The following is a 72,089-nucleotide window of genomic DNA, read 5'->3' on the forward strand; positions in this document are numbered from 1 at the left end:
CAATATAATACACACACACACACACAGACACACACACACACTCAAACAACACTTGAAAAGATAATAGCTATTTTTTTATGTATGGTAAGAGTTTCAGCAGTTTTAATTTTTTTATTTTTTGCTTAATTTGCATTTTCTCATATTTCTACAATAGGCATAAATTAGCTTTTTTTGTTGTTTGATTGTTTTCAAGTACTGTACTTGTAAAAGTCTTTATACTTAAGGAAATGAACCTAAAGAGCATCAACTTCTATCCAAGAGACCATTTCTTTCTACTTATAACATGAGCTTTGAGTGCCTCTGAAGGAGATTTGGTTGTGAGCTTCACCAGCCAAAAGTCTTAACAAATGAAGAACCTCTAAGGACTAATAAGATAAATGAAGCCTTACAAAATTTCAAAACTTGTTATATAATGTTTAGTCCAGAGGAATGATGGCCTAGGCTTCCATGTTAGGCTTTATTGTTTCATGGTAAAATTTGCAATAGAGAAACTTGCCTGTCAGGAATCCACTTATGAAAACAGAGAGAAAACTCAGTGATGTGCTTGAACGTCAGCCAGTCTTTGATTTCTTCCTGCTTTTGTTAGATAAGAACTGAATGAGTTCAGCTGAGAGAAAGCATGCATGTAAAGTGCTAGCAAAGGAACTGTAGAAAAAGAAAGGAGGGGAACATAGACTGGCCGTATGTCCGGGTTAATACTTGAAGGCAAGGCTTTTCCTGTAAAATGAGGGTCCTCAGTTCTCCTATTGCTCAATAGCAATGTAGCCTGAAATTGTATTTATTGTGCCTATAGGAGACCCTTCTCATATATATGAAATATGTGGGCAGGATATGAGAAAAATGATGTGCAAATGTGTTTGTGAAACAAGCAGAAATTCAGCTGGGTTCTTAAGAAAAGCCTTTACTGAAATGTGTTTGTAGGGGATACATGCCTGTGAAAGAACTTGCTTGGAGTCTGGGCTACTGAAGTGCGTTGCTAGGGGTCCTTGGGGGATAGAAAAGAACCTCCAAGAGAAAGAGAGAGGTTAGAAATCTCTAAAAGAAGAACCAGTGCTGCATTAGTCAAACTTCGATGGACTAATTTTCTTCACAGCTTCATTTATATAGCATTTTCTTACCTTAGAGTTAGCACACTCAAAGTGTACAGCTCCATGGTGTTTAGTATATTTAGGGAGTTTTACAGCTGTTATCATAGCCTTTTTTTTAATAAGAGGTTTCTACAACCAAATGCATTTAATTACACTTTAGTTAAGTTTTAAGTAGTTTAGTTGAAGTATTCTCCTTTAAGATCTGGTATAAAAATGAGCCTACGGCTCCATCCTTAGTCCTGTGAGTGAAGTTAGGCAAGGCAATTCGGATGATAGTTGGTTTTATTAGGAAGTTTCCATGATGACAAATGATAGCAAACCAATAAGTACAGCTCTTCAAGAAATATGACAGTGGATTTTAATGGGAAGTATATGTAATAACCACAAACAAGCATATCAGTGAGAGACCTGCAAGAAACCTGATGATCTACAACGCAGACCCATGAGGCAAGGAAACATTTATTATCCTCTGGAATCTGTTCATTTAATCAGGCCATCTAGAGTCACAGCACTTGACCTTAAAAGTGCTCAAGTAGCAAGCTCCATATTTCCTTTGTTCCTTTATTTTTCTGTACAAACTCACCCCATATGTGTCTGCAATCTCTGTGCTCCCAGGAGGGATGTTAAATCATTACAGGTCAATGGTGGCACTTCTACTTCAAACAAGCCCGCAGATGGCAGAGTCCTAGTCTAATTCCCCAGCACTGCCAATGCTGCCAGTGAAGACCAAATATGGTTTTCCACTTACATTCTTTCTGATTTCGTATTTGAGTCTCTGGGCACGGTGCTAACAACTTCCCATGGTCTCTTTAAGGAAACCAGCAAGGTAGATTATACTTGTTTTGCATGCAACTATGCATACAGCTGGCAGCCACGAGATGGCAAAGCCTAGTGAATATTCCTTCTTTATTTAATTCCTTCTGCAGGTGTCATTTCTGTGTTTTAGCCATCTGGTGTTCTGCAGAATAGAATCACACTGGCAAAGACTTAGATACAAAAGCTCGATAAAAATCTCATTAAAAATGTATTAAAAATGGTCAACCTAACAAATAAAATGTTGTGCTTATTTTGCATGTTGAGATCTGGAGCAAAAGTAGTATTACTTGTGAGCAGGCATGGCTATAAAGGGCACATATGAAATAATGTTTACAAAAAATTGCCTTCTTTATTATGCAAACTCTATGAAAAATTGTCCTTTCAAAAAATTGAGAATCAAAGATACTGCTATCCCTTTTGCCTTCCTCTGAAAAGGAATTGGTGGGTGGGAGTAGAGATTTTTAAAAAGTCATTTTCAGCCTTTTGATAGGTAAGGCATTAAGGTATAAGTTGAAGTAAGTGACTAGCTTTTTCTCCCTTTTTTGAACTAAAAAATTAAGCATGAATTAGGTTTATATGGAATCATGGTAAATAAAGCAAGAAAATTTTTTTCCAATTTTATTTTATATATAAAATGTAATTTACTTCACAGAGTTGGAGCACCTGGGCTAGCATACAGGATTCAGCACATTGTCCTTTCTTCTACTTCACTGAGCTAGAGATTAGGTTAGAAAAAGATAATTTACAGAGGAAGAATGAAAACTTTGTTATCAGTAGGGGTTCAGTGTGTTAGAAGATAGGCAATTATAGGTACCTTAAACTTTCTTGCCTCAATTTCCTCATCTATAAAATGGCTTACTTCCTAATATAGAATTGAAAGAAATTGTACATATGGTATCTTTATCTCAGTCCCTGGCAAGCAGTAAATGTCCAATAAATGCTCATTATATTTATTACTCAATGTCAGAATTGTGCATGGAATTTTGAGAGAAAGCTAGTCTTGTAAAGATTTTTTTTTCGCATCTAGTGAAAAATGACAATTTGGCTTTGTGACCCCAGTTATATGCTTTGCTTGTTAAAATTCCTATCCATATCTCTTATCAAACCTGGGATGTGTTAGTCATGTGTTTCCCATAAATGTAAAGGTAAATTGTGGCTCAGCCCAGTTTTATAATTCTTCTGTTTGGGAAATTGAGATTCAAAGAAGTGCCTTGTATAGTTGCTTCACCAAGTCATAAAACTATCTGTAATGCCAGAAGGTATAGTCTTCTTACCAAAAGAACCCAAACTGTAATAATCAACCAAGGAATCTCCTGCCAATACCATTTCTTCTCTAGCATTCTTTCCTATTAAAAAAAAGACTAAGATATAATCATGTGTGATGGATACCATTACAAGTTATATTTTCTTGTGGAAGATGAGTGGATTTGTGGGGCCATAAGGCATACATAAGAGAAATAGCTATAGAATCTAAATCCTCTCCATTCAATTATACAGTATGTGAGATTATTCAAAAGTGAAAATTCAATACGCTCTTTATTTTTAAAAATATATTTTATTGAAGTGTAGCTGATCTACATGCTGTCAATTTAAGCTGTACAGCAAAGTGAGTCAGTTATACATACATATATATGTATATATATTCTTTTTCACATTTATTTCTAATAAGCTCTTTCTTTGGGAGACTATACTGTGAATTGAGTGGAGAAAAGTAGCTTTAAGGGGTACAGGAGTCTTGATCAAATCCCTAACTTACCTACTCTCATTGATTATTTGCCAAAAAGAAAAAAAAATCCATAAAGCTCCTGGAATAATTCCCTTCCTTGTATAATACCACTGGGTAATCTCTTTTTACCTTGATTATAGATTTGGCACTATGACTTGCTTTAGCCAATGGGAAATTGCCAAATAAAAGACCAGCAGAAGCACTTACACAGGGATTTTTCTTTTGCTGCTCCTGGGACTGTGTGAATAATAAGCCCAGGCTACTTTGCTGAATAGAGAGAGACTGCTGGCAAAGTCATCCTGTTAGCTCCAGACATATAAGTAAGGTTATAGACTACACTGTGCAACCCCAACCAAGCTAGTCCTAAAAGAACTACTCAGATGATTACAATGTATGAATAATAATTGCTGGGAGAAATATCAATAACCTCAGATATGCAGATTACACCATCCTTGTGGCAGAAAGTGAGGAAGAACTAAAGAGCCTCTTGATGAAAGTGAAAGAGAAGAGTGAAAAAGTTGGCTTAAAGCTCAACATACAGAAAATGAAGATCATGGCATCTGGTCCCATCACTTCCTGGCAAATAGATGGGGAAACATTGGAAACAGTGGCAGGCTTTATTTTTTGGACTCCAAAATCACTACAGATGGTGACTGCAGCCATGAAATTAAAAGATGCTTACTCCTTGGAAGGAAAGTTATGACCAACCTAGATAGCACATTTAAAAGCAGAGACGTTTTGTCAACAAAGGTCCATCTAGTCAAGACTATGGTTTTTCCAGTGGTTATGTATGTATGTGAGAGTTGGACTATAAAGAAAGCTGAGCACCGAAGAAAGACTCTTGAGAGTCCCTTGGACTGCAAAGAGATCCAACCAGTCCATCCTACAGGAAATCAGTCCTGTGTGTTCATTGGAGGGACTGATGTTGAAGCTGAAACTCCAATACTTTGGCCACCTGATGTGAAGAGCTGACTCATTTGAAAAGACCCTGATGCTGGGAAAGATCGAAGGCAGGAGGAGAAGGGGACGACGGAGGATGAGATGGTTGGATGGCATTGCCGACTCAATGGACATGGGTTTGGGTAGACTCCGGCAGTTGGTGATGGATAGGGCAGCCTGGCGTGTTGCAGTCCATGGAGTCACAAAGAGTCAGACACGACTGAGCGACTGAACTGAACTGATGAATAATTATCTGTGTTTTATTTTTAAGTCACTGAGTTTTGAGGGAGTTTGTTATGCAGCAATTACTGATACTAGAGAAGTTACCTGAGCCTCAACTTTCTCTGCTGTAATGATCTTGTATACCTTATTGTGAATTGAGCCCCACCCTACCACCCTACCACCTAAATTCTTACCTACCCAGATCCTCAGAATGCAATCTTATTTAAAAATAGTCTTTGCAGAATTGAGGTGAAGAATTGAGATGAACTTATACTAGATTAGGGTATTTAGATTAGATCTAAATCCAATGAGTTTCTCCTATTAGACAAAAAAAAAAAAAAAAAAAAGGGACATAAAGAGACAGAGGGTTAAGGGGTTAAGACCGAGGCATAGATACGACTGATGTACCTACAAGCCCAGGAATGCCAAGGATTGCAGGTCAACCACCAGAAACAAGGAAAGAGACATGGAGCTGATTGTTTCTCAGAGCCTCCCCAGGCAATCAAACCTGTCAGTACCTGGATTTCAGACTTTCTTGTCCCTGGAAACTGTGAGATAACACACTGCTCTTATAAGCCATGACCTTTGTGGCCATTTGTTATGGCAGCCCTAGGAAAGTAATATATACCCTACTGAAGTTCAGCTCAGTCGCTCAGTTGTGTTCGACTTTTTGTGACCCCATGGACTGCAGCACACCAGGCCTCCCTGTCCATCACCAACTCCCAGAATTTACCCAAATTCATGTCCATTGAGTCGGTGATGCCATCCAACCATCTCATCCTCTGTCATCCCCTTCTCCTCCTGCCCTCAATCTTTCTCAGCATCAGGGTCTTTTCAAATGAGTCAGCTCTTCGCATGAGGTAGCCAAAATATTGGAGTTTTAGCTTCAAATCAGTCCTTCCAATGAACATTCAGGACTGATTTCCTGTAGGATGGACTGGTTGGATCTCCTTGCTGTCCAAGGGACTCTCAAGAGTCTTCCACAACACCATAGTTCAAAAGCATCAATTCTTCGGTGCTCAGCTTTCTTTATAGTCCAACTCTCACATCCATACATGACCACTGGAAAAACCATAGCCTTGACTAGATGGACCTTTGTTGGCAAAGTACTGTCTCTGCTTTTAAATGTGCTATCTAGGTTGGTCATAACTTTCCTTCCAAGGAGTAAGTATCTTTTTATTTCATGGCTGCAGTCACTATCTGCAGTAATTTTGGAGCCCCCTCAAATAAAGCCTGCCACTATTTCCACTGTTTCTGCATCTATTTGCCACGAAGCTTAATTTATATGAGTATAAAAGAGCATATCATTAGCGTATAGAGTTCCTGGCATGGAAAACTCCTCAACAAACATCATTATGATGACTGTGGCTAGCATTCTACTGTGAACACTTAAAAATGTCTAACCCTCATCATCACTCCAGTACCCAGCATGGTGCCTGAAACAAAGATTTTTAATACATGTGTTAAAAATAAATAAATGGCTCAGGAAATTCCAACAGGGTATTGGTATCAACCTAGAGGGAGGGATGGGGAGGGAGAGGGGAGGGAGATTTAAGAGAGAGGGGGCATATATGTGTACCTATGTCTGATTCATGTTGAGGTTTGACAGAAAACAGAAAAATTATGTAAAGCAATTATCCTTCAATAAAAAATGAATTAAATAATAAATAAATAAATGACTTAGAAACACTGACTTCTGGGGTGCAGGTGAAAGACTACAGATGCAGCCTTAAGAGGATCCTGAAATTGAAAGGCAGGATAGTCTCCTAAAAATGCCATGGTGCCATGGGAACTCTACCTGGAAGCAGCTCGTTTTCCTGGGAGCCTCCCAGAAGTGGTTTCTGTTGAGGTGTGGGTCTCTGGCACCTCTTTATCTCCACATCCCTCTCAATACCATGGAAAGTCAGGGAGTGGGCAGCAAGGAATAGAAAAGGAGAGAAATGGAGGATGGGGAAGAATGTGTCAAGAACAACATGTAGGAAAGTCACCTTTCAAAGCAGTGCATTGGGCTTTGGCCTTGAGGACCGAATCATTCAGGGCTCTGTGCATAGATATTTCCCAGATAGACTCATCCCTGTCTTCCCAGGAGTGCTCCAATGTCTACTTCTCTAAGCATCCATTCTTTTTTATTTTTTAGATTTATTTTATTTTTTTGCTGTGGTGGGTCTTTGTTGCTGCACACAGTCTTTCTCTCTAGTGTCTATGAGCTGGGGCTACTCTTCATTGCGGTGTGTGGCCTTCTCACTACAGTGCTGCTCTTGTTGTAGAGCAGTCTCTAGGCACACAGGCTTCAGCAGAGGCGACTCAAGGGCTCTCGAGTGCAAGCTCAGTAGTTGTAGCACATAGGATTATGTGCTACAGACCAGGGATAGAACCTGTGTCTCCTGAGGCAGCAGTCAGATGCTTAACCATGGAGCCCCCAGGGAAGCCCTCTAAGCAATCCATTCTTAAAGCACAACTTATCTTGGCATCTCAGCTCAGTGAACAGCTTAGGCAAATTATTGAAAATGCTGGATAATGAGTCTGCTTCCTATGTTCACCAGAAACCAGAGTGTCACAGACAGGGTGTAGTTTTCCATGGGTTTGGGGCTGATGACTCCACAATTCAATCATGATAGCTCATAGAAATTCATAAGAATTTTTAGCCACTGGTCAGAATTGTCAGTAAATAGATGCTGTATTAGAGGCTGTTGTGTGTGCATTTTATCCCATTTTTTCTTTTGCTTTGCAACCAATTGTGGAGTGGTACTTTGTGCTTGTCACCCCTTCCCTCTCTAAGTTATTAACAGCACAGTGATAAAATGGGAAATATATTTGGATTAGCATTTATATAAGATTTTCTATTTACTAAGCACTTTAGTAAAGTTTATATTAGTTTTCTTTCCCTTAGCTTGGTGTATTAGCTTGTATTACAGTATTTGCATTTCACAGCTGGGAACATTAACACATAGAAAGGTTAAATAAGTGGCCTAAGGTGACACTGAAAATTAATGACAGAGTTCAGATTAGCACTAATTGTATTTTAGGATTGGTTTACTGGGCACAATATCTTCAAATCAACTAGCCCAAACTTGTCATTACTGGGAGGAAGGTGAGCTTATCAAATTTCTGGAAAATTTAGAAGCTAATTTTAAACAAATAGCCAGAGAGCCTAAGATGAAAAAAAGTATAACCACATTTCAGAAACACCGGGTCAGCATAGTCTGGGCAAGGATTTGGTGTTACATCTTTCTTCTGGGCTTCAGATTCATATTCCCACCAGCCTGCTAGATATCACCAGTTGTATATAAAAACAGGTCTCCTGAAATCAACATGTCAAAGTTATAACTTGGCCTTTAAACCTGACCTTTCTCCTGTGTTCTGCATACAAATTAACTACTGCTGAAATTGTTGTTGTTGTTCAGTTGCTAAGTCATGTCCAACTCGTTGTGACCCCGTGGACTGCAGCATGCCAGGCTCCCCTGTCCTTCACAATCTCCTGGAGTTTGCTCAACTTATGTCCATTGACTTAGTCATGCTATCTAACCATCTCATCCTCTGCCAACCCCTTCTCTTTCCCAGCATCAGGGTCTTTTCCAATGAGTCAGTTCTTCGTATCAGGTGGCCAAAGTATTGGAGATTCAGCTTCAGCATCAGTCCTTCCAATGAATATTCAGGACTGATTTCCTTTAGGATGGACTATTGTCCCTTGATTTGTTGTCCAAGGAATTCTCAAGAGCCTTCTCCTATACTACAGTTCAGAAGTATCAGTTCTTTCATGCTCAGCCTTCTTTATAGTCCAACTCTAACATCTGTACACGAATCCTGGAAAAACCGTAGCTTTAACTATATGGACCTTTGTCAGCAAAGTGATGTCTCTGCTTTTTGATAGGCTGTCTAGGTTTGTCATAGCTTTCCTTCCAAGGAACAGGCATCTTTTAATTTCATGGCTGCAGTCACCATCGGCAGTGATTTTGGAGCCCAAGAATATAAAATCTGTCACTGTTTCCAATTTTTCCCTTTATGTTTGCCATGAAGTGGTGGGACGAGATGACATGATCTTCATTTTTTAAATGTTGAGCTTTAAGCCAACTTTTTCACTCTTCTCTTTCACTTTCATCAAGAGGCTCTTTATTTCCTCTTTGCTTTCTGCCATAAGGGTGGTGTCATCTGCATATCTGAGATTATTGATATTTTTCCTGGCTATCTTGATTTCAGCTTGTGCTTCATCCAGCCTGGCATTTTACAGGATGTACTCTGCTTATAAGTTAAATAAGCAGGGTGACAATATACAGTCTTGTTGTAGTCCTTTCCCACTTTTGAACCGATCCATTTTTTCCATGTCTTGTTCTAACTGTTGCTTCCTGACCCACATGCAGGTTTCTCAGGAGACAGGTCTGGTATTCCCATGTCTTTAAGAATTTTCCACAGTTTCTTTTGATCCACATAGTCAAAGGCTTTAGTGTAGTCAACGAAGCAGCTACTGCTGCTGCTAAGTCATGTCAGTCGTGTCCGACTCTGTGAGACCCCATAGACGGCAGCCCACCAGGCTCCCCTTCCCTGGGATTCTCCAGGCAAGAACACTGGAGTGGGTTGCCATTTCCTTCTCCAATGCGTGAAAGTGAAGTCGCTCAGTCGCATCCGACTTGTAGCGACCCCATGGACTGCAGCCTACCAGGCTTCTCCATCCATGGGATTTTCCAGGCAAGAGTACTGGAGTGGCTTGCCATTGCCTTCTCCAATGAAGCAGAAGTAGATGTTTTTCTGGAATTCCCTTGCTTTCTCTATGATCCAAAGAAGGCTGGCAATTTGATCTCTAGTTCCTGCTGAAATAGTCCAGCCTAAACTAGAAGCTGGAGTCATCCTCAGTCTGCCTCTCTGTCAATCCAAAAATACGCTTGGTGGTCGGGAACTGGCAATGCTACCTCATTAACTTCTTGTATCTGACCTCTCCTCTCTAGCTCTACTGATCCTGCCTTATTTCTGACCCTTCATTTGTTCCTGGATTGTTGAAATACCCATCTAACTGGTTCTGTGCCTTCAGGAATCCACGTACCCTTCTCTACATTGTCACAGAATGATCCTTCTAAACGTAAGTCACACTGTATTGCTCCTTTCTCTGAAACACTTCAAAGACCACCGCAGAAGCCTAATTATTGACCATAGTATAAACAAGCTTTCATGACCTGGTCCCTATTCACCTTTTAAAACCATCCTTAATACCAAATGTGCCAAGTGATTGCAATTCCCTAAGGCCCCATGTTCTAAAATTCTCTAATGCCTGTGCACTTGCCTCTCTTTTCATTTTATCTACTAAGTCATTACCGGAGACTCAACACAACACTTCCTCTCTGGAGTCTCACTGCACAGTGATAATTAATGTTTCTCTCTTTTGTGATCACACTGTTTGTCTCTGAGTAATTCTGTGTTAGTGCTGAAACTTTTACGCACAAATCCACAAGCATACATGTGCCCCATCCTCTCTTTGTACTAGACTCCAAGCTTTGCAAGGGCAGTTCAGTTCAGTTGCTCAGTCATGAACGACTCTTTGTGACCCCATGGACCACAGCATGCCAGGCCTCCCTATCCATCACCAACTTCTGGAGTTTACTCAAACTCATGTCCATTGAGTCGGTGATGCCATCTAACCATCTCATCCTCAGTTGTCACATTCTCCTCCGGCCCTCAATCTTCCCCAGCATCAGGGTCTTTTCACATGAGTCAGTTCTTTGCATTAGGTGGCCAAAGTATTGGAGTTTCAGCTTCAACATCAGTCCTTCCAGTGAACACCCAGGACTGATCTCCTTTAGAATGGACTGGTTGGATCTCCCTGCTGTCCAAGTGACTCTCAAAAGTCTTCTCCAACACCACAGTTCAAAAGCATCAGTTCTTTGGCACTCAGCTTTCTTCACAGTCCAACTCTCACATCCATACATGACTACTGGAAAAACCATAGCCTTGACTAGACGGACCTTTGTTGGCAAAGTAATGTCTCTGCTTTTGAATATGCTATCTAGGTTGGTCATAACTTTCCTTCCAAGGAGTAAGCATCTTTTAATTTCATGGCTGCAATCACTATCTGCAGTGATTTTGGAGCCCAGAAAAATAAAGTCAGCCACTGTTTCCACTGTTTCCCCATCTATTTGCCATGAAGTGATGGGACTGGATGCCATGATCTTAGTTTTTTGAATGTTGAGCTTTAAGCCAACTTTTTCACTCTCCTCTTTCACTTTCATCAAGAGGCTCTTTAGTTTCTCTTCACTTTCTGCCGTTAGGGTGGTGTCATCTGCATATCTGAGGTTATTGATATTTTCTCCCAGCAATCTTGATTCTGAGGATTAGTTACTGCAAGAGCAGTAAATATGCATTATTTTTTCTTTTCTTTCTAGAGCCCAGTAGAGAAATTTATTTCAAGTTCATTCAATAAAGTGTTATCTGAAAAAATAAAGGAATAAATATTCAACAAAGGAAAATGTCACAAATCCACAATGGAAATTCATCTAGAAAATAATCTTGAGGTGAATCTAAAGCTGTAACTAAGTCTATAAATAAAAATATGTGTGGAACATGGGAACTTGACTCTAGTACTTCATAGCTAAATAACCCAAGACTAATGTAAACTGTGTGAGCTTTAGTTTGTTCATGTATCAATTAGGAATAGTAAATGAGTACCTTGTAGGATTGTTGAAAAGTAGGATTTCAATAACGCATATAAAATAGTAGCACAAAATAGGTACTCAGATATTATTTTCAGTTTTCTTTTGAAAAGTAGGGCATAACTTAAGAAACATACCAGCTCTTCCTGACATCACCATTCTCAAAGAGCTGGAAGATGCTCATCACTGCCTCCACTACTGGGATAAACGCTATTACCCTAGAAAGTGTAATAATGTAATAAGGTCTACTGTGTTCACAGCAAAAGGCATGGAGATACATGGATCCATCACGTATTCAGGAGTGACAGAGGGTTTATGCTGTTAAATGTTTATTCAGACTATTTTACTAATTAGATCACATGTGGTTTGCAGGGTTAATTTATTTTGCAAATATATATCCAACACACTGGGTAGTCCTTGTCTAATGGTATCACAAATCCAAAATTAGCACTATCCCAGTGAAACTACTTTACCTTCGATTTAAAGAAAAATATTTTAAAAGATGAAATTCCTTATAAAAACTCCTGGCAATGCTCACAAATAGCTGCTGGATATTAATCGCTATCCATAAAATAAGAAACATTAAAAAATTAAAAAAAAAACTTGACTTTAATATAGAGTATACTATTTTATGCAATAATATTTATACAATAATATATAGGATTTCAGTGTAACAAATAAGTTGTAACATTTTAACTGTTAAAATTCCCTAAGGCTGTTCTCATTATAAAAGAGAGTTTCATAACACAATCAAAATTGTTGGCTTAATTTCTCTATACAAATAATATTGGAATTCCAGGGCCAGAGACAGGATTGTTTTTCACTTTTAGTCTCATATTGTGACTTGACTAGAATAAAAAATAGTTGGCAGAATAAAATTACAAATAGTCTAATATACAGAATTTGAATATCAGTTCTAGTTCAGAGAATTAGCAAAGCATATTATCTAAATGATATATAACTTAAAAATGTATTTTTATAAATGATTATTGATATTGTAATGTCACTTATACTGCAGCAAATTTTTCAGAAAATAAGACCAAGCTATAAAGAAAACCCAAGCTATTGATTGCTTATTCCCCATAATTTGCTTTCTAGTTATACCTTACACATCTAACAAGTCATTTCTATAGTTAACTTAGCTTCTGTTGTGTTTTGTAACTTATGTATATGTTAAATAAAGTAACTAATAATAAAAAACTAAGTTTCATAAGTTGATGTAACTGAGGCATAGATGGACATTATTAATAATACCAAATATTAAAGAAATTTCAGCTTCAATTATACTCCATCTAAATAAAAACCAAAGCAAACAAATATTTAAAAGTGTGAAATTCTGGATATTTACAGTAAAATGGTGGCAAAGTGGTGAATGATAATTTTATAATTATTTTATATAGAAACTATAACATTTCTGGGTGTAGAAACTTTCATACTGTTAGAAAACCTATTGATAGGAAATTATATATTAGATTATTGCATGTTTTGAATTACACAGAATGGATTGTCAGAGAAGGCGATGGCACCCCACTCCAGTACTCTTGCCTGGAAAATCCCATGGATGGAGGAGCCTGGTAGGCTGTAGTCCATGAGGTCACTAAGAGTCCAACACGACTGAGCGACTTCCCTTTCACTTTTCACTTTCATGCATTGGAGAAGGAAATGACAACCCACTCCAGTGTTCTTGCTTGGAGAATCCCAGAGATGTGGGAGCCTGGTGGGCTGCCGTCTATGGGGTCACACAGAGTCAGACATGACTGAAGCGACTTAGCAGCAGCAGCAGCAGAATGGATTGTTAGGAGAGACCCCTTATTTACATAAGAGGTTTGGTAGTTGTTTAATCATTGCTGCTGCTTCTGGGGGAGACCCTTAAATAAACTGACATAAGTAAACATAAAGACAATACAGAATATTAAATAGCTACATAAATAGTACATATTATTTCTGTTATATAAAAACTAAGAGTCAAATCCACATTTTGGGGAGTCCTGGCTTTTGTGATCTAAGTTATATCATCTGCTGTGAGTTTATTGATTCACTTAGTCTGAGAAAGAAAAATGAAACAAGTGGCCAGCTTTCCACATGTGTAGACAAGATATGTATGAGTATATAAAATATGTACATTTTATACTGGGAAGGTGTTTTTGGGTTCATTCAGTAAGGTAAGTAAAAGATAAAACAGCATTAAATATTAGCATCTTTAAACTCAACTCTCAGTCCATAGATCATGCCTAGATGAATACATAATTTTTTGGTAGGACTGTTTTAGAGCCTTAGGGCATACATTTACATACTATTGTATGATAGCAGACACATTTCTGCCTTCTCTTGAAAGACCAGCAGGTCAGTATTTGGCATGAATTCCTTCAGGGTAAGAGCTGAGTGAAATGAGAACAAGCCCTTAAGGTGGGGCGTGTCCTCTATATTATCACCTGGGTCTTCCCACTCATCTTTTTGCCTCTGAATTGGGGTGGAATTTTTTTTTTTTTTTTTTGCTTCAGTTCAGTCCTTTAGTCATGTCCAACTCTTTGCGACTCCATAGACTGCAGCATGTCAGGCCTCCCTGTCCATCACCAACTCCCGGAGTTTACTGAAACTCATGTCCATTGAGTCGGTGATGCCATCCAGGCAACCATCTCATCCTCTGTCATCCCCTTCTCCTCCCGCCTTCAATCTTTCCCAGCATCAGGGTCTTTTCCAAGGAATCAATTCTTCACATCAGGTGGCCAAAGTATTGGGGTTTCAGCTTCAACATCAGTCCTTCCAATGAATATTCAGGACTGATTTCCCTTAGGATGGACTGGTTGGGTCTCCTTGCAGTCCAAGGGACTCTCAAGAGTCTTCTTCAACACCACAGTTCAAAAGCATCCTTATAGTAGAGTAAATGTTTTCTTCTGATAGAGCACACTTTTCTTCAGACTTACATCTCAGTCAAAGTTATAGAACTAAACTGGGAAGACAAAGTGTCCCATGAAAAATAAGGAGTAACATATTTACTTACTTACATATGCCTCGGTTTGATTACTTACATTACCTACCAGACCACTGTTCAATTTGGTTGCTACCTAGGATTGATTCCGAAGCTGCCTTTAGTCCTTTCATCTTTAATCCTCAAGACCAATTGGTTTCCATATTCTGCCAGGACTCACGTAAAGTTAACTGCATTTGCCTCTCTTTTCTAATCTCATCGTTAACTCTCTTTTTAAAATACCTAAACTGGTTGACTCCTCTCTCTCTCGTTTTCTCTCATAATTTATCCTACGTAGTTTAGTCAGATTAACCTTAAACATTGCCACTCTGATCCAGTAACTTTCTTGTACCATACTTGAAACCCTTCCTATTATAGGTCTTCTCTGCCTTTCCAGCCTGATCTCACTTACCCACTAGAAGATTGGAATCACTTTATTTCCCCATGGAATTCTTTGTTATTTATTTATTTATTTTAATTATAGGCTAATTACAATACAGCAAAAGAGACACAGATGTATAGAACAGTCCTTTGTTTTTTTTAAAGTTTCTCACCTCAGTGCTCACCATATGCCCTTCACCTTGTTTGAAGCCTCCTTCTTCTCTGTTCTTATTCAACTGTGAACTATTTTGTTAGACACAAAAAACATTGCTTCTGTAAAACTTTCATCCCTAAGTAGTTCAGTTACTTATGATATTTTCAATCTTTGGATGTCTTTTCTCTAACAGTGATTTGCTGTGGATCATTTAATTCATGGTTTTGTTGGTTAACTTCTGCGTTCTGTCTCACCAAAGATACCATAAACATACTCAGGCCAGAGATCAGGTCTTTAATTTCTGATTTTCTTCAGTGCTACCGTAAATGAATTGATGATACTGATGACTTGTGTAGATGTTCCTTACTGTGTGAGATAAATGACTGAGATACAGATCTTATGGGAAAATTCAGAAAATTTTCTCTGAAAATGGAAAGTTAACTCCATTAACTTCCAAAATGGAAACTCCTATAGTTTCTCAAGGTAATAGTTTTTAATTGTTTGATCAATTAAGAGAGCCAGAAGTCACTCTGCTCCTTGTATGATGACTGTCTATTTGCACTGAAGGAACATTAATTACTTATGTGAATTCCGTGCTCTTTTATGAAGATTCTGCTGGCTTTTGAAATGTATCCCTTGTCTGTTATGGAGCCATCTGTACTTCAAAACTCTGATAGAATCAACTGGGGTGAGGAACCCAGTTAGAGTCTAAGATTTTGGTGACAATTTAATTTGTTGTCTAAACTGGGACCCTTTCAGAACGTAAGGAGGCAGTGAAGAGATGAAATACTGCTATAGCACGTGTAAACCAGGCATTTCCTGGGTAAACATAACTACATGGTAAAGCTTGACAAAACAAAGAGAACCTCATGTCCAGCCATAAGCTGACTCCTGATTCCAGGAAGCATCAAGAAATTCAAAGGACTGCCTCTTCCTCTCTATAGCTATAGTTGGCTGCTTCTAAAGTGACTCTCAGTGGTTTCCCCCTCCTACTCTTTGTGCCCCTGTAGAACCTCCTTCCTCTTGAGTAGGGATGGACCTAGGAGTTGCTTCTAAGAAATAAATTATGACAAAAGTGATCACCAGTGACTTCCGAGATTAGGTTATAAAAGACTGTGGCACGATTAGATACAAATGATACTGAGTGTTGTTTCTAAAGATTATTTTATTATGTTAATGAATAGTAGTTTTAGAAATGACAAATAAGTGTTGATTTTCATTTTCAGAAAAAAAAGCCTGGGTATTTGTCATGTCTTTACTTGCACTCTGACTTTCTAACACTCTTGTTCTGCTTAATCCCAATGTAGTGAGAAGCTGAGGGCGACTGCTAGCCAGCAGTCAGCTGGGACCTAGGTTTTGAATCCCTTATGAGTTCTAATAATTTATCTGTAAATTATATTGCTCTCTGTCTAGGCTTAATACTATTAATCATATCTACATGGCACTTTTTTGTTCTAAATTGGATAAGACACCTATAATGGTGAATGAAACAATTATCCTTAACACTCTTACTTGAACCATGACTTATAAGAAGATGCTGCCAATATTTTAAGGGTGAATTCCTGCAAGTTATTTTAGATTTACATTTTTAATAGGTCGAGGAAGTAGATTTTTGTTTCCTGTGGTCTATGAATTATGATCATACTGAAGTTTGATCACATGCCTCTCCTGAATCTAAGATGACTGTTTCCATTAACAATGGATTTTCTTTTATCTGTTTTTTTTTTAAATTTAAATTTATTTATTTTAATTGGAGGCTAATTACTTTACAATATTGTATTGGTTTTGCCATACATCAATATGAATCTGCCATGGGTATACACATGTTCCCCATCCTGAACACCCCCTCCCAACTCCCTCCCTGTACCATCCCTCTGGGTCATCCCAGTGCACCAGCCCCAAGCATCCTGTATCCTGCATCAAATCTGGACTGGCGATTCATTTCTTATATGATATTATACATGTTTCAGTGCCATTCTCCTACATCATCCCACCCATTTCCTCTGCCACAGAGTCCAAAAGACTGTTCTATACATCTGTGTCTCTTTTGCTGTCTCACATACAGGGTTATCATTACCATCTTTCTAAATTCCATATATATGCATTAGTATACTGTATTGGTGTTTTTCTTTCTGGCTTACTTCACTCTGTATAATAGGCTTCAGTTTCATCCACCTCATTAGAACTGATTCAAATGTATTCTTTTTAATGGCTGAGTAATACTCCATTGTGTATATGTACCACTGCTTTCTTTATCCATTCATCTGCTGATGGACATCTAGGTTGCTTCCATGTCCTGGCTATTATAAACAGTGCTGCAATGAACATTGGGGTACACGTGTCTCTTTCAATTCTGGTTTCCTCGGTGTGTATGCCCAGCAGTGGGATCGCTGGGTCGTATGGCCATTCTATTTCCAGTTTTTTAAGGAATCTCCACACTGTTCTCCATAGTGGCTGTACTAGTTTGCATCCCCACGAACAGTGTAAGAGGGTTCCCTTTTCTCCACACCCTCTCCAGCATTTATTGCTTATAGACTTTTGGATCGCAGCCATTCTGACTGGCGTGAAATGGTACCTCATTGTGGTCTTGATTTGCATTTCTCTGATAATGAGTGATGTTGAGCATCTTTTCATGTGTTTGTTAGCCATCTGTATGTCTTCTTTGGAGAAATGTCTATTTAGTTCTTTGGTCCTTTTTTTGATTGGGTTGTTTATTCTTCTGGAATTGAGCTGTAGGAGTTGCTTGTATATTTTTGAGATTAGTTGTTTGTAAGTTGCTTCATTTGCAATTATTTTCTCCCATTCTGATGGCTGTCTTTTCACCTTGCTTATAGTTTCCTTTGTTGTGCAGAAGCTTTTAATTTTAATTAGGTCCCATTTGTTTATTTTTGCTTTTATTTCCAATATTCTGGGAGGTGGGTCATAGAGGATCCTGCTGTGATGTATGTCGGAGAGTGTTTTGCCTATGTTCTCCTCTAGGAGTTTTATAGTTTCTGGTCTTACATTTAGATCTTTAATCCATTTTGAGTTTATTTTTGTGTATGGTGTTAAAAGTGTTCTAGTTTCATTCTTTTGCAACTGGTTGACCAGTTTTCCCAGCACCACGTGTTAAAGAGATTGTCTTTTCTCCATTGCATATTCTTGCCTCCTTTGTCAAAGATAAGATGTCCATAGTTCCATGGATTTATCTCTGGGCTTTCTATTTTGTTCCATTGATCTATATTTCTGTCTTTGTGGCAGTACTATACTGTCTTGATGACTTTGGCTTTGTAATAAAGCCTGAAGTCAGGCAGGTTGATTCCTCAAGTTCCATTCTTCTTTCTCAAGATTGCTTTGGCCATTCGAGGTTTTTTGTATTTCCATACAAATTGTGAAATTATTTGTTCTAGCTCTGTGAAAAATACCATTGGTAGCTTGATAGGGTTGCATTGAATCTATAGATTGCTTTGGGTAGTATACTCATTTTCACTGTATTGATTCTTCCAATCCATGAACATGGTATATTTCTCCATCTATTAGTGTCCTCTTTGATTTCTTTCACCAGTGTTTTATAGTTTTCTATATGTAGGTCTTTAGTTTCTTTAGATAGATATATTCCTAAGTATTTTATTCTTTTCGTTGCAATGGTGAATGGAATCGTTTCCTTAATTTCTCTATTTTCTCATTATTAGTGTATAGGAATGCAAGGGATTGCTGTGTGTTGATTTTATAACCTGCATCTTTACCATATTTATTGATTAGCTCTAGTAATTTTCTGGTGGAGTCTTTAGGGTTTTCTATGTAGAGGATCATGTCATCTGCAAACAGAGTTTTACTTCTTCTTTTCCAATTTGGATTCCTTTTATTTCTTTTTCTGCTCTGATTGCTGTGGCCAAAACTTCCAAAACTATGTTGAATAGTAGTGGTGAAAGTGGGCACCCTTGTCTTGTTCCTGACTTTAGGGGAAATGCTTTCAATTTTTCACCATTGAGGATAATGTTTGCTGTGGGTTTGTCATATATAGCTTTTATTATGTTGAGGTATGTTCCTTCTATTCCTGCTTTCACGAGAGTTTTTATCATAAATGGATGTTGAATTTTGTCAAAGGCTTTCTCTGCATTTATTGAGATAATCATATGGCTTTTATTTTTCCATTTGTTAATGTGATGTATTATGTTGATTGATTTGTGGATATTGAAGAATCCTTGCATCCCTGGTTTAAAGCCCACTTGGAGATGGTGTATGATCTTTTTAATGTGTTGTTGGATTCTGATTGCTAGTATTTTGTTAAGGATTTTTGCATCTATGTTCATCAGTGATATTGGCCTATAGTTTTCTTTTTTTGTGGCATCTTTGTCAGGTTTTGGTATTAGGGTGATGGTGGCCTCATAGAATGAGTTTGGAAGTTTACCTTCCTCTGCAATTTTCTGGAAGGGTTTGAGTAGGATACGTGTTAGCTCTTCTCTAAATTTTTGTTAGAATTCAGCTGTGAAGCCGTCTGGACCTGGGCTTTTGTTTGCTGGAAGATTTCTGATTACAGTTTCAATTTCTGTGCTTGTGATGGGTCTATTAAGATTTTCTATTTCTTCCTGGTTCAGTTTTGGAAGGTTGTACTTTTCTAAGAATTTGTCCATTTCTTCCACATTGTCCAATTTATTGGCATATAATTGTTGATAGTAGTCTCTTAATATCCTTTGTATTTCTGTGTTGTCTGTTGAGATCTCTCCATTTTCATTTCTAATTTTATTGATTTGATTTTTCTCCCTTTGTTTCTTGATGAGTCTGGCTAATGGTTTGTCAATTTTATTTATCCTTTCAAAAAACCAGCTTTTGGTTTTGTTGATTTTTGCTATGGTCTCTTTTGTTTCTTTTACATTTATTTCTGCCCTAATTTTTAAGATTCCTTTCCTTCTACTAACCCTGGGGTTCTTCATTTCTTCCTTTTCTAGTTGCTTTAGGTGTAGAGTTAGGTTATTTATTTGACTTTTTTCTTGTTTCTTGAAGTATGCCTGAATTGCTATGAACTTTTCCCTTAGCACTGCTTTTACAGTGTCCCACAGGTTTTGGGTTGTTCTGTTTTCATTTTCATTCGTTTCTGTGCATATTTTGATTTATTTTTTGATTTCTTCTGTGATTTGGTTATTCAGCAGTGTGTTGTTCAGCCTCGATATGTTGGAATTTTTTAATGTTTTTTTCTCTTGTAATTGAAGTCTAATCTTACTGTATTGTGGTCAGAAAAGATGCTCGGAATGATTTGTTGTTGTTTTTTTTTTTTTTTTTTTAATTTACCAAGGCTAGATTTATGGCCCAGGATGTGATCTAGCCTGGAGAAGGTTCCGTGTGCACTTGAGAAAAAGGTGAAATTCATTGTTTGGGGGTGAAATGTCCTATAGATATCAATTAGGTCTACCTGGTCTATTGTATCATTTAAAGTTTGTGTTTCCTTGTTAATTTTCTGTTTAGTTGATCTATCCATAGGTGTGAGTGGGGTATTAAAGTCTCCCACTATTATTGTGTTATTGTTAGTTTCCCCTTTCTTACTTGTTAGCATTTGTGTTACATATTGTGGTGCTCCTATGTTGGGTGCATATATATTTATAATTGTTATATCTTCTTCTTGGATTGATCCTTTGATCATTATGTAGTGACCTTCTTTGTCTCTTTTCACAGCCTTTGTTTTAAAGTCTATTTTATCTGATATGAGTATTGCTACTCCTGCTTTCTTTTGGTCTCTATTTGCATGGAATATCTTTTTCCAGCCCTTCACTTTCAGTCTGTATGTGTCCCCTGTTTTGAGGTGGGTCTCTTGTAGACAACATATATAGGGGTCTTGTTTTTGTATCCATTCAGCCAGTCTTTGTCTCTTGGTTGAGCCATTCAACCCATTTATGTTTAAGGTAATTATTGATAAATATGACCCCGTTGCCATTTACTTTATTGTTTTGGGTTCAAGTTTATACACCCTTTTTGTGTTTCCTGTCTAGAGAATCTGCTTTAGCATTTGTTGGAGGCTAGTTTGGTGTTGCTGAATTCTCTCAGCTTTTGCTTGTCTGTAAAGCTTTTGATTTCTCCTTCATATTTGAATGAGATCCTTGCTGGGTACAGTAGTCTGGGCTGTAGGTTATTTTCTTTCATCACTTTAAGTATGTCTTGCCATTCTCTCCTGGCCTGAAGAGTTTCTATTGAAAGATCAGCTTTTATCCTTATGGGAATCCCCTTGTGTGTTATTTGTTGTTTTTCCCTTGCTGGTTTTAATATTTGTTCTTTGTGTTTGATCTTTGTTAATTTGATTAACATGTGTCTTGGGGTGTTTCACCTTGGGTTTATCCTGTTGTAGACTCTCTGGGTTTCTTGCACTTGGGTGATTATTTCCTTCCCCATTTTAGGGAAGTTTTCAACTATTATCTTCTCAAGTATTTTCTCAGGGTCTTTCTTTTTGGCTTCTTCTAGGACTCCTATGATTTGAATGTTGGGGTGTTTAATATTGTCCTGGAGGTCTCTGAGATTGTCCTCATTTCTTTTAATTAGTTTTTGTTTTTTCCTCTCTGATTCATTTATTTCTACCATTCTATCTTCTACTTCACCAATCCTATCTTCTGCCTCCATTATTTGTTGCCTCCAGAGTGTTTTTGATCTCATTTATTGCATTATTCATTATATATTGACTCTTTTTTTAATTTCTTTTAGGTCCTTGTTAAACCTTTCTTGCATCTTCTCAATCCTTGTCTCCAGGCTATTTATCTGTGATTCCATTTTTATTTCAAGATTTTGGATCATTTTCACTATCATTATTCAGAATTCTTTATTAGGTAGATTCCCTATCTCTTCCTCTTTTGTTTGGTTTGGTGGGCATTTATCCTGTTCCTTTACCTGCTGGATATTCCTCTGTCTCTTCATCTTGTTTATATTGCTGAGTTTGGGGTGGCCTTTCTGTATTCTGGCAGTTTGTGGAGTTCTCTTTATTGTGGAGTTTCCTTGCTGTGGGTGGGGTTGTATCAGTGGCTTGTCAAGGTTTCTTGGTTGGTGTTCTGGTGGGTGGAGCTGGATTTCTTCTCTCTGGAGTGCAATGAAGTGTCCAGTAATGAGTTATGAGATGTCAGTGGGTTTGGAGTAACTTTGGGCAGCCTGTATATTGAAACTCAGGGCTGTGTTCCTGTGTTGCTGGAGAATTTGTGTGGTATGTCTTGCTCTGGAACTTGTTGGCCCTTGGGTGGTGCTTGGTTTCAGTGTAGCCATGTTGGTGTTTGATGAGCTCCTGTCAATTAATGTTCCCTGGAGTCAGGAGTTCTCTGGTGTTCTCAGGATTTGGACTTAAGCCTCCTGCTTCTGATTTTCAGTCTTATTTTTACAGTAGTCTCAAGACTTCTCCTTCTATACAGCACCATTGATAAAACATCTAGGTTAAAGATGAAAAGTTTCTCCACAGTTAGGTACACCCAGAGAGGTTCACAGAGTTACATGGAGAAGAGAAGAGGGAGGAGGGAGTTAGAGGTGACCCGAATGAGATGAGGTGGAATCAAAAGAGGAGAGAGCAAGCTAGCCAGTAATCACTTCCTTATGTGCACTCCACAGTCTAGACTGCTCAAGAGTTCATGGAGTTATACAAAGAAGAGAAGAGGGAGGAAGCAGACAGAGGTGGCCAGGAGGATAAAAGTGGGGAATCAAAAGGAGAGAGACAGATCCAGCCAGTAATCAGTTCCCTAAGTGTTCTCTACCATTTGGATCACACAGAGATTCACAGAGTTGCGTAGTGAAGAGAAGGGGGAGGGAGGAAACAGAGGCGACCTGGTGGAGAAAAAGGAGAGTCCAAACGGGGAGAGAGCAGTCAAGCCAGTAATCTCACTCCCAAGTAAAAATGAGTACTGAAGATTGGGTTCTTAAAGGTACAAAATTGATAACAAATACCAAAAAGCAAAGATTAAAATTCTAGAGTATAGGTTGGATCTTCAAACATACAATATTAAAGAAAAGAAGGAAAAAAATCATAAAAATTATAAAAATATATATATATATGTGAAGTTTGCTTTAAAAAATAGGGTCTTTTTTTTTTTTTTTTACAAAGTAATGGTAGGTTATAAAAATGAAAAAGGAGTAATAGAGGACTTAAAAATTTTAAAAAAAAAAAAAAAAGAATGATCATAAAAATAGTAAAAATATATCTAGGACTTTCTCTGGTGGTGTTGTGGGTATTGTGGGGTCAGTTCATTTTTGGATAGTTCCTTGGTCCGACTTATATTTCTCAAGATCTATAAGCCCCTTTCTATGTAGTTGTTACTAACTAAAGGGTTTTAATCTATTGCACCTGTCACTTCCAAGGCAGTTCCCTCTGTTTTAGCTTCTTCTGTTTGCTGGTCTCTTCAGTGTCTGATTTCCACCCTGACACAAGGGGACGGTGGTGGACACTTTTTTAGGTTCACTTGTTCAGTCATTCTGTGGGGAGGGAGGGACACTGCAAACAAATAACACTGGTGTGTGCTCGCAGTGTCTCAGCCACACTGGGCCTGCCCCAGCTCACGGCACGTGTGCCTTGCCTGCCCGCACTGCTCAGGCTCTAGGTTGCTCCGCCGGGAACCGCCTGAGGCTGGCCCTGGGCTGCATGCACCTCCCAGGTCTAAACCGCTCAGGTTCAGGAACTTGGGTAGGCCTCAGAGGTGCAGACTCAGTTGGGTGCCGGGGTCCAGCCCTGGCTGATCCAGGGAGTTCGAGGCGGGGACGGCATCGGCGAGGATCAGGATACAATAGCTTCAATTAGATATTAATTAGAGATGTAAAGAGTAATAGGATGAGGATAGCTCAGTAGGAAAATTCAGTGGAGAAAAGAGGCTGAGTAGCTTGGTTTACGCGGGAGACCAATAAAACTTCAAGACAAGAAGTTTGCACCACTTACGTAGGCTGCCGGCGTCCTTCCGTTCTCCCAAATGAGAGGAGACCCTGAGGCCTCCCCGGTCGGATCTTAGAAGCCCAGGCATAATTAGTAAGCATGGTGGGTTCCGCGCTCCAGATGGAGACTCAGCCAGAGTGAGAGAGTGACATGGGGAGACCAGTATTTCGAGAAACTGATCCCAATTCTTTATTTTCCATGGTCTACTTTTATACACTGAGATGTTATGCAAAAGTCACGTGGGGTCAGCAGTCCTGACTTTTATCAAAGTCAGATGCTTCATACAAATGTATACAGAGGTCTTAGGGGTGTTACATCATCTTCTGGCCAGGGGGCCTGCTGACAATTTATGACCCTCTCCTTGTGACATCGGTCAGTCAACCAGGACACTTATTTCTCCAGGGGTGATTATTCTTAAAACAGACACCACCCAAATAAAGTTACATTCCTATAGGGTGCGGGTATAGTGGGTTTTAGTTAAGGAAAGAATTTACTTAGCTTAAGGTCTAACGTGATTTATTTCAAAGGTTAATACTTATTTCTTCTATATATTCATTAATGTGTGTAAGGGCAGGGGATGTGGATACTTAGCAACAAACATTGGCTCAACAAATGAAAAACCCTTCACTAATACAATTTCTAATCAGCCCATTATACTTATACTAATAGTTTTCTAACTTTTCTAAGGAACCTGTTTTTAGGTTTAAAGCATCTCATGCCTCTCACGGTTGGGAGGCTGTGAACAATCACATGTGGCCAGACGAGCCTGTCAGGCAGGCTAGAGAACCTTCAGAGGAGTTTGTAGGTTAAAACACTCTTGTCACGCCCAGGAGTTTTTATTAACTGGAGCTCTAGGTTAACTCCTTCTCCGAAAGAGGTGGTGGGGGACAGCCCCCCGTAAAGTCAGAGGTGTAGATGGGAGCACAAAGTAGTAAAGCAGGCAGGCTCTGGTTATGGGGATAGATGCTCGAGGATTTCCAGGGGGCTCCTGAGGCTCGATCCCGCCTTTGCGTATGTGGAGCCTCCTTCCTCATGACCTTTGCCATGGGTGGAGTGCCTCACTCTGGCCCCCAACAGTTGGGCTTGCATTTTGTGCCCTTCCCAGGTCCAAGCAGCTCAGGTGATGAGGTGTTTGGTGAGTGCGGTCTCTGTGACTTATCGCCTCCCCTGTCCCTGCCACTCGGTTTTCTGGGTGTACAACCGGTGCACCTTCTCAGGTGGATGTTGACTGTCCAGAACCCCAGGAAGTCTTAGTTAGCAAAGAAGCCTGCTTGCAGTTTGGTAGATTAAGTCTCCTCTGGGGCTGTGATTGCCCCCTTCCAGCTCTGGCTGCCTGTCACTGGAGGGGGATGATCTGCAGCCGGCTAGTTCTGTTCAGTCCTTTGTTCTGTGTGCGGGCCTGACGGTGTCTTAGGTTAGGGCTGGCTTTTTGCATGGTAGCTATTCCTCAGTCTGGTTTGCTAGCCCAAATTAGTTGGCTCAGATTGCCCTCGGGGCATTCAGGCCTGGCCCTTACTCTAAGTAATGCAGCCCGCGCCTCCCTTCCCAGCCACCGCTTGCTAGTGGCGGGTGCAGGCATCTGTGTTGCTTCTCCACTGGGGGAGTTACCGTTGGGCTCGTAGTCTGTGGGTTTTAATTACTTATTTATTTTTCCTCCCTGTTATGTTGCCTTCTGTGCTTCCAAGGCTCTCCACAGACTCAGCAGTGAGAGTGTTTCCTGGTGTTTGGAAACTTCTTTCTTTTTAAGACTCCCTTCTTGGGACGGAGCTCTGTCCCTACCTCTTTTGTTTCTTTTTTTGTCTTTTATATTTTTCCTACCTCCTTTCGAAGACAATGGGCTGCTTTTCTGGGTGCCTGATGTCCTCCGCCAGCATTCAGAAGTTGTTTTGTGGAATTTACTCAGCATTTCAATGTTCTTTTGATGATTTGTGGGGGAGAAAGTGGTCTCCCTGTCCTATTCCTCCACCATCTTCTATCTGTTGTTTTAAAGTGTAAAATATTTGTATATTCTTAAGCTAAAATGTAATAATTCAGGATATATTAAACTTTATGCACAGATTTATCAATGGTTATCCTCAGAGATAAATATATAACTTTTTTATTCCTGTGCATCAGTGGATTATATAGAAGCTCATCCCTCAAGCTGATGCTTGAGTCATTAGCGATTTGCTTCATTACCAATATATTAGGCTTTTAAAAAGTTTCAAAACCAAGATAGTAAGCCTTATACTCACTAGGGATTACATAAGAAAGTATTCACTTCCCATTCCTGTGAAGTGATGAGATGAGTAAACATCTTTTAATATTTTTTGAAAGTTCTCCTGCAGATTAAAGTTGACCTCAGCCTGAATCTTGTTTTCATTTGTTAAAACAGACTTGGTAAAGCTGCTAAAAGCATTAATGTAGTTAATTTGCTTATTAAAAGACAGTTCTTCAAGTTTATAAAGTAGCTTAGTTTCAACTTCTTAATTTCATTAGCAGAAAGCAAAGTTGTTTCCTCCTATGATCAGCATTTATTATTCACCCAGTGTTGCTCTAAGTAGATGCTTAGGACTTTCCTGGGAGACAGCACTCTGTCACTCACAATGCTGGGCTAGGTAATGTGTACTTGCTCCTTAGACCTGGTATCTTCTTAACCATTTGCATAATCTTGATTTTCTCCTGATAAGAGACTGGTTATACGTAGGTGGATATGCAATAACTATAAAGGCTCATAATCTCTGCTCATTATTAAACCTCCAAAATTGCCCACAGAATTTAGCAAAGAAATCTATATTAGATAGAAAAGAAATTACATAGTAAATTCATTTGTACACTTTCTTAGTTTTACATGCTCTTTACAGTACTAAGAAGATTGCAGTGCATTTATGGATATTTGACAACTGATTTTAATAATAACATCAATTAAATAAAGCTCTAGGAAGGCTAAAAATGTTTGTTCTTATTATGATCCAAAATTTCAGAAGGAAGTGAAAAGTGAGTATGACTGTTTGAGAAATGAGTCACCCTTCTTCCTTCTGAGAATACAGTTAACTATCAATATCTTTCATTTTCAGAGAGATTCATAGGGGCACTAAAATGCATGCACATGTACTGTATTTGAATAACATTTTCTTTAATTTTGTGGCTAGCCATGTGGTAGTAATTTTGATACCACCCAAAGAATCCATAAGTGCTGAAGTCTCAGATACAGCATCCACTGGATAACTAATCATGCAGAAAAAAGGCATTTTACTTACTAGATCTAGCATCTATTTTCTACTCTCTTTCTTAGTGAGACTCTGTAAGAAAAATGTAGATGATAATATGGGGTCCTCTACCATCATTTTAAATTCAACAAATGATTTTTAAGCACCTACCAAACGCTAAGCATTGTACTCTTCCTTTGTATGTTATGTTCAAAACTTTTATAAATAGGTCACTATGATTCTTCATGGTTCAGTAAGCATGAACTTATGGAGAAAGCATGCAAAAAGAAGCAAAAGGTATCCTAGAAACACACAAGTATAAACAGCATATTTTTCTTATCAATAAATTTCTTGAAGTATGCCTGACAAATAAAAATTGTACATATTTAGATTGTATAATGTGATTTTCCTTTTTAAAGTGCACAATGTGATGATTGTGTAACAGAATGAGAAGATATTAAGAAGAGGTGAAAAGGATTCACAGAAGAACTGTACAAAAATGGCCTTCATCACACAGATAATCACAATGGTGTGATCACTCACCTACAGCCAGACATCCTGGAATGTGAGGCATCACTTCAAACAAAGTGGAGGTGATGGAATTCCAGTTGAGCTATTTCAAATCCTAAAAGATGATGCTGTGAAAGTGCTGCACTCAATATGTGAACAAATTTGGAAAACTTAGCAGTGGCCACAGGACTGGAAAAGGTCAGTGTTCATTGCAATCTCAAAGAAAGGCAATGCCAAAAAATGTTCAAACTATCACACAATTGCACTCATCTCACACGCTAGCAAAGTAATACTCAAAATTCTCCAAGCCAGGCTTCAACAGTACATAAACAATGAACTTCCAGATGTTCTTTCTGGATTTAGAAAAGGCAGGGAAACCAGAGATCAAATTGCCAACATCTGCTGGATCATCAAAAAAGCAAGAGAATACCAGAAAAACATCTATTTCTGCTTTATTGACTGTGCCAAAGCCTGTGACTGTGTGGATCACAAAAAAACGTGGAAAGTTCTTCAAGAGATGAGAATACAAGACCATCTGACCTGCCTCCTGAAAATCTGTATGGAGGTCAAGAAGCAACAGTTAGAACTGGACACGGAACAACAGACTGGTTCCAAATTGGGAAAGCAGTACATCAAGGCTGTATATGGTCACCCTGCTTATTTAACTTACATGCAGAGGACATCAATCAAAATGCCAGGCTGGATGAAGCACAAGCTGGAATCAAGACTGCTTTGAGAAATATCAATAACCTCAGATATGCAGATGAAACCACCCATAAGGCAGAAAGCAAAGATGAACTAAAGAGCCTCTTAATAAATATAAAAGAGGAGAGTGAAAAAGTTGGCTTAAAGCTCAACATTCAGAAAACTAAGATCATGGCATCTGGTCCCATCATTTCATGGCAAATAGATGGGGAAACAATGGAAACAGTCAGAGACTTATTTTTCTGGGGGGGAGGGGGGCTCCCAAATCACTGCAGATGGTGACTGTAGCCATGAAATTAAAAGACACTTGCTCCTTGGAAGAACAGCTATGACCAACCTAGACAGCATATTAAAAAGCAGAGACAAAGGTCCATCTGGTCAAAGCTATGGTTTTTCCAGTAGTTATGTATGGATGTGAGAGTTGGACTATAGAGAAAGCTGAGCGCTGAAGAATTGATGCTTTTGAACTGTGGTGTTGGAGAAGACTCTTGGAAGTCCCTTGGACTTCAAGGAAAACCAACCAGTCTATCCTAAAGAAAATTAGTTCTGACTATTCATTGGAAGTACTGATACTGAAGCTGAAATTCCAATACTTTGGCCACCTGATGCAAAGAACCGACTCATTGGAAAAGACCCTGATGCTGGGAAAGATTGAAGGCAGGGGGAGAAGGGGAAGACAGAGGATGAGATGGTTGGATGGTGTCACCGACACTATGGATAGGAGTCTGAGTAAGCTCTGGGAGTTGGTGATGGACAGGGAGGTCTGAGGTGTGGCAGTCCATGGGGTCACAAAGAGTTGGACATGCCTGAGTGATTGAACTGAACTGAATGTGATGATTTACTGTATGTATACATTTTTGGGACTCTAATGTACAGCATGGTCATTTTAGTTGACAGTACTCTATTGTATCCTTGAAATTTGCTAAGAGAGTACATTTGCTAAGAGTTATCATTGCAGAAAAAGGCAACAATACATTACTTATACAGAGGTATATAAAATCATGTAGTTTCATATGCAAACATTGAAACCACATTTTTCTGTCTCAACCTAATCTTGAAGTCAAGTTGTCATGCTGCCTGATGGCAAAAATGTCCTGTCACTCAATTTTGGATTCTCCAAATTAGATCAATTTAAAATGCAGTAAACAGGGTTTTTCCTTGCCATCTTCCAGGGGCTGGCCTGAAAAGCTGAGGGATTAGAGGTAGTCACAGCTTTGGGTTCAGGGAAGTAGCCTGTCCCTGGGTTGAGGCTTCTCTTTTTGCTTCTGCTCCAGTTTTTGTATTTTTCCCTGGGGCCACAGTTTGTGCCATGCTTTAGGGTGGAGTCCTCCTCATGCTGATGATATTCTTCCAAGCTTTCTGCTTCTCGAATATTATGCCCGATTCTGGGCAAAGGAGAAGGCACTGCTGCTTCCCAAGCTGAGTTTGGACCAGTGGGTGCTGACTGAGCCTGATATAGTCCCACCTGCCTATGCAACTCATCCAACCACTGGTTGATTATCTGCCCTGCTGTAGAAGATAGGGAGTTCTCTATAAGACAACTGAGAAACACACAAGTAGAGCTTCGGGATAGTTTTAGATCCTCATATGCACCTGGAGCTCATTTATTAACTTATTTTTAACATCAAGAATTTAGGTTATGTGATCTGGTTCTGCTAATACTTGTCATAATGGTAATCTTATGTCAAGTGGCCAAAATAGGGTAGAATTATAGGATAACAGTATAACAGAAAAAAAGAATAAAGCACATTGACTAATACTTTGTAATATTATATGGCTAGTCCTTGGTGGCTCAGAACTAAAGAATTGCCTGTCAATGCGGGAGACTTGGGTTCAACCCCTGGGTCAGGAAGACTCCCCTGGGAGAAGGAAATGGAAACTCACTCCAGTGTTCCTGCCTGGGAAATTCCATGGATAGATGAGCCTGGTGGACTTCAGTCCACGGGCTCACAAAAGAGTCAGACTTAACTTGATGACTAAAGGAACACCAACAATAGCATCAGTAAAGCACTGCAGAACTTCCCTGGCAGTCCAGAGGTTAAGGCTTTGCCTTCTAATGCAGGGCGTGTGGGTTCTATCCCTGGTTGAGGGGCTAAACCTTTTGCCTCCTGGCCAAAAAATCAGAACAGAAATGACAGAAGCAATATTGTAACAAATTCAGTGAAGATTAAAAAAAAAAAAAGTCTTAAGGGTCATTGAATGTATTAGCAAATTGGCTTTAGTTTTGGCTTGAGGTTTCACAGGTTAATTGTCAAACTTTGAGCAAGTATTAATGGCTTAATCAGGCTTCCCTTGTAGCTCAGATGGTAAAAATCTGCCTACAGTGCAGGAGACCTGGTCAATCCCTGGGTTGGGAAGATCCCCCAGAGAAGGGAATGTATTCTTGCCTGGAGAATTCCAGGATAACACACAGACTGTGTTAACTGAGCAGCTAACACACAATAACTTAGCTTCTCTAAGCCTTTATCTTTATCTGAAAGATGTAAATAATAATAGCACCTAAGTCATAGAATTGTAAGTAATATATTAAAGCGTTTGGCACACAAAGGGGTTGTTCATGGTTGGCATAGCAGTGGGTCTACCATATTAACCAATTATGATTTAATGGGACCTGTATAATATCATGTTTCTGTTATTCATTTTTATTTTTTCCTACTTTCTGGCACCACTGAGACTAGTATTAACAACTTATTTTTCATCTTCATTGCTAATACACTATAGAAGTCCACTTTATGAGATACTGTGTTTTAAGTGGTGGGACAGTTACAAGGTTGGCAACACAGTTTTCAACTTTGACCCTGTGTGGTTAATTACTCAGTCATGTCCGACTTTGAGACCCCATGGACTGTAGCCCACCAGGCTCCTCTGTCCATGGGATTCTCCAGGCAAGAACACTATGGTGGTTTGCCATGCCCTCCTTCAGGGTATCTTCCCAACCCAAGGATCAAACCCAGGTCTCCCACATTACAGGCAGATTCCTTACCATCTGAGCCACCAGGGAAGCCCAAGAATACTAGAATGGGTAGCATATCCCTTCTCCAGGGAACTTCCTGACCCAGGAATCAAACTGGAGTCTCCTGCATTGCAGGCAGATTATTTACCACCTGAGCTACTTAGACCCTAGTGCTCTATAATAGCTTTGTCTGATAGACAGTGAATTGAGTGCCACAATTCAGTCCTGACTAAAACCATAGAGTAATTTTGCATTAATCAGATTTTTGATGTGCCAGGGTGAGAAAAAATTCAAATCTTTGAAACCTTGGAAAGAGATAAACAAGTACAAGTCAAAAGTACCCACCCCCTGCCTTAATTTTTAAGGTGCTGCACCAAGAAGCATGTGGCTAGATCAAAAGCAACTCAAAGATGTCAACAGTGAAAAGCTTTCTGAACCTCTACAATCACGTTAAAGATGAAACTCTTTCAAACTTGAAATTTAAAGCAATCAGTGTTTCTTTCATGCCCAGAGTTGGGGAAGATAGCTTTTTCTTTAGCAGATTAAATGAAGGTTACGTTAGCTGCTATAGCAGACAAATCCCCAAATGAGGAATGGGTCAAATGTGAGTGTTTACTTTTCATGCAGGTAAAGTGCAGAAGAGATGTTTTGATGAGAGGGTGGCTCTATTCAAAGCTCTGATTCAGGCACTCAGACTGCTCCATCTCAAACTCCACATCTTCAGCCCGTGGGTCTCCAGGGCTGCTGTGTCTTATCTGCTTCCTCAAGGATACTGTCATCATCACTTAAGCTGCTTGTGTCCCTGCAGAAGTAAGGCTGACTGCTATAATTTCAAAGAAGGGCTTAAAATGTTTTATGCAACAATTTAATGTATTCTTGCAGTATGTATGTATGTTTTACCTGGAAATCTTTTAACTAATTCTCCTCTTTCTTCCTTGCTAAAATTCTTGGGTATTTTGTGCCTCAGACAAAATTTAGTCGAGTCCCCAAACGTAAGGTTATATTCCCTCAAATCAACATGATGTCGTTCTTGGAGCTATGTTTGTATCCAATGACCCAGTGGAATAAATCATTTTTGAATTGCTAATTTTGCTAAAATTATTTGCTTGGAGCATCTAAAATGACTAGGTAGTTGAAAGCTTTCCTTTATTCTTTAAATTGTCTAAAGATTCTACCTAGATAAATATTTTCTCATCTATTGAGACTAGATCTTGAAGAAATGTAAGATTACCTTTAAAATTTATTAGACTTAGACATTTTTAACTGGAAGGAAAACACTCAGAAGCTGAGAAGCGTTTTCTGTAACAAAATGAAACAGGTTTGTTTAGCATGCAGTGGCTAAATAATTTGTCTCTGCCATGAAGATGGTTGAAATAAAGCATATCAAAAGGTAATGTATTGATAGTAGTAGAGGAGTCTGAGTAATATGGATGAAATGAGCAAATGTATAATGCAAATAATTTTAAGCCACAGAACATAAATTTATATACTTTTATTTTGGAGTGATGAGATATTTGAGCTCAAAGTGTGAACTATCATGTCATAGACATGTCATGTCATATATTTATTTGAGCTAAATTTCTCACCAAAGCCAATCTCAAGTTTTATGTTATATTGGGCTAATTACCTTGGGGCCATAGCAATGTATATAGAAATTTTTTGTTGAATTGTAGTAATTTTGTTAGGAGTTTTGTTATTTTCTTACTTTGCTTTGTTCTCAAAATGAGAGTTTTTAAATTGATAGCTTTATTTATACCCCAAGGAGAAAATGTTTACTATGATAGAGTTTGACTTACGCAGTTTTATTGCCCTTGAGATATTCAGTTTCCATCCTGATGAATTAGGTAAGAGATTTTCTCATGAATAGATATTGAACACCCTAAAGTATCTGATACAAGGGGAAAATGAACCGTATATGCATTAGGGAACTGCTTCTGTCACCTTTAAATAAGACAATCATCCTAGTGCTGTGCCAAACCTAATTTCCCAATTTTATTTTGGTTTGTAATTGTTTTCAGAAAATTTCTAATATTTGTATAACAAGGTAAAGGATTTCATTGCTATGTGTGACATCTCTAAATCTTACTCTTTTTCCCTGAAATGAACATAGATTATGATGGACATCTATGCTACTGGCCATGCTGTTAAGCTGAACAAGAATTACCAAATGAATCAACAGTTATTTCTCAGGTATTTTTTTAAGTGGGAATATAGCAGTGAAAAAGCTCCTTGGCGATAAAGCAGACAGAGCTCTCTACCAGCCTGAATATCAGGGAAGAAACTTACCTTGTTTATGATGAATCCAATAAGGCTAGACCTCCAATTGCAAATCTTAAACCCCAAACAAGTTACCTTGTATTGTTTAAATTCTTCCAATCCATCAAGTCTCACATCCAACATTGAGTATAATCTTCAACCTCCCTTCTCCCAATTATAATAGCAGCAACATATCCTCAAACAGCATTTGTCCTATGCTGCTGCTGCTAAGTCACTTCAGTCATGTCCGACTCTGTGAGACCCCACAGACGGCAGCCCACCAAGCTCCCCCGTCCCTGGGATTCTCCAGGCAAGAACACTGGAGTGGGTTGCCATTTCCTTCTCCAATGCAAGAAAGTGAAGAGTGAAAGTGAAGTCGCTCAGTTTTTTGCGACCCTCAGCGACCCCATGGACTGCAGCCTTCCAGGCTCCTCCATCCATGGGATTTTCCAGGCAAGAGTACTGGAGTGGGGTGCCATTGCCTTCATCCTATAGAGCAGACTTAATTGATTTCTGAGCCTAAAAATCTATGCTTTCACAAGACTGTTTTCTCTAATAATCACCCCTAATCTTCTTGGATGGAGAAGGCAATGGCACCCCACTCCAGTACTTTTGCCTAGAAAATCCCATGGATGGAGGAGCCTAGTAGGCTGCAGTTCATGGGGTCGCTAGAGGCAGACACGACTGAACGACTTCACTTTCACTTTTCACTTTTCCTGCATTGGAGAAGGAAATGGCAACCCACTCCAGTGTTCTTGCCTGGAGAATCCCAGGGAGGGGAAGCCTGGTTGGCTGCCATCTCTGGGGTCGCACAGAGTTGGACACGACTGAAGCGACTTAGAAGCAGCAGCAGCAATCTTCTTGGACATAAGATTTTTTCTTATTTTCTTTGTTTTTTTTTTTTTTTTTTTTTTTGTGGGAAAGCTTTTCCCTAAAGTAAGGTAACATATTGAAAATTGTCAGGGAATAAGAACTTTGTTTCTTAGGGGTAGAGGGAAACTCTTTCAGGGTACAGGGAAATTCTCTGACAGAAAGCAAAGCTGTAGATGGGGAATAGCTAGGTGACCAGTCAAACTAAAATTTCTATGTCATATGAACAATAATGAGCTTCACAGTCTGGTTGGGGAAGGCCGGGAGGTCAGTGTCATTATGACAAGTTTTAGAAAGTGCGAAACAAGGGGCACAGAAAATCTAAGTGACTTGCTCCCAAACTGTAGGTGTGTCACTGGGGTCACAGTTGCCATTAGGAATAATTTCTTAAGCCAACCTTTGAATACCATCTCTTTGGAAAAAACAGGAGGAGAATTGGATAAGAAGCAACTGAGCAAATCAAGGGAATGACAGTAGATTTGTTAAGACAGAGTTAAGGAATTAAGAGTTAGAGACAAGGGAGAACTGGGAAATATTATATGATGAGCAGCAGAGTATTTTTGGATCTGAAAGGAAGGAAAAGCGTCACGAAGCACTAAAACTCTTACTGATATCATATTGTACTTTTGTTTAATTACAACACACAAAATGGGTAATATTTATATGCTACTACAAATGTTGCTGAACTCTGTATTTAGCATCTTCATGTATATGCATACGATATTTGTTACTATATTTGTTTTCCTCTTTCTGACTTACTTCACGCTGCATCACGGTTCTTCTAAAAAATCCCTCCATGTGTTGAAAAGCACTGAGCCTTTTCTATGTGTGTGTCTCTGTGTAAGTATTGAGAGTGGAGGGGGGGATGGTGAGAGCGGGCACCCTTGTTTTGTTTCTGATCTCAGAGGAAATGTTTTCAGTCGTTCACCATTGAGAATAATGTTTGCTGTGGGTTTGTCATATATGGCCTTTGTTAGGTTGAGGTAGGTTCCTTCTATGCCCATTTCTAGAGTGTTTTTTTTTTTTTTACCAAATATTCTTACTAGAAAAATTACACCAATTGACCCTCTCATAGTTGTATGATTAAATCATAAGAACATTTATAATTTTTCTACTTGGTCAAATATTGAATATATTACCCAAATCTGGTACTGAAAAACAAAAACAAAAAAATTAAAAATGGCTCTTCTAATTATAAATGTTCTCAGTGACTTAATCTTTAGTTTCTCATCTTAGCCTCATTATGAGAAATTCATCTTAAGATGTTTTCCCCCTTTGAATGTATGGGTGTTAAGGGAAATCTAATCCTGATGATTTTTAGAACACTATAATCCCTATTCTCCACACAGGGCTAAAGAAGTAGGAGTCATCATTCTCATGAGCTCATCAACCTGGAAGGATGAATTTAAGTCTAATTGTCCAAGTTAAAGGCTCTGATACTATTTTGTTTCTTTACTTCTCCCTTCCCTGTGACTTCATTTATCTATCATAAGACCATCACTGGGAGTCTTCTCTTCAAAAATTGTTGGAAATCATACCTTTAATTGGCTTTTATTTCCTGAGTTTCAGTTGAAAGAAGATATTTTACTATGGACATGGGTATTAGCTAGTGTTGAGATAGAGAATTTATATTGGCTCAAAATTCACTTTAAATAAATAAAAAAAAAAATTTGTATAAGTTACCAGAATTCAGTCTGGAAAATGTTCTTATGTGTTAAACTTCACCTTCTATATAAAGTAAAATAATTTAAAAATAGGCCTTTATTTTTTAAGAAGAATGCACTAAAATTATGTTAGATTCAATTGGTTGGCTTATTCATGACATAGATCAGGACAAAGAATAAAGCTTTTCCTTTTACTTCCTTTGTTAATAAGGTTAGTAGCTACAGAAGATGTGGAGTTGTGGAGCTTGTTTTACCCTGTCAGCTTTTAACATTTTTTCTCTTTTCTGGTGTCTTCCATTGGTAGCTAGTCAATGAGCTTGGGGAGATGCACACAAAGAAGATTTAGGTTGTTGCTACATTATTACATTTTATTATTATCACATATTTAAGAATAAAAATTTAAATCACAATATTTATGGAGCACATCTGCATACAACATTACTTATTTCATCTGAAAAGGATTAATGAAAAATCCTGTTTATCAGGGAAAAACAGTGGATACCTTTATATTTTTACTTAATGTAATTTGTTTTATAACTGTTGAATCAGCTGTATAAATATTTTACATTTCAAATCGTTGAAGATCTTCTATTTCATTTTTCAAAAACTGGATTTAATCTACTTTGCCTTTCTGAGGCATGAAATCTGTTTCCATCATAAGAAGTTGTGATATTTTTGGAATATTAATTCAATATAAAAGATAAGTCTGATATTTTACAAAACTTAAGATGTGAACAATCTCTAGTATTAGTACAAAGGATAGTAAGGAAGCCAAAGTTAGTGTGGTACAAACTATAAACAATATAAACAGAAGATTTTGTTGGGAAGTACTTATACACCATGAGAATGTATGAGTTAGACAGAAAGTTATCAAAATCAAAAGTTAAAATAATGTTACTATGGAAACCGGTTGGCATTATCATTGGACAGCTAGTTCCAATTTTGTTCGCTGCTTATCATACTGTACTTGATAATATCTTTGCATTCAGAATCAACCTCATGAATCTATCTATCTTCTTGGTAGTAATATTTTCACTAGCTCTTGAGGATGATTCCTAATATTTTCAGAGAGTCAGGTACAATGACTTGTACTAATACTCATGTAAATAAATGTTTTTGAGTAGAAAATCTCTAATTTATTTTGGGTCCTGTGAAAGGGTACTACTTATGGTGATTCACAAAGAAGGCAGTTAAGTAGTTCACTCTCATTTGTCTCAAAATGATCATTTTATCAATAACTCATCTTTGAGGGTGCTAAGTCGTGTCCAACTCTTGCGACCCCATGGACTGTAGCCTGCCAGACTCCTCTGTCCATGGGATTCTCCAGGCAAGAATACTGGAGTGGGTTGCCATTTTCTTTTCCAGGTGATCTTCCTGTTCCAGAGATCGAGCCCACATCTCCTGTATCTCCTGCTTTGTAGATGCAGTCATTACCCACTGAGCTGCCTGGGGAAAGCCCTGCTCCTGACCTTGGGTAGTACTGCTTAGTTCATTTACTGTGTCCTGTTCAGGACCTCAGGGCACATGTCCTACAGTGGCTGCTGTCCCTGAAGGAGTCAAAAAGCCACTTAAACTTGCTTCTGGAGTCCCAGAAATTAGTGTGATACAAGGCTGATATCATAACAAAGGCTGATATGAGTTCTGGTTTATTAGGTAATTTTTCTTTGACTCTCAGCTAGTTATTATGCTACTGGTTTTTTTTTTTTTTTTTTTCAGATTGTTTTTACATATCTATCTTGAAAAAATAAAATTATTTGAGCTTTAAGTAGGTGATGTAAGTTGATGTACCTAAAATAAAAGTTTATTTTATTTACCTTCAAAACAGTCCTGTATGATAGGTAGATTATCATCCTTACTTTACAGATGACAATACCGAGACTCAGATTAAGGGGTGTGCCTAAGGTTTTCTACTGAGTACATTTTAGAATTATCAGTTCAGTTCAGTTCAGTCACTCAGTCATGTCTGACTCTTTGTGACTCCATGGACTGCAGCATACCAGGCCTTCCTGTCCATCATCAATTCCAGGAGTTTATTCAAACTCATGTCCATTGAGTCGGTGATGCCATCTAACTATCTCATCCTCTGTCGTCCACTTCTCCTCCCACCTTTGATCTTACCCAGCAAAGGGTCTTTTCCAGTGAGTTAGTTCTTCACATCAGGTGGCCAAAGTACTGGAGTTTCAGCTTCACATCAGTCCTTCCAATGAATATTCAGGACTGATTCCCTTCAGGATTGACTGGTTTGTTCTCCTCACTGTCTGAGGGACTCTCCAGAGTCTTCTCCAACATCACAGTTCAAAAGCATCAGTTCTTCAGCGCTCAGCTTTCTTTATGGTCCAACTCTCACATCCATACATGACTACGGGAAAAACCATAGCCTTGACTAGACAGACCTTTGTTGGCAAAGTAACGTCTCTATTGTTTAACATTTTGTCTAGGTTGGTCATAACTTTTCTTCCAAGAAGCAAGCATCTTTTAATTTCATGGCTGCAATCACCATCTGCAGTGATTTTGGAGCCCAAGAAAATAAAGTCTGCCACTTTTTCCACTGTTTCTCCATCTACTTCCCATGAAATGATGGGACAAAGTGCCATGATCTTAGTTTTCTGAATGTTGAGCTTTAAGCCAATTTTTCCACTCTCCTCTTTCACTTTCATCAAGAGGCTCTTTAGTTCTTCACTTTCTGCCATTAAGGGTTGTATCATATGCATATCTGGAGAAGGAAATGGCAACCCACTCCAGTGTTCTTGCCTGGAGAATCCCAGGGACAGGGGAGGCTGGGGTCGCACAGAATCAGACTCGACTAAAGTGACTTAGCAGCAGCAGCATATGCATATCTGAGGTTATTGATATTTCTCCCAGTAATCTTTATTCCAGCTTGTGCTTCATCCAGCCTAGCATTTCTCATGATGTCCTCTGCATGTAAGTTAAATAAGCAGGATGACAATATATAGCCTTGACATACTTCTTTTCCTATTTGGAACCAGTCTGTTGTTCCATGTCCAGTTCTAACTGTTGTTTTCTGACCTGCATACAGATTTCTCAAGAGGCAGGTCAGGTGGTCTGGTATTCCCATCTTTTTCAGAATTTTCCACAGTTTATTGTGATCCACACAATCAAAGGCTTTGACATAGTCAATAAAGCAGTAATAGATGTTTTTCTGGAACTCTCTTGCTTTTGCAATGATCCAAGAGATGATGGTAATTTGACCTCTGGTTCCTCTGCCTTTTCTAAAACCAGCTTGAACATCTGGAAGTTCACGGTTCACATATTGCTGAAGCCTGGCTTGGAGAATTTTGAGCATTACTTTGCTAGCATGTGAGATGAGTGCAACTGTGCAGTAGTTTGAGCATTCTTTGGAATTGCCTTTCTTTGGGATTGGAATGAAAACTGACCTTTTCCAGTCCTGTGGCCACTGCTGAGTTGTCCAAATTTGTTCACATATTAAGTGCAGCACTTTCACAGCATCATCTTTTAGGATTTGAAATAGCTCAACTGGAATTCCATCACTTCCACTAGCTTTGTTCATAGTGATGTTTCCTAAGGCCCACTTGACTTTGCATTACAGGATGTCTGGCTCTAGGTGAGTGATCACACTATTGTGGTTATCTGGGTTGTAAAGAACTTTTTTGTACAGTTCTTCTATGTATTCTTGGCACCTTTTCTTAATATCTTCTGCTTCTGTTAGGTTCATACCATTTTTGTCCTTTATTGTGCTCATATTTTCATGAAATTATATTCCCTTGGTATCTCTAATTTTCCTGAAGAGATCTCTAGTCTTTCCCATTCTATTGTTTTCCTCTATTTCTTTGCAGTGATCACTGAGAAAGGCTTTCTTATCTCTCCTTGCAACTCTGCATTCAAATGGGTATATCTTTCCTTTTCTCCTTTGCTTTTGGCTTCTCTTCTTTTCACAGCTATTTGTAAGGCCTCCTCAGACAGTCATTTTGCTTTTCTGCATTTCTTTTTCTTGGGGATGATCTTGCTCCCTGTCTCCTGTACAATGTCATGAACCTCCATCCTATATTTAAATTCAAAGTCTTCCTACAGTGAAGTCTCTGATCTTAACCATTGTAATTTTCAGTCTCCTTATTATTCTGCTTAGTATACGAAGTCATTCTTGTACAAAAGGCAATTATTCATAAGCATAACACTATTCTCTTTGTTGATGAAGCATTTTGGCTCTTAAAGGTGAATTATAGAATGTGATGGGAAACTTAGCTGGTCAGCAATTGTTCCTGGGATAGAAGGGTGGGGGTTGGTGTGATTTCTGGTGCAAAAGGCCTTGTCAACTGGCTCCTGGGATGGGGATTATGGCATTGGCCAGCCTTTTAGAGAAACTAGGTCAAAGGGCTTCAACAAATAAATCTTTTCCTCAGTCTGTCTTAGTCCACTGTCTTCCTTTGCAAGGCTTTCCAAATATACTAAAAATATTTTAGTTTTGTCAAGGCAATAATACTATAACTATATGATGTTTTGATTATGAAATATATTGACAAATTTTAATTGCAAAATATTGGTTAGAGAGGAATATCTGTTATATAGTGAGAAGAAAACTCATCAAAGAACTTGCTGATAAAAATGAAGGAAAACTATGCAACTCAAGCTCTGCAGGTCAGCCAGGATGTAAGGAGCTAGAGTGAGAATTTATGGAGAGAAACATGGAGTGTGAGACAAGGAGAAAACTAGGCAAAGCAAATCAGAAAAGTATGATTTCCATTCTGTTGAGTGAGGAGTGAAGGCAGTGGAGAATCCCGAAATAAGATAATGAAAAAAAAGTTAGTCTTAAAGCTTGACTTACTACAATTTTCTTGTCAAAAGAAACCCTACCTATGGTAATAATAATATAAGTAATAAAACCATCTTCAAATGAAGCAAATGTAGTTAAAAGGTAGGTCTTCAATCATCTGATTGATAATTTGCTTCCATGAGGCTGTGGGGGAGATCTGGGATGGAATTTGAGAAGTTTTGAGTGGAGGAAAATGCATAAAAGGGAGGAACTTGCACTTACACACTTGAGAGTCTAAGGTTTACTTGGCTGCTTTCTCCTGCTGACTTGAGTGCAGCCAGTGGCATCAATATATTGAGTAAATATGTGTGTGAGAGAACTTAAATAATTACATCTCTGTTGTCTTGTTTGGGCTTCCCTGGTGGCTCAGAAGGTAAAGCGTCTGCCTGCAATGCGGGATATCTGGATTCAATCCCTGGGTCGGGAAGATCCCCTGGAGAAGGACATGGCAACCCACTCAAGTACTCTTGCCTGGAAAATCCCATGGATTGAGGAGCCTGGTTACAGTCCATGGGGTCGCAGAGAGACATGACTGAGTGATTTCACTTTCTTTCTTTCTTTATCTTGTTGGGCCTATGGGTCACCATCATAGCTTGGAAAGAAATGCAAAATTTCCAGGAATGGAAAAGACTCATTTTTCTTATAGCTGTGTAAAGATTGCAAATAATCTAAGTAGCAGCTGTTACCCAACCATGGGAGGTTGGCATTTTCTTATTAATAGTAAGATGCCTTCCATTTGTGACTTGTGTCCCTCTTCTCAGTCAGAGCATACCCTTTGTATTCTTTTCCTAGTTTATATTATGAAAATGATGATGCTGGATATTATTTAAGAGGAATAAACTGTGACCACATTTTGCCCTCAGTCACTCAGTTGTGTCTGATGCTTTGCAACCCCATGAAGTGTAGCCCACCAGGCTCCTCTGTCCATGGGATTTTCCAGGCAAGCATACTGCAGTGGGTTACCACTTCCTTCTCCAGGTGACAAAACTAGAAAATACATTAGATTCTCATTAAGAGACCTGGATTGTACACATGTGCAGCCCTGGTCAGGGACCTGCATGCGTTGTCATCACTAATGAGCCTATTTGACACGCTTGTCTTTAACAAGGAAGACCTCCTTCCCTGTAAGACTGGAGATGCATCTCCGTTTCCACTTTGTGACCATGGCTCCTGGCTTCTCCCCTGTTCCTATGGCTACAGTACACACCAGTTCTCAGGACAGATTAATTCTCTTCCTCAGTGTAGAACAGGACTGCCTAAAGCAAGGTCATTTTATTTACAAAATAAATTGCAATACTGGTTGAAGCTTGGGAGGTAAAAAAAAAGCAACTCCCAACAAGATTGTTCAGTATTGTGGCCATGAGAACTTGGGAGCTTGACCTCGGTATTCTCAGAGACATCCATATATCCACCAAAAGCTGAACAAATAGTTGTGCTTCACTTTGTCTTTTGTATGGCAAAAAACTGGTGGGTGTTGATAGGAAGTTGGTCTCCTGTTGGCTCTTTTACCTGGGAAAGAAAACAGAAGGCTCTTTACTCATCTTGACTTCTGCAGTAGTCTTGTCCCCTCTGCTATCAGCAAGGTGATTTTTATGTATGTAAGGCCTGTTAATCAAAGTGTAAAAACTCTGCTGGCAAAAAAAGGAGAAGAGGGAGAAAGAAATAGGGAGAGGTGGGGAAACTTGGAGGAGAGAGTGAGAAGAGGGAGGGAGGGAAAGAGAGAAACAATGGAAGAAAGAGTGTGTCAGCCGAATGAAAAAGAAATGCCTAGTCAGGCAGAAAGTTGAAATGGAAGTAAATAAATATAGGGGAAAGAAGCGAAACACGACTTTTCTAAGGCCCTGTGTGCTTGTGGTAATTACTGCAGTTCACAGTAGACTGAAAAGATAAAAGGAAGAGTCTGTCAGAAAGTTGAGGTCCTCTGGATTGCAGATGAAAAATGGCCTTCAGGGAGTACATAAAGTTCTTCAAAGGCTGCTCTGTTCTGAATACCAAGCAGGCTCGCAGGACACATCCCCTTCAGAAGTGCTCAGAAAAGGTGATGTGGGCAGCGGCCCACGCAGACGTCCGGGAAGAGGGCGCTTCCTGATGAATGATTCATCTCCACTGACGCTGCCCGTCATATTTCTCGGCCCTGAGTTGGGGTTGAAAGGGGAGGAGATACCAAAATTCAAATACATACAGGGCACAAAAATGAGTCTTTGCCTTGCTATTATGTAGGCTTGTGTTCAAAACCAAGGACTATTCATGATTCCTTGCTGACCTGTGCTTTGGCATTGCTATCTTCTGTATTTTAAAATTCTTCACTCACATAAAACTCTCAGAGCTTTATTTTATTTTATTTTATTTTATTTTTTACCATAAATGGATTGAATTCTCTAGGCCACGCTATTGCTAAGTCACTTCAGTCGTGTCCAACTCTAAACTGCTTTAAATGGAGTCACTTGGGGTTGAAGAATAAATTACTTGTTATTAGAATGCATTTTCCTTTAGTGTTTTATTTTCAAAGGTCATCACATTTTACTTTATACTTATTTCCCATGTAGCAGTTACACAATGTGCCTCTTGCCTGAGGAGACACTACCATTTAAACACATTTCTAGGTCAATTCATATTATTTAAAATTCCTAAACCACAGAATACACAGCCCAACTGCTCAAGTTGTTGAAGGGGTTCGTGGGAAATGGAGACAGTAAAGTTTTTGCTCTTCTCTGCTTCTTTAGTTGTTACAGTTATTACTTTAATTGTCTGAGATATTAAGCAATAGCTCCTGCTATCACTTTACTAATGCTGCAGACAGTGGTAATTCTTTCTTCTGCTTCTATCTCTGTTTGTGAGTGAAAATATTATTTTGATAAAATTGTCCTGAAAGTAAGCATTAATTAGACATTAGAAGACATTGTGTCCTTATTTCTTAGTAAACTGTGAATCATAAATAAATCTGTGGTTTAAGGCTAGAAATAAACCAATCTTTGTAGGTGGGTGCTGGGTCATTTGGATTTAATAGATAAAAATCTTCAGCTGATAAGGAACCAAATTCCCCTCAGGTCTTGTGTATTAATCTTTAATCCATTTTGAGTTGATTTTTGTGTCTGATATAAGAAAAGGGTTTAATTCATTCTTCTGAGTATAGATATCCAGTGTTCCCAGCATTGGTTGTTGAAAAGACTGTCCTTCCCTCATTGTGTGTTCTTGGCATCATTGTCAAAGACGAATTTACCAAATATGGGTGGATTGATTTCTGGGCACTATTTTCGGTTCCACTGGTCTTTATGCTGGTGTTTTTGCCTGTTTTGTGCTGTTTTAATTACTGTAGCTTTATTGTTTTCTTGTACTATTGTACAAACACCATAGCTGTGACGTTGCACAGAAGTTACAAAATAGCTCATAAGGAATCATTGAATCACAAAAGAACTGATGACAAAAATATTGTAAATACTACAACTCAGGAAAAAAAACACTACAACTCAGAATACCAGTTACAGTGAAAATAATGAACAGAGTCCTTTGAATGTAAAGATGTATTTCTTTTTGGGGATTCAAATGCAGTGTGAATTTGTTGGTGTTTTCTATACAAATAGCCAAAAAGGAAAGTATCAAGTAGTTAATCAAATAATACATTTTTTGGATATTAGGTTTTATTAGCTTGCTCTACTTGTCCTAAGTCCTGAGAACACTGTATAAAATATTGTTTTTTAAAAAGTCTTATGACTCATTAAAATTTTGCATAATAAAAAGCACAGTAAGTTTTATGATAAACCCATTAATTTGTCATCTTAAACAAGTACAAAATATAGCTTTCCTGCTTTAGCACTAAAGTGTCCATCAAAATTTCACTCTGTGTAAATACAGTCACAAGGTATACTATTTTCAAGAAGCTTGTAAACATAGCTGCCAATAATGACAAACATTTTGTTCGGAGACTAAGCAGAATGTTCTGGTTAATAAGACAGCATGTATTTATGTAACTATCACATGTCTCCTAGTTAGATATTTCACATTTAAGTTGAACACAATTGGTAGTGTACAGTATGTGATTTTGTTCTTAGTATCTAATGAAAAAGAGCTTGTGACCCTACTAAGTGCTCTTTTCATATTAAAAGAAAAGAGTACAATGAATTTTTAGTAGGCTTGAAGAAATACTATTGAGATTAGTCTTAATGCAGTCCAGCTACATAGTAGGAAAGTATAATGCTACAAACATCAGGTCGCCAAATAATACTTTTACTTTATAGTCACGAGGCATGAGGGCTATAGCTAATTTTGGAGAATGTATTTCCACCCACCAACCTGACAAATAGACATGGTCAACTTTGGTAATTCAAACATCTGAATGTCTTTTCTCATGTGTGTGCATGTGTGCTCGGTCGTTTTGGTCATGTCTGACTCTCCCCGCCAGGCTCTGTCCATGGGATTCTCCAGGCCATAACACTGGAGGCCCTCAGAATACAGTTGCCAGGCCCTCCTCCAGGAGATACTCCTGACCCAGGGATCAAACCTGCATGTCCTGCGTCTTCTGCATTGTAGGCAGATTCTTTACCTACTGAGCCACCTGGGAAGCCCACCGTTTCTCACAAACTTCCATTATTTCTCCACTATTATAAAATACAGAAAATTGATGTGATCAAAATAATGTACTTCATGGACACTGTTTGTAAGCCAGTTTGTATTCACCCAGAGATAAAAGAATACCATGACTCTTCTTTCTCACCTTACTTGTATTTTAGAGTCTGCATCAAAGTTTGGGGTCAGGGAGTGCGCCAGAAGGCACTTGTTAAGGTGTATAGTTCTGGCTTCAAAATGGGGCTACATGTCTTCTAAAAGCCATACATGGTAGAATAGGTGTCATTCACAACATGTCTCCTGCTGGTGACTGATTTTGAAAACAGATAGTGAAATTTGGGTGTATGAATAATCCTCGAGTGGGTGTGCATTCAATCTGTTTGTGGAGGAGTAAGGAGCAAGAGTGTGGCTACTTTCCCATTTGAAGGAATACAGCCAAAGGGCAAGGTGTTTATAGGAGTTAATGAACTGGCAGATGATGTCTGATTTGCCAAACCTCAGAGCCGTTATCCTTAACCACTGTGCATTGGTGTAATAGCAATGAAACAAATGAAAATGGAGCAAGAGGATAAATGTCGTCTTGCCAGAGATGTCAGAATTTAATTTTGGAAAAAATAGAGGTACATAATTTTTTAAAAAGTTTGTAAAGCTGTAGGATGAGGTCTGCATCCAGCCTGGAATTGTAAGGATAGATACAATAGGTAGATAACATAGATAAGCCAAAGAGGAGCCTTCTTTCAGGTCCTGCTATAGGAAGAAAAGTGATGATACAACTTTCCTTCCAATCCATCACTTATTTTCCCTTTAATACATTTTTAAAACAATAGATATTATCTACTACTTTGACATTTTCTGAGTTGCTTATGAGTTTTATCAATTGAATATGAATATAATTAATATGCAGCATTATGTTGAACCAGTAAGTTAGTAACATTTAAATTACAATAATCTTTCAAGCAACAATAAATATAGTTTTGATTTTTTTCTCTTTTTATTAAATAAACTTTTTGGCAATACTTAAGAAAGTGAATTCTGTTCCTAGGTATTAAATCAGGAAGTTGCAGATTTAATCAGAACTTTAATCAATACTGCACATCTCAACCCACCGTGGCAATCCCACCGTGGGAATGCCGATTGGGTAGGTTTCGGGTAGGGTGCAAGCTGTTGTACATGGAAAAAAATTCACTCTGATCTGTTTGCAGTTGTGAATGCAAGATGATTCCAGATGTGAAGACAAGATGATTCCAAAAATTCATTATCACTATAGTACTGTAATTCTCTCATTTTCAGACCATTTCAGAAGATAACAATCGTACAACTGCTCATCTTTTTCTGTTGGTAACATATCTTCAAACCTATTCTTACTTCCTTATGTGTCCTCCAATGTTTTCATCTATTTACCTAAATACTTCTGTTTCTAATTGAATCATTTATTTATAGCCATGCACACATATTTGAGGTTTCATAACAAGTATGTGTATATATCCACATGTATATATCAATATGTGTATAATACACACATGTATACACACATGTACACACACATACATATCTGTAAAAGAAACCTTGCTTTGATCATCCACATTATTATATCACTTATTTTTGCACTTTCAGACAAAAATAGCAAGGGGAAATGCTTGTATGTTATGGTAAGACTGCTGTGGAATATACCAAAGTATTCCAGGTTACCAGTTGGGTAAACATACACTTTTAATCACACATTCCAAACTGAAAATGTTATCAATGTCGAGGCTTAATAGCGTGCACCTGAATTGAAATATACCATCTTTATTAGCATCATTATTAAAATTTTTTTCAACTGCCACACATAATAATATAGCTATTTCTTATTTTAAGAATGTATTGTAAAAATTCCTTTTACATCACCAGTTTTTAATATTTGCTCTATTATTGATGTGCTCTTTGAGTTAGGCATTGCATCAATATTCTAATATTATTAGAATAATCTAGAATTAAGCACAAGCTGGAACCAAGATTGCCACGAGAAATATCAATAACCTCAGATATGCGGATGACACTGCCCTTATGGTAGAAAATGAAGAGGAACTAAAAAGCCTCCTGATGAAAGTGAAGGAGAGTGAAAAAGTTGGCTTAAAGCTCAACATTCAGAAAACGAAGATCATGGCATCTGGTCCCATAATTTCATGGGAAATAGATGGGGAAACAGTAGAAACAGTGTCAGACTTTATTTTTTTGGGCTCCAAAATCACTGCAGATGGTGACTGCAGCCATGAAATTAAAAGATGCTTACTCCTTGGAAGGAAAGTTATGACCAACCTAGATAGCATATTGAAAAGCAGAGACATTACTTTGCCAACAAAGGTTCGTCTAGTCAAGAAAAAAACCTATGGTTTTTCCTGTGGTTATGTATGGATGTGAGAGTTGGACTGTGAAGAAAGCTGAGCACCGAAGAATTGATGCTTTTGAATCATGGTGTTGGAGAAGACTCTTGAGAGTCCCTTGGACTGCAAGGAGATCCAACCAGTCCATCCTAAAGGAGATCCAACCAGTCCATCCTAAAGGAGATCAGCCCTGGGATTTCTTTGGAAGGAATGATGCTAAAGCTGAAACTCCAGTACTTTGGCCACCTCATGTGAAGAGTTGACTCACTGGAAAAGATTCTGATGCTGAAAGGGACTGGGGCAGGAGGAAAAGGGGATGACAGAGGATGAGATGACTGGATGGTATCACTGACTCAATGTACGTGAGTGTGAGTGAACTCTGGGAGATGGTGATGGACAGGGAGGCCTGGCGTGCTGTGATTCATGGGGTCGCAAAGAGTCAGACATGACTGAACGACTGAACTGAACTGAACTGAATAATATTCCAAAAGCATACTCCTTTAATTCTATAATTTACTGTTGGTAGTTTAGTTCTTTACCCACAAATTTAAATGCAAATCTATTATTTTAGTGCTGTAGTAAAGCAAATTTATAATGGCATAACTGGATGTTTCTCATACAAAGCACTTGGGATCCTGAAGGTAAGTCTACATTTTTCACCTTCTTCCTTGTTTATGTTCGTATACCTCCAGCAATGCTAAACGGCTTCAAACAATTATCTTATACAATTTTCCTCCAACCTCTTAAATAAAGATCTTATAGAATAGTAAGGTATAATGCAATTTTATTAGACATCTTAATGACACCACCATCACTAATAACCTTTTTTATTAATTTATTTATTTTAGTTGGAGGCTAATTACTTTACAATATTGTGGTGGTTTTTGCCGTATATCGACATGAAACGGCCATGGGTGTACATGTGTCCCACCATCCTGAACCCTCCTCACACCATCCCTCTGGGTTGTCCCAGAGCACCAGCTTTGGGTGCCCTGCTTCATGAGTCGAATTTACACTGATTATCTATTTTACAAATGGTAATATACATGTTTCAATGCTATTCTTTCATATTGTCCCATCCTTGCCTTCTCCCACAGAGTCCAAAAGTCTGTTCTTTACATCTGTGTCTCTTTGCTGAATAACCTTTGTCTCTTATATTCCTCTTGGATTCCCAAAAGAACTTTGAATAATCAAAACCACCCTATTTTCATATCATTAAACAACTTGGAGCCTCCATGAAATATTGGATGATAATGCTAGAATGGGAGGAAGACAATTATGTGGTATTTACAGAATATAAAATGAACTTGAATTTATATTGCATCTTTCAGATGAGTTCAAAGACATATCCAACAGTGTTAAAGGATGAACAAAATGTTGCATTTTAAAGTAGTATTAAAAAGCTTAAATCATTTTGCTGAAATGATACAGTGTGAATAATATTTTTGGGTGATACCCTTTTTACTTGATAATGAGTACAGACAGCTTTTATTTGATCTCCACTTCTCTGTCTCAGAACTCTGTTCAAGGATAGTCAAACATCATTAGGCATCTCCAACTCACTTCTGTTCCCTATCTAGTTTAAATGAGCACTTCTAGAAATACTGTCAGAGGTTGCTTCCAACTTTCTGACTCCCTTCTCAGTGATGGATGATGCTGGAATTGTTGCTGTTTTTATTCACTCTTTCAGTTCTTTGTGCGTCACTGTGTAAAACCTTATCACTGGTAGCTGAAACCCTGAAATCAATGATGTGTTTCTACTATCTCTTTTCCATTCTCTTACTATTAATAACAGCTTTGTTGTCTAATGGGCTCAAAACAGTGTGTGATGGATCATGTCCAGGAAGTCTTTTTCACTGTCTTGTGTTTTTACCTTAATATATGGTCTTGTAAAGTGAGTACAATCTGCCTGGATTTGATCCTGGTTCTCCCAGTTGATTTCTGTGAGGTGGATGGGCGTTTCTAACTCATTATTTATATACTTATGAAATTTTCATTGAAATATAGTTGATTTATAATATTGTGTTAGTTTCTGGTATACACAAAGTGATTCACATATATATTTATATTATATATATTATATATATATAATATCCTTTTATATATATTATATATATAAAATATCCTTTTTTTACATTTTTTTCCCTTATAGGTTACTATAGGGTATTGAGTATAGTTCCCTGTGCTACACAGTAGGTCCTTGTTAGTTATCTGTTTTACATATAGTAGTATGTATATTTTAATCCCAAACTCCTAATTTATCTTCCCTCTCCCTGTTATTCCCTTTGGTAATCACAGGTTTGTTTTCTATGTCTGTGGGTCTACTGTTTTGTATATAAGTTCATTTGTATCATTTCTTCTTTAGACTCCACATATAAGCAAGGTTATATGATATTTGTCTTCTCTGGATTACTTTCCTTAGTACGATAATCTCTAGGTCCATCCATGTAACTGCAAATGGCTTTATTTCATTCCTATGGCTGAGTATAGTCCATTGTATATATAATGCCACATCTTCTTCATCCTTTCAACTATTGATGGACATTTACGTTGCTTCTATGTATTGGCTATTGTAAATAAAGCTGTTATGAACATTGGGGTGCATGTATTTTTTCAAATTATGTAATGTAGATTAATGGGAACACTAGTGATAGTAATCTCAAAGTGGGATTGTGAGAATTAAATGGATTATTATATTCAAAGCTCTTAGAGTAGTGCCTGACATAGCTCTCATGACATACGCCTTTAAAATGATTTACAAAGACCAGCTTTCTTTTCCTTTATTCAACAGCATTTATGAAGCACCAAATATGAGTGCTTCACAAGCAGTGGCTAGAGCTGAGAATGCAACTGGGATGCATCATACACGGCCTTGGCAATATTAATATTTAGAGTCTATTGAGAGGGCAAATGCTACAATGACCACCCAGCAGTGTGGTAGGTCTTCTGAGCGGGGAGACTGAAGTGTTGGCGGGAGAGAATGGGACAGCTGAGAATTCCTCAATATTTTTGTTCCAAATGATCCAGTGATAATAGTTTTGAAAAACTATTAATATATTCATTAACATTTTTCATCACATTTTTTGGGTGACAAAAATCATCCAGATTCCTGGAAAATGCAGTTTTTATTCTTAGGTCATCAGATTAAATGGCCTCCAACCCATTATTTATACAGTTATCTGCCAACACCTGGGGCACGCTCTAATTTCTAGAAGATTGTGATTCATAATTCACTCTTTGTATTAATATATTTAATTTTATTTCTGTTATGTCTAATTGATTTTAATATTACCATATTCTATCCTGGGCTTCCCTTGTGGCTCAGCTGGTAAAGAATCTACCTGCAATGTGGGAAACCTGGTTTCTACCCCTGGGTTGGGAAGATCCCCAGGAGAAGGGAAAGGCTGCCCACTCCAGTATTCTGGCCTTGAGAATTCCATGGGCTGTCTAGTACATGGGGTCGGACACAACTGAGCGACTTTCACATTCACTTTCATCCTGGTCTCTCAGTCCCTGGGTGTGCTCTCCTTTAATGATCTTGTCTTTCACCATATTCCAGCAACTACCTTCCATGGTCAAAAAATATGTCTTGTCATTACCCATGTGGCTGCTGCTGCTAAGTCGCTTCAGTCGTGTCCGACTCTGTGCGACCTCAAAGATGGCAGCCTACCAGGCTCCCCCATTCCTGGGATTCTCCAGGCAAGAGCACTGGAGTGGGTTGCCATTTCCTTCTCCAATGCATGAAAGTGAAAAGTCAAAGTGAAGTCGCTCAGTCGTGTCCGACTCTTAGCGACCCCATGGACTGCAGCCTACCAGGCTCCTCCACTCATGGGATTTTCCAGGCAAGAGTACTGGAGTGGGGTGCCATTGCCTTCTCTGGTCATTACCCATGCAAGCCCTAAATAGTCTCATCCTGTTGTTGTTCAGTTGCCCAGGCATGTCCAACTCTTTGTGACCCCATGGGCTGTAGCATGCCAGGCCTCATACTGTGTAAAGCAATAAACATCAGTGATTCTGTAGACTGTGATGGTCAGAAATCTGGGATCCCGTTAGGCTGGATGCCTCTGGCTAGAGGGATCTCACAAAGCTGCAGACAAGGTGTTGGCAAGGGCTCCAGTCTCCTGAGGTTTTCATAGGAAAGAGTCTGTTTCTAAGCCCACTCATGATTTTCAGTAGGCCCCACTCTCCGCTGGCTGCTGATGAGACAGTGGTAACTTGCCGTGTGGACCCTTCAAAGGCAGCTCAAAACATGGCAGCTGTTTCTCCCAGAGTGAGGGCTGAGAGACAGCGATTAATATCATAGTCTAGATATCATAGTCATAGAACCTAATTTCACAAGTGCCAGCCTTTCACTTTTATCACGTGTGCTCCCTCAGTTGTGTCTAACTCTTTGTGGCCCCGTGGACTGTAGTCCCTCTGGCTCCTCTGTCTATGGAATTTTCCAGGCAAGAATACAGGAGCGAGTTGCTATTTCTTTCTCCAGGGGATCTTTATGACCCTTGATTGAACCCATGTCTCCTGCCTTGGCAGGTGGGTTATTTATCACTAGTGCCACCTGGGAAGCATGTATTCTTCATTAACGTTGACTAGGTCAAGCACACCTCATTAATTTAGAATGGGATTACCCGAATACAGGAATAATAGGAAGCAGAGGTCTTTGGCAGTTACCTTAGAGGCTGTCTCCCACACCCTTCCTTTTCTCCTCAAATTTTGAAACTTTCCTTTTTCCACTCTCTCTTAGTCTGATGACCTTCAAGACCCCCATAGGTTGCCACCTCTTGATCTACCTACCGTTATGTCCTATTTTCTTTCTTCCTGTCACTGTGGACAAGGTGTCCTTCCACACCTAGCCTAAGGACACCCTCCCTACTTGTGTTCCAGAGCCTAAAGTGTTTTGCATAGTCAAGGATATTGCTCCAAAAATTCTCCCCTCTTTTTTCTGCATCATCAAATTTTCTTTCTCAGTTGGATTTCACATCATTATGTAATTTCTGTCTTCAAAACTCTCTTGATTTCACAACCCTTTATAACTCCTGCCCCATTTCTGTGCTTCCCTACTTGAACATTAATTTGAAAAATGTGTTTCTATTCTTTATCCCAATCCATCTCTTCCTGTACCTACTACAATACTTGTACTGCACTAGGAATTTTCTCCTCTTGGTATCCTTAATAGCAGAAATTGTTATAATTCTTTATACAGTATAGAAAAAGCAGATTGATATGGGCAGGGTAAATAATTTTGAAGTAAATAATCAAGGGATTCAGATCAGATCAGATCAGTCACTCAGTCATGTCCGACCCCATGAATTGCAGCACACCAGGCCTCCCTGTCCATCACCAACTCCCAGAGTTCACTGAGACTCTCATCCATCAAGTCAGTGATGCCATCCAGCCATCTCATCCTCTGTCGTCCCCTTTTCCTCCTGCCCCCAATCCCTCCCAGCGTCAGAGTCTTTTCCAATGAGTCAACTCTTCGCATGAGGTGGCCAAGAGATATAAAATCTTCCCTCAGTTGTTATCCCTTCTGTAGAACAGTTTAGTTCCTGAACTGGAACATTTTTTATTTACCAGTGACAGAATATTCTTTGGGTAGCAATCAACCCTGCCTACTGGTAAATGCAGTGATGGTATCCTATGATGTAATGACAATTTCCTCTTTGAAAATTTCCTTATTGTCTTATTTCCAGAAAAGATTAAAAAATTTGAGCTGAAATGAGTTGTGAAAAAGACCCCTTTCTACCCTGAAGTGATGAATACATTCATTCTTAAAGAAAACTCTCTTATCCGTGATGCTGAATAACTCATACATAAAGTATCTACAGCCTGTTCTTTTTCATGTTGTATTTACCAGGGATCACCCGGAGGTTATTTGAGACTGGGGACTGGTCTGCTATGTTTTGAAGATGTTCTGCTGCTGCTGCTAAGTCGCTTCAGTTGTGTCCAACTCTGTGCGACCCCATAGATGGCAGCCCATCAGGCTCCCCCATCCTTGGGATTGTCCAGGCAAGAACACTAGAGTGGGTTGCCATTTCCTTCTCCAATGCATGAAAGTGAAAAGTGAAAGTGAAGTTGCTTCAGTCTTGTTCGACTCTTAGTGACCCCATGGACTGCAGCTCACCAGGCTCCTCCGTCCATGGGATTTTCTAGGCAAGAGTACTGGAGTGGGGTGTCATTGAAGATGTTCAGATGGTTTCAGTCCTCACAAGACCAAAGCATTCTTTCTATGGGTCAGACTGATGCTATTTAGTCAATACGTATAACCTCCTTAACCGCCTGGAATTTATATGCCCCAAATGACCTTAAATATTGTCATTTAAATAGTGTTCTGAAGCAACAAAGGCAATTGCCATTACTGTCCTAGCTTCTAAATCTGGATATTAACAATATAACTTTTGATTTGTTACCCACTAAAAAATTACAGAGTTCTTACTGTTTAACTTGCCAAAATATCCCTTACTTCAAAACATGCCTGAGTGAAATGGACAAGTGAAAAGGCATGTTACTAACTCATCATTCACAATGATCCCCACTGTATAGCATTTTCCCATGCCAAATAATATCTCTCCAGAATTCTGATTCCCCACTGCAGCACTTTCAGTTTTGACCCATATGCTATGGTTTGTGTTGCAGAACTGCTCTAGACTGCTGAGCTTTCGGTATTAAGAGTTAAATCATTTTTAAAGGCTCAGGAGAATCTGTTCTCCACAGAGAGAAATACACACTTGAAGGAAAATCAAAATGCACGAAACATGGCAAGTAGATATTAAAAAAAAGGCAGTAAAAAATGTAGAATTTACTGCCCTTTACAATGTCTCTGCAACTAATCACTCTGGATCACTGTCCACACCTTGAAAGAATATTTTTTGTTTTCAATGGAATTCCTAAAACATGAGGATTTGTTTACTGTACAATGACTCCAGATGAGTGTGCTTGTCCTGGTGCTTTTTGAGAATATTGATCTGCTCAGCTATGGCTTCTAACTCAACTGCCTTTTATATCCATTATTTGATTACTTAATGGCCAGTCACTTTGAGTATTTGCCAATGGAAACATTAATTCTAGAACCACAAAAAAATGGCTGAGACAGGGCTGAATTAAAATCTTGTGTAGTTAATACTTTGGTTAAGATTCCAATTAAGTGTTCAGTAGGATTAATTTGAGTCTTTTTAAGAAAAGGGAGTTAATGTGTTTTTCCTTCTGGTATTTGTGTTCCACAGTATTAAAACAATAGGGCATTCCATAATTATGATGGTCAGAAATGAATTGTCTGTGTTATCTGCATCAGACTGGTTTAACATGACTAGTTTTTTAACAGGGTAAGGTTGAAAAATATTGACTTAATAGACATTTGTTAAAAAGTTGTATTTTGGTGAAGATGTATGTGAAGCACCAAGGGGCATACACAAATAATCATCATGGGTCTTTCCTCAAAATGGTACAGACTTGAAAAGCTGATGGGAAATGTAAATTGATTTTTTAAAACTTACACCAGGTAGGAAATGATGTGTCTTACTGCATAGAAAAGGCTATTTCCTAAAGTGGCTCTCAGTTCAGGTTCTAAGGGGAAGAGTAGATAATCCTGAGCAGAGCTAGATTTCTTTTGAACATGCGGATAGGAAGATGAGGAGGTGTGCAAAGACATTTCAGACATGAGAACTATCAGAGCTAAAGCATAGGAGACACTAGGGTATAAAGAAGGTGTGTTGCAATATTTATCCAGTTAGACTGTAAGGTGAGAAAAACTGATTCGTAGAAGATAATTTTGAAAAGATGAACTGAAGCTACATGTGGCCAGGCCTGGACTGCTAGACCACGGCTTAGGTTTCAGTGTTTAAGCACGAGTCCTTGGTGAAAGTGAAGTAGCTCAGTCATGTCCGACTCTTTGCGACCCCTGTGGACTGTAGCCTACCAGACTCCTCCGTCCATGGGATTCTCCAGGCAAGGATACTGGAGTGGGTTGCCATTTCCTTCTCCAGGGATCTTCCCCACCCAGGGATCAAACTTGGGTCTCCCGCGTTGCAGGCAGACGATTTACCGTCTGAGCCACCAGGGAAGTCCTTGGTAACACATAATAATACCTTCAACTCTGATACCCTTGCCTTTCCCAACTTCTTCCCCAACTTCCCAAGACAGTATTAGTGAAAGTGAAAGTTGCTCAGTTCAGTTCAGTCGCTTAGTCATGTCCGACTCTTTGCAACCCCATGAATCGCAGCATGCCAGGCCTCCCTGTCCATCACCATCTCCCAGAGTTCACTCAAATTCACGCCCATCGATTCGGTGATGCCATCTCATCCTCTGTCATCCCCTTCTCCTCCCGCCTCCAATCCCTCCCAGCATCAGAGTCTTTTCCAATGAGTCAACTCTTTGCATGAGGTGGCCAAAGTATTGGAGTTTCAGCTTTAGCATCATTCCTTCCAAAGAACACCCAGGACTGATCTCCTTTCTCTTAAGGATGCTTTAACATGAAAGTGTTAAAATATTTTGCAAGGAAAATATTTCTTTATATTAATACTTGTAAACGTCATTCAGTTCAGTTCAGTTCAGTTGCTCAGTCATGTCCGACTCTTTGCAACCCCATGAATCGCAGCACGCCAGGCCTCCCTGTCCATCACCAACTCCCGGAGTTCACTCAGACTCATGTCCATCGAGTCAGTTATGCCATCCAGCCATCTCATCCTCTGTCGTCCCCTTCTCCTTTTGCCCCCAATCCCTCCCAGAATTAGAGTCTTTTCCAATGAGTCAACTCTTCACATGAGGTGGCCAAGTACTGGAATTTCAGCTTTAGCATCATTCCTTCCAAAGAAATCCCAGGGCTGATCTCCTTCAGAATGGACTGGTTGGATCTCCTTGCAGTCCAAGGGACTCTCAAGAGTCCCTTTTGAACTACAGTTCAAAAGCATCAATTCTTCGGTGCTCAGCCTTCTTCACAGTCCAACTCTCACATCCATATATGACCACTGGAAAAACCATAGCCTTGACTAGACGAACCTTTGTTGGCAAAGTAATGTCTCTGCTTTTTAGTGTGCTATCTAGGTTGGACATAACTTTCCTTCCAAGGAGTAAGCGTCTTTTAATTTCATGGCTGCAGTCACCTTCTTCAGTGATTTTGTAGCCCAAAAAAATAAAGTCTGACACTGTTTCCACTGTTTCCCTATATATTTCCGATGAAGTGATGGGATTGGATGCCATGATCTTCGTTTTCTGAATGTTGAACTTTAAGCCAACTTTTCCACTCTCTACTTTCACTTTCATCAAGAGGCTTTTTAGTTCCTCTTCACTTTCTGCCATAAGGGTGGTATCATCTGCATATCTGAGGTTATTGATATTTCTCCCAGAAATCTTGATCCAGCTTGTGCTTCCTCCAGCCCAGCGTTTCTCATGATGTACTCTGCATATAAGTTAAATAAGCAGGTTGGACAATACACAGCCTTTTCGTACTCCTTTCCCGATTTGGAACCAGTCTGTTGTTCCATGTCCAGTTCTAACTGTTGCTTCCTGACCTGCATACAGATTTCTCAAGAGGCAGGTCAGGTGAAATATTATTATTTAAAAGAACTGATTTGTCTATGAAGTATAAATCATGTCCTGTTGTTGTTTGTCAACTAAAAATACATTTTTTTCAGGGTTGTGTTTGACCAAGTGGGAAAGTGGTTATAACGCAAAAGCTACAAACTACAATCCTAGCAGTGAAAGCACTTATTATAGGATATTTCAGATCAACAGCAAATGGTGGTGTAATGATGGCAAAACCCCAAGCAGGTGACGGCTGTCATGTATCCTGCAGTGGTAAGACAAGATGAACATTGAGTGATGATGATGGTATTGTTCTCTTCAGAGCATCAACAAGTCTAGTGATAATAAAGTCATAGGTCATTCCAGAAACTCTTGATGTTAGCAAACAAGTAACCTTTTATCATACCAGCTCTTTAATTTCTTACTTAAGAAATTAGGAGGAGGATAATAGAGAGCTTCTAGAAATTAATATGGAGCTTTTCTAGGTCCCTGATGAGCTCTTCAAGACATTTTCATTTGTATTGAATCTCTATTCTTATAGGTATAACCAGATGGGCCATGTGTCATCACTTAATGTTGCTCAGTTGTGTCCAACTCTTTGCGACCCCATGGACTATGCAGTCCATGGAATTCTCCAGGCCAGAATACTGGAGTGGGTAGCATTTCCCTTCTCCAGGGGATCTTCCCAACCCAGGGATCTAACTTAGGTCTCCCACAATGCAGCCAGATTCTTTACGAGCTGAATCCCCTTGACAGTATCAGTGAGTGGGCCTAATTCTGATCCAGACTCCACCCGTGGTGTGATAGGACTTGGATCATACCCTGTTGCCAACCAGATCTGGCTATCTTTCTCTGCTGGTCTTGTCAAAATAAGAAGACAGAGATGTAGGACAAAGCCTTAAGCCTCATCTGGAAGTCTTTTCAACTATCTGGCAAATACTTCACTTTTCCGTCAGTGCTGACTTTCTCTTTTTGTATTACACTGAACTTTTCTGGTGTCCTCAAGCCCTCCTGACTGCTGAAAAGTCCCCTCCTTCAGAAGGGTGTGTTACTGTCAGCTGAACTTCTAGTAACAGGCTGGAGACCTGCTGTAAAAGCACAGATTGCTAGGATCTGTATCTACATTGTCACTTCATTCTCCTCCAGTCAGATTATATTGCCATCCACCCCAGCCTCTTACATCTGCCTAAACCTTGCTAGAGATGGCCACACTCTGCCATTCTACCAGGTCCTTCCTGGATACCTAGCCTTCAGGCAGTTCCTGGAACTGCCCTTCCCAAGTCCAGCCTCTGTGCTCTCCTAGGTCCTGTGGCCCCAACATGCACCATGCTGAAGATGGTGGGCACTCCCCGTCTGTATACCTGATGGTGCCATGGTATCTTTACATGATTTTAAGTGAGAATTTTTTTAAAGACTACTATTGAGAATTCCCTGGTGGTTCAGACGGTAAAGCGTCTGCCTACAATGCAGGAGACCTGGATTTGATCCCTGGGTTAGGAAGATCTCCTAGAGAAGGAAATGGCAACCCACTCCAGCATTCTTGCCTGGAAAAGCCCATGGATGGAGGAACCTGGTAGGCTACAGTCCATGGGGTTGCAAAGAGTCGGATACAACTGAGCAACATTTAATTTACTTTATTGAGAAATTTTAAGTATTTATAAACTGCAAAGATACACATATATAAATAAGGAAAGGAAACACAAACCTGAGAGAAAGGGATGGTTCTGGGCAATGAGTAGCACCTGAAAATTGTCAATTGCAGCAAGTCGTACACAACATTCTATAGCATTTATTTATCCCGGTAAGAAATCATTTTTAAAATATCATATGCAAGTTAGAATTATCAAAAGGGAGTTCAGCAGTTTTTGTGAGATATAGTTTGCATTGTGTGACAGGTTTTCTGACATATGTGAGCCTATCCTGTGTATCTCTCTGAGTTTTAATTATTTAGAAGGTGCGGTGGTAAATTCCCATAATACTCATTTTACTTTTTTATCAAGTAGGAATATTCATGTGTCAGATGAGATGGTCATTAGAGGTGGGATCTTTGGGAGATGATTAGGTCATGAGGTAGAGCTCTGGTGAATGGGGTCAGTACCCTTGTAAGATACAGCCCCAGAGAGCTCCCTTGGCCTTCCTACCAGAACTGTGAGAAATAAATTCCTGTTGTTTATAAGCCTGGCCGTTGACAGTAGTTTGTTACAAATAGACTAAGACAGTTTGTGTTGTAGTCTGTCATCATCTTTTTTTTTTAATCACAGTTTGAGATGCAATTTGCTAATTAGGCTTTTAATGTGATTGCTATAGTCATCCAGCCAATATAATTAGAACCCGTAGAGGATTTGTTGGCATAATTTATTTGTTCTGGCCATCCTCGTAGGATAAATTCAATATTTATTTTGATTACTAATCTAATGCAATATTGTCATGAGGGCATTTCAGCTTTTTGCACAAAATGAACAATGTTTCCTCAGTGCTTAAATTTTTAAATTATTTCTATGAAAATAACAGTGAACATAGTAAAAAATTTTAAGTAGCACAAACAAAGATGAGTCTGTTTAATTCTCAAAACATCCATCCTCCTCCCTCAAAGTAATTCTGTGCATCCTTCCAGAATGTTTTCAGGCATATACACAACCATATGGATCCACCTTGTTTTATACCAGTGGGATAATATGTACAAACTGTTCTGTTATTTGCTTTATATCTGGTGGACTTTTCCAGATTATCATAGCAAATCTACTTTATCTTTAACAGATGTATGTAGTCACCCTTTTTATGAATGTTCTTATTTTATTTAACCAATTGCCTCCAAGAAACATTAAAGTTGTTTACAGTTCTACCCCACACCCCTTATACAAATACTGCTTAAAAATAATCTTGTGTTTGTATGTATGAGTTACGCACAAATATGTTTGTAGGGTAAATACCTCTGAGTAGAATTACTGAGTCAAAGTGTTTGCACATTTTACATTTGAGTAGACTCCTATCCATAATGTTGTACCAATAAATACTCTCAGTAATAGCATATGGAAATACATTTTTCTTCATACCCTTGATAATACTGTCTACTCTCAGACTCCTTCATTTATTCGACAAATATTTATTATTACCTTTTTTCCCCTGTGCTTTATTAGCACTTATTACCACCTGTCATCTTATGTTCCCTTATTTATCTATTTCTACTCATTGAGAATCTACCTGGGGCAGAAGGTTTTGTCTAATTTGTTCGCTGCCATAGCCCTTATGCTAGAAAAGTACTTGAAACACTGTGTTGTTTCTTGCATACTTATTCAATGAATGAATGAATGATGTTTCTGAGACTTAAATCCGTATAAGATGACATTTTGCTGAAATAAATGTATCAGAGCTGTCTTCTGTGAATGAGATTTGTACCGTCTTAGAAGGTAACTTGAACCCAGAATTATCTTTTACAATGATGTATTTTTCACTTTAGTGCTTTCACGTTACACTAGAAACATCACACTTTTATGTTTATCTTTAAAATATTTTAAAATAAGAAATGAAGTGGAGATCTAGTTTTATTTTCCTTTGGAGCTCTAGATACTAATTTTCAAAGTATCTATTTTTCATTGTTTAATTGCTACCTTTATCATATACTAAATTTCTATACACCTTAAATCTATTTGGGCCTTCTCCTTTCGCCCATTGATCAGTTCCATGTCATGTCATATTCTAACTTGAACTCAAGGATGCATTTTATTTCTGCTTAAGTCTGTTTCTTCTTAAATGGTGTGCTTTCTTTAAGCCTGTGTTGACTAAATTTGCTGATTTCTATCAGAAAGAAGTAAAGTGAAGTTGCTCAGTCGTGTCTAACTCTTTGCAACCCCATGGACTATAGCCTACCAGGCTCCTCCATCCATGGAATTTTCCAGGCAAGAGTACTGGAGTGGGTTGCCATTTCCTCCTCCAGGGGATCTTCCCGATCCAGGGATAGAATCCGGGTCTTTCACATTGGAGGCAGACGCTTTTACCATCTGAGCCACCAGGGAAGTGGATTTCTATCAGATTGAGTATCAAATTTATTATTGTGTTTTGACAAAAAATGATATTTTGACTGGGCTTGTAATCTGTGAGATAATTTTCTAGAAATAAAACATGATAAACAGCACTGAGTCTTTCTAGTCAGAAAAACTTCCCACTTATTACAATATTTTTAAAAATTTAAGGTTTTCCCATATTTCTGAACTTTATTAGGAGGTACTTAGTGTGTTTTGGTGTATGAAGTTTGTTATCAATGTATTTTCTGACAGCTGAGTAGTCCTTTTTCAGAACTCTCCCAGTTTCTTAGATATTTCTTTTAGATTTGTCATGTATAAAATCACTTCATCTGAAAATAGTGACTTTAATCCCCTCTGCAATTATTTCTTTTAAAATGTATTTTATTGTAGTGTATAGAAGTACTTTAAAAAACTGAGCCAGAAATTATATGAAAATCAAATTATCAGCTTTATCTGGGTTCTAAGGCAGGTAATATTTGTGAAAAATCAGAATTGATATCATATCTTTCACACTAAACCTATTCAAATATTTTCTAAGGCATAGATAAAATCTCTGAATTTTCAGTATTTGATAAAAAATGGGAATGATTAAAACTCTTCAAAGAAAATATTTGTAATTCTTGTAAAACACTAGCAGAAATAATCTCTAATAGAGATAGGATTTACAGAAGCATATCTTAATTTTAATAGCCAGGTGACTAAAATATCTAGAAGTAAAAAACTTCAAAAGACACAACACACAATTATCTTAAAGTCAGGTGCTGGTTGCTGTGTTTGTCTTTAGTATTTTCTACAAAGAGATTCTTTGGTATGAAGGTCAGATCAATGGTGAATACAAACCATATGTAAATTCTGCTATTGGATCAATAAATGGAACTGATTTTGATTATACCTACTACAGAGATCCATCTGTTTGCAACATACCTTCTTTTATATTTACTGCTAAAATAACATATAAAATGGACATTACAGTATTCTCACTCTAAGTTGGTAAAATGGCCTAGAGTCCAACAATTTTAACTCCTCATGGGCCTTCAATTAGCTGTTTGATTTACATTGATGAAATATAAAAACTTTAATTTGGCTAACATTATAGTTTATACAGTTTGTACTTTCATATACATATCACATTTTTTAATGTCTCATCAAAATGTTACTTGAATTTAATATCCTAACCCTGAAAATGCTAAAATTCAGTTGCAGAACAATCAAATGACCTGTGTTAAACTATTGTAAGCGATAATATTCAAGAAAGACTGCTATAACTAAATGTTTCATGCAGAAATGCTTTAACGTCCTTACTTTTATAACAACAATTTTTACAAAAATAAATTATGATTGCAAAATTATTAGAATCTGAGTTATTTTCCCAATTCCAAACTGAACTTCCAGAATTTACATGTGGTTTGTCATATTTAAGTAAAAAACAATTTCTTAAGCAGAGATGGTAGAATGCAATCAAAGCATTGTTAAATGGACTTTGAGAATTGTAGATGTATTGGATTAGAGTATGTTGAAAAGGCAAGTTATTCTGTAGTTGTCAAATGCCTTTAGTTTAAAGCATTTCTTTTATACTCATGGAAAGGAAGACTACTCTGTGTAGGAAATAGAATTCCAAATGGATTTTAGTCAGCTAAAATCAATGTTTAGTGTAGATATAGGATTTGCTAAAATGATGTTTCATGCTAGAAATCAAAAAGCTTAACATTCTGCTACTTAACCTCAGCAAAACTGCAGATGACTTAAGCGCTCAGTACACTACATTATGCTTCCTCTGCCCCCTAAGCATTGACTTTGGATATAAATTGAGTATGTTTGATCTTGAAGTCATTTAATTTGTCTGTCAAGAAATGGCCCTTTAGGTAAAGTTTCATTTAGTACCTGTTCGATAAAGAAGCATCACTAAAGAATTGGTGACATGGATTTTTACCTCTCACTTCCTGAAAAATCTGTTTTTTAGATTCAAATGGGAACCTTGAATAGATTCTTGCCTGTGCTTTGGTGTTGGTTAACAATTCCAATTCTACTGGGTATAATAGCTTCATAACAACAGCTCATGTTCCATTTCTTCAGAAGTGTTATGAGTAAAATGATATAAAAGGTAAGTAATGCTTCAATAAATAAAATATTCCCACATTTAAAATATAGATTGATAATGCTACTTTGATCTCTTGTGTATTCACATTAACCATTCTGTGGTCATTTCCTAGTTCCTGAGTAATTGACAAATATTTTTCATCATATATATTTGGTCATTCTTTTGTTTAATGATTTAAAAAGCTTAAATTTTCTTCACGAGTTCCTACATAGTAGAAAAAAATCATGTTTTTCTTTATGGATCTATGAGCTTTTTTTCTAATTTTATTTTTTTTATTGGAATAGATTTGATTTACAATGTTGTATTACTTTGCTCTTTTTCAGAAGTACAGTAACAGAAATTGATTCAGTCATACATACCTGTGTGTGTGTGTTTTATATTCATTTCTATTATGGCTTCTCATAGGATACTGAATATAGTTCTCTATGCTATATAGTAGGACCTTGTTGTTTATCCATTCATATATAATAGCTTATATCTACTAACCCTCACCTCCCATTTCATCTTGGTTCTCTATGAGTCTATTTCTGTTTCGTAAATAGGTTCATTTTGCCATGTTTCAAACTCTACGTATTAGTGATATCATACGGTATTTGTCTTTCTCTCTTTGACTTACTTCACTTATAGGATAATCTCTCGTTACATCCATGTTGCCGCAGATGGCATTATTTTGTTCTTTTTTTTTATGAGGGAGTGGTGTTTCATTGTACATATGCACCATATCTTCTGTAGCCATGCATCTGCCAGTGGATGTTTATGTTTCCATCTTGGCTCTTGTGAACAGTGCTGCTATGAACATAGGGGTGCATGTATCTTTTTGGATTAGAGTTTTGTCTGAATATATGCCAGCAGTGGAATTCCTGGATCATAGGATAATTAAATGTTTAGTTTCCTGAGGAAATTTCATGCTGTTTTCCACAGTGGATGTACCAACTCACATTCTCACCATTTTCTCATCTTCTCCAGCATTGTTATTTATTTGTAGACCTTTTTAATGATGGCCATTGTGACTGGTGTGAGGTGATACCTTTTTGTAGTTTTGATTTGCATTTCTCTGATAATTAGTGATTTGAACATCTTTTCATGTGCCTATTGACCATCTGTATTTCTTCTTTGGAGACATGTCTATTTAGGTCTTCTGCTCATTTTTAATTTTTTTTGTTTGTTTTTATCTGTTTATTTATTTGAGATGTATGAGCTGTTTGTATATTTTGGAAATTAAGCTTTTATTGGTTGAATTGTTTGCAAATATTTTCTCCCATTCCATATGTTGTCCTTCTGTTTATGGTTTCCTTTGCTGTGCAAAATCTTGTAAGATTGATTGTCTCATTTGTTTATTTTTATTTCTATTGCCTTGGGATACTGACCTAAGAGAACAGTTGTACAGTTTATTTCAGAGAGTATTTTGCCTATGATCTCTTCTAGAAGTTTTATGCTGTTGTGTCTTGTGTTTAAATCTTTAAGCTCTGTGACTTTTAAATAAAATAAAAATGGAAAAAAATTGAAACAAATCCTAGAAATCTGATGTCTCTCATGATTTGATCAAATTTGCTGAATGCAGTTTTTAATCAGAACCTTTGTTTCAAATGACCATAGTATTCTGTGGGACTAACCAGACAAAAGATATTTAAGAATGAACAAACATTTAATAATTAGAAATGAAATGATCTGTCAGGACTGCTTCTGGTCCTTGGTTCTGTGAATGTGTGGCTTGTATGTGGAGCAACTGATGCTCTGGTGACTGGTGTTAGTGTCCATGGTCTGGTGTACCATCTCTCAAATACTGTGTGTCTACAGGGACACGTGAATTTCTAAATGGGCAATTAGAACAAAACTGAGTTGCCCAACATCCTAAGGAATTTTGATATACCAGACCACATCACTTGCCTCCTGAGAAATCTGTATGCAGATCAAGAAGTGACAGTTAGAACCAGACATGGAACAACAGACTGGTTCTAGATATGTCAAGACTGTATATTGTCACCCTGCTTATTTAACTTATATGCAGAGTCAGTCAGTCAGTTCAGTCGCTCAGTTGTGTCCAACTCTTTGCGACCCCATGAATTGCAGCATGCCAGGCCTCCCTGTCCATCACCAACTCCCAGAGTTCACTCAGACTCATGTCCATTGAGTCGGTGATGCCATCCAGCCATCTCACCCTCTGTTGTCCCCTTCTCCTTCTGCCCCCAATCCCTCCCAGCATCAGAGTCTTTTCCAATGAGTCAACTCTTCGCATGAGGTGGCCAAAAGTACATCATGTTAAATGCCAGGCTGGATGAAGCACAGCTGGAATCAAGATTTCTGGGAGAAACATCAATAACCTCAGATATGCAGATGACACCACCCTTATGGCAGAAAGTGAAGAGGAACTAAAAAGCCTCTTGATGAAAGTGAAAGAGGAGAGTGAAAAAATTGGCTTAAAGCTCAACATTCAGAAAACTAAGATGCAGATGCATGGCATCCAGTCCCATCACTTCATGGTAAATAGATGGGGAAATGTAAACAGTGACAGACTTTATTTTGGGGGGCTCCAAAATCACTGCAGATGGTGACTACAGCCATCAAATTAAAAGATGCTTGCTTCTTGGAAGAAAAGTTAGGACCAACCTAGACAGCACATTCGGAGAAGGCAATGGCAACCCACTCCATTACTCTTGCCTGGAACATCCCATGGGTGGAGGGCTGCAGTCCATGGAGTTGCTAAGAGTCAGACACGACTGAGTGACTTAACTTTCACTTTTCACTTTCATGCATTGGAGAAGGCAATGGCAACCTACTCCAGTGTTCTTGCCTGGAGAATCCCAGGGACGGGGGAGCCTGGTGGGCTGCCGTCTGTGGGGTCACACAGAGTCGGACACAACTGAGGTGACTTAGCAGCAGCAGCAGCAGACAGCAGACTAAAAAGCAGACATTACTTTGCTGACAAAGGTCCATCTAGTCAAAGCTATGGTTTTTCCTGTGGTCATGTATGGGTGTGAGAGTTGGACCATGAAGAAAGCTGAGTGCTGAAGAATTGATGCTTTTGAACTGTGGTGTTGGAGAAGACTCTTGAGAGTCCCTTGAACTGCAAGGAGATCTAATCAGTCAATCCTACAGGAAATCAGTCCTGAATGTTCATTGGAAGGACTGATGCTAAAGCTGAAGCTCCAATAATTTGGCCACCTGATGCTAAGAACTGACTCCTTGGAAAAGACCCTGATGCTGGGAAAGATTGAAGGCAGGAGAAGGGGATGACAGAGGATGAGATGGTTGGGTGGCATCACTGACTTAGTGGACATGAGTTTGAGTAAGCTCTGGAAGTTGGTGATGGACAGGGAGGCCTGGTGTGCTGCAGTCCATTGGGTTGCAAAGACATGACTGAGCAACTGAACTGAACATGACATTATATCTAATTCCCACAAACGTTATAGGGAAATTTTTAGGACATGTCATTATGAAAATTTAGAGAGGAATTTTCAAAAAGTCTAACAGAAGTTATCATAGAAGTTGGGGAAGGGAAGATGAAGGGAAATGCAGGAAAGATTAAAATGTGTGCTGTTTTCTTGCCATGAATTTCACTGTATACTTTTAGACTTTCATACAGGATTATTGGAGGTAAAGCACTCTTGGAAATTGAATCTTATTTCCAAAAAAATTCAATCTATTCTTACCATTCATATTCTAAAAACTTATTAGTTAAATATTTTGAAACGTATTAGTATTTAGTGTATGCCAGGTGTCAAACTGTTTTACATGTATTTTCTCATTCAGTCCTTTTAAAGGTCCAACAGTATTAACTCCATTTTGTACATTAGTAAACCAGCAAAGATTGAAGTTTTGGCCAAGATTATCCAGCTAGTAAATCATAGAACAGAAATTTTAACTTTGATATGCCTAACTCTAGTCATACATAGATGTATGAAAATTATTATGCAATTAATATTTACATTAAACCTAACCTTTGAAAATGTTTCTCTTTTATTCAGTTCCACAGCCATAACTGATATTACTATTCACCCGAGGACTCTATATGTTTTCTGGAAGTTTAGTTGTTAATAATCATGGAAAGTAAAGCTGCCAAATATCTAATTCAAGGCACTTGTTTATCCAACACAATTCTTCTTTTATTTTTCATGTATCATTGAATATGCGGTACTAGTATGTGAAACACTTTAAGTCTTTACTGAACAATGTAAAAAGTGTCAGACACAGTCAGTTGCCATTTTTTTTTCCCTTCACATGACTATAGCTTCTTTCCCCTGAACTTTAGCCTACTAATAATTGTATTATTTTCTGCTGTCAAAAGCCTCTATGCTTCCTTTCCTAAAGTGCCAAGGTCACTTTCTCAATTATTTTTGTTTCTCAGTAGGTCATGATTTAGCAGATTCTATTCATATCATATGCAACTAAAGTAATAGCAGGCCTAAATCCCGATATGATGTAATTATACAAAAATGTGGCTAAGTATCATGCTAAGTGTGCACTTTGACCTGAAGAAAACATTTCTGAGGTGTTCTATTCACCTGGAACCTTAAATGAGATGCATCAGAAGTTCCTTAACTAATTGAGAAATGCTTGAATGATCTTTTCTGTTTGACTTCTTCCTCCTGGGACACATTTTACTGATGGGCTGAAAGAGACTGTAGACTCTAATCAGTAAGGTGGAGCATTTTTAGCAAAGGATTTTAAGATTAAAGAATAGTGTCATTGAAATGAACTTCAAAAAGAAAAAACACACAACATGATCAAAGATTTAAGCCGAAGATATTTTTAAAGCAGAGAGATAAAATTTATTTAATTAGACTACGCTATTGAAGGAGACAAAATCTCTAGTCTGAAGGCAGAAGAAGGTAGGCTATTACTTTAAGTATTAAAGCATACATACTATAGTTAATGGATGTTCATTTGCCTGGTGACAGGGTAGAAGGAGGACTCTGGTTTCGTGAATTACACGTGGTACAAATTTATAAGTCAGTTCATGGCTGCTGTGTCCATGCAAAATCCTCTCACAAGAATTCACGCAATCACTTCCTTCTGAGAACTCAGTGAAGATGCAGAAGATCTATGTTTTAATAGGATGGATGATTAGCTTAAATGATTGCTCTATGTTCTGAATAATGTCAGCACCCATTTAGCTTTGAATAGAGAACTCTGGTCCATGGAAAGAAATGCACCCGTGACATTGGCTAGCCATCTTACAATGTTGGGTCATAAATACAGTTGGGCCCTTGAGTAAAAACAACTCCAGAAGCAGTGACAGCTAGCAGTTCTAATTAGCATCATCAAATGTGGTATAACTCTGTATTGACTAATTTTATATGCCAAAGGGGGCACAAATTTGAGGACACTCAATTTTTGTTTTCTACAAATACCTTGAGACTGGATTTTTCTCACTGAGTAAGTCCTGAGCCAGATCATACTAAGACAAGCCCCAAACTTGTCATGCATGGGAATAATAGTCACACGAAGAATATATGTGAACATAAAATAAAGATGCCACAGATAGCTAAAATTAACAAATAATCTCAATCATTTTATGCTCGAATCTTTCAGTGAGTCCTTATGAAGGAGAGAAGTGCTGTGAGAGAAGGGGGGTTGGAAGTGTGACTCATCCTATCAAGTTAAGTGAGGGAGGGCTTCAAGAGAAACATTCTTAGGGGCACAGATAGCCAGCAGAATCTTGTTCTTCTGTTAGATTGCTGAGCTTTAATCCGTGTGTTCTCTTGCTGCCATCCTTGCAGTGTAGCAAAGTGAGAAGTCCCTGTGGAGAACTTGAACTGTATACCTGTGATTCTGGAGGCATGATTGAGGATGGCAGCTCCAGATGCAGAGGACTGCAGATGGAGCAGATGGAATGGCAAGGAGAAAGGGGAGGCTTTGCACTACCCTGCCAAACTAAGTTAGGAGAGCATCAGGAAAATCACCTGTAGAAATAAGGAGTGTTCCAAGAAGAGATCAGTATCTTGTTTCTGGGTTGAATATCAATGTATGGATCAGACTGCTGATATACTCTGTACTGATATGAGCTGGCAGGAAGGTAATGCAAAGTGATACCAGGGCAGAAAAAAAATACTATTGCATGCTGCATTTTTTCAGAAAGTGAAAGTGAAAGTCGCTCAGTTGTGTCCAACTCTTTTCAGCCCCATGGACTGTATAGTCCATGGAATTCTCCAGGCCAGAATACTGGAGTGGATAGCCTTTCCCTTCTCCAGGAGATCTTCCCAACCCAGGGATTGAACCCAGGTCTCACTCATTGCAGGCGAATTCTTTACCAGCTAAGCCACAGGGAAGCCTTTCAGAAGAGGAATCTAAGATGCAGATTAGTATGTTGGTCACTTAGTAGGGATTGTTTTTGGGAGTAACACCTATGGGAGAAAGAGGGAAGGAGGCAGGATTGGGCATTGCAAACCTGACAAAGGCTTCATCTCTGAAGCTGGAAAGATCATCAAAGTTGTTCTGAGTTGAAATGAATGGGCTGGGCCTTTATACCCCTGCACTGACTGATCATTGGGCAGGCTGTGTCTGAAAGAGGTGAGAATTTGGGCAAGATAATTTTTTTTTTTTCCTCAGGTGAGTTAATTCCTAAAGACAGCTGGCAGCTGAGGGCTTTCTTCTGGCTTCATGAAATTGTTGATTTGAAAACTGAGGTCTGGATAGCACATTATGGTGTTCACCATAAAAGCTTTTCTTCTTACAGCTTGGTAGTCCTCAGAGCAAAGGAGGGAGTATTATTCAGGGTCCTCCAGAGGAAAAGAACAAACAGGATGTATATATGTGTGTGTGTGTATGTGTATATATACATATACACAGATACAATAGGATGTAATTTATATAATATGTAATTATATTTTAATTAGTGCTATAATATATATTATATGTAATATATATTACATAAGTGTATGCATATAATTATATAAATTATATTTGTATATATTATATGTATAGCATATTTTATATCTTATATATAGATACATATTGAGAGGGGAGCAGGGAAAGACTGATTTTAAGGAGTTAGCTTTATGCAATTATTTAAGATCCATGAACATAACATCTGATCTTCAAATTTAACATTGGTTAGGATTCATGAACAAACTGTAGACTCAGGAAGAGTTTCAAGTTCAAAGAAAACTTGCTGGCAGTATTCCATTTTGTTGAAGAGAAGGCTATGCTAGTGAATGTGTCAATTGATTAGGTGAGGCCCACCCACACCAGAGGATAATCTGCTTTTCTCCAAGTCTGAATATTTAAATGTTAATCTCACCCAAAAGAAATCTTTATGAAATACCTAGAATGATCTTTAAGAAAATATATGGTCACCATGGCCCAGCCAAGTTGACATTTAAAATTAATCATTACAAGGGTTCTGGACTTCCCTGGTGGCTCATATGGCAAAGAGTCTGCCTACAGTGTGGGAGAACCAGGCTTGATCCCTGGTTTGGGAAGATCCCCTGGAGAAGGAAATGGTAACCCACTCCTGTGTTCTTGCCTGGAAAATCCCATGGATGGAGGAGCCTGGTAGGTTACAGTCCATGGGGTCACAAAGAGTCAGACATGGCTGAGTAACTACACTTTCTTTTTACAAGGGATCTATATGTGGAAAAAGCTAGTGGAGGTGATGGAATTCCAGTTGAGCTATTTCAAATCCTGAAAGATGATGCTGTGAAAGTGTTGCACTCAATATGTCAGCAAATTTTAAAAACAGCAGTGGCCACAGGACTGGAAAAGGTAAGTTTTCATTCTAATCCCTAAGAAAGGCAATGCCAAAGAGTGCTCAAACTACCACATAATTGCACTCATCTCACACGCTAGTAAAGTGATGCTCAAAATTCTCCAAGCCAGGCTTCAGCAATATGTGAACCGTGAACTTCCTGATGTTCAAGCTGGTTTTAGAAAAGGCAGAGGAACCAGAGATCAAATTGCCAACATCCACTGGATCATGGAAAAAGCAAGAGAGTTCCAGACAAACATCTATTTCTGCTTTATTGACTATGCCAAAGCCTTTGACTGTGTGGATCACAATAAACTGTGGAAAATTCTGAAAGAGATGGGAATACCAGACCACCTGACCTGCCCCTTGAGAAACCTGTATGCAGGTCAGGAAGCAACAGTTAGAACTGGACATGAAACAACAGACTGGTTCCAAATAGGAGGAGGAGTTCGTCAAGGCTGTATATTGTCACCCTGCTTATTTAACTTATATGCAGAGTACATCATGAGAAACGCTAGGCTGGAAGAAGCACAAGCTGGAATCAAGATTGCTGGGAGAAAGATCAATAACCTCAGATATGCAGATGACACCACCCTTATGGCAGAAAGTGAAGAGGAACTCAAAAGCCTCTTGATGAAAGTGAAAGAGCAGAGTGAAAAAGTTGGCTTAAAGCTCAACATTCAGAAAATGAAGATCATGGCATCCCGTCCCATCACTTCATGGCAAATAGATGGGGAAACAGTGGAAACAGTGTCAGACTTTATTTTTTGGGCTCCAAAATCACTGCAGATGGTGATTGCAGCCATGAAATTAAAAGACGCTTACTCCTTGGAAGGAAAGTTATGACCAACCTAGATAGCATATTCAAAAACAGAGACATTACTTTGCCAACAAAGGTCCGTCTAGTCAAGGCTATGGTTTTTCCAGTAGTTGTGTATGGATGTGAGGATTGGACTGTGAAGAAAGCTGAGTGCCGAAGAATTGATGCTTTTGAACTGTAGTATTGTAGAAGACTCTTGAGAGTCCCTTGGACTGCACGGAGATCCAACCAGTCCATTCTGAAGGAGATCAGCCCTGGGATTTCTTTGGAAGGAATGATGCTAAAGCTGAAACTCCAGT

This window comes from Bos javanicus, chromosome 7 (genome assembly GCF_032452875.1).
Source record: "Bos javanicus breed banteng chromosome 7, ARS-OSU_banteng_1.0, whole genome shotgun sequence".
NCBI classification, from domain to species: Eukaryota; Metazoa; Chordata; class Mammalia; order Artiodactyla; family Bovidae; genus Bos; species Bos javanicus.